This window comes from Nerophis lumbriciformis, linkage group LG04 (genome assembly GCF_033978685.3).
Source record: "Nerophis lumbriciformis linkage group LG04, RoL_Nlum_v2.1, whole genome shotgun sequence".
Taxonomy (NCBI): Eukaryota; Metazoa; Chordata; class Actinopteri; order Syngnathiformes; family Syngnathidae; genus Nerophis; species Nerophis lumbriciformis.
In genome coordinates this window covers 16,267,872-16,339,960 of record NC_084551.2, presented here as the reverse complement: position 1 = coordinate 16,339,960, position 72,089 = coordinate 16,267,872, and the positions used below count along the sequence as shown (strand labels likewise).

At 39.8% G+C, this 72,089-nt stretch overlaps 4 protein-coding genes across 4 annotated transcripts; 3 read left to right on the top strand and 1 right to left on the bottom strand.

Moving 5' to 3' along the window:
- Positions 1-22,778: 22,778 nt before the first annotated feature.
- On the top strand, positions 22,779-23,433 carry LOC140678741 (hepcidin-like). Its single transcript, XM_072912976.1, has 3 exons — positions 22,779-22,974; positions 23,052-23,123; positions 23,204-23,433. Exons 1-3 carry the CDS (start codon positions 22,888-22,890, stop codon positions 23,312-23,314), a joined length of 270 nt encoding a protein of 89 aa, XP_072769077.1. The 5' UTR covers positions 22,779-22,887; the 3' UTR covers positions 23,315-23,433.
- Positions 23,434-30,919: 7,486 nt separating this feature from the next.
- On the top strand, positions 30,920-31,490 carry LOC133596861 (hepcidin-like). The gene is made up of 3 exons (XM_061949739.1): positions 30,920-31,091; positions 31,169-31,240; positions 31,321-31,490. The coding sequence occupies exons 1-3, from the start codon at positions 31,005-31,007 to the stop codon at positions 31,429-31,431; spliced, it is 270 nt and encodes an 89-aa protein (XP_061805723.1). The 5' UTR covers positions 30,920-31,004; the 3' UTR covers positions 31,432-31,490.
- Positions 31,491-40,801: 9,311 nt separating this feature from the next.
- Positions 40,802-41,274, bottom strand: LOC133596873 (hepcidin-like). The gene is made up of 3 exons (XM_061949750.1): positions 41,134-41,274; positions 40,985-41,062; positions 40,802-40,897 (listed from the first exon to the last, which is right to left on the bottom strand). Exons 1-3 carry the CDS (start codon positions 41,209-41,211, stop codon positions 40,802-40,804), a joined length of 252 nt encoding a protein of 83 aa, XP_061805734.1. The 5' UTR covers positions 41,212-41,274.
- Positions 41,275-47,305: 6,031 nt separating this feature from the next.
- On the top strand, positions 47,306-47,925 carry LOC140678740 (hepcidin-like). Its single transcript, XM_072912975.1, has 3 exons — positions 47,306-47,473; positions 47,545-47,622; positions 47,710-47,925. Exons 1-3 carry the CDS (start codon positions 47,396-47,398, stop codon positions 47,803-47,805), a joined length of 252 nt encoding a protein of 83 aa, XP_072769076.1. The 5' UTR covers positions 47,306-47,395; the 3' UTR covers positions 47,806-47,925.
- Positions 47,926-72,089: the final 24,164 nt, after the last annotated feature.

Genomic DNA, 72,089 nt, shown 5'->3' with positions numbered 1-72,089 from the left:
AGAGCAAAGATGGAGGGCATTGCGGGCCATTCCAGGACTAACTTTAGACGTGCAAGTAGCTGTTTTCCTTCGAGACAGGTAATCTAATGTTCCATATATTTTGTGTTTATCCGTTTGTGTGGTGATGTGTGTTACCGGTGGTCTGCAACACAATACAAACTAGTAGATCCTTCGATGCAACTTCAGACTGTCAACAACATGCATGTACAGCTCTCGTGTGCGATTTTGTGCACTTCCAGAGAGAAGGAGACTGGGAGGGACTATAAGCGAGGTGCACCGAGTGGGTGGACGGGATTTACAGCTAGAGTTCTGCCTGGGGACAGCATTCAAATACCCCAGCTTTAAAATGTGTTTAGTGGCAATTACAACTTTGACCACAGCAACAGTTGTTATCAAAAGTGGCGCTTTCCATAATTTTCAGCAGACTGCATTGCAAAATAATTCCTCCCCAGGTAAAGGGCCATATTAATTCCTTCCCTACCGTACACAATTTCTGAGGTTTTTTTTTAACCCTATTGTTACGTACAGCGAGGGGAAGGAGACGGCACCACGGCAGGAATCAGTTCAATAGGTTTATTGAACTTGATGATTAGGTGGGATGTGTATGCTACTCTATGTGACAGGTGCAAGACGATGTGAATTAACCATGTGAATGTTACCAGAGTTTGTTGTATGTGCGTGTTGGATGAATCCTTCGTCAGACCAAAGGGGCGAGGCGAGAAGGCAGTCCGTGGGCAGGCAAGCGGTCGGGGGCTGGAGAGAAACAACGAGGTCCGTGTCCAAGCAGGGGTCGAGGATCGAGGGAGGAGTCGAGGCCCACAGCTCGATCACGGGAGAAGGGGAAGCCCTGTGGGAAACACAAAGGACATAAGACAAGGGAACAGGGAAGGCACAGAGAGAGAGCAAGTACGCGGGAGGGAAGCCAGAGATGGGATGCTTACTATGAGAGTTAACTACGTTCCGGCAATGAATGATTGCTGACTGTCTGCAGCCGTGTAGGCGCGTGGTCGCGCTGCGGGAAGAGCGAGCAGAGGCGTGTCCCGGCGGAGGTGCCGGCAGCGCTAGCAGCAGAATATATGTGGGATTGCGCATGCGCCGTGACACCTATCCCTACTTTAGTGCAGTGATTCAGAAGTCTGCCATAGAAAATTATTTTAAAAAAGACGACCGGTGAGACAGGAACCAATTGAGCATGCAGGTTAAGGTACTACTGTTTAGACTTTTTGTGACATTTCGTGATATTTTTCTATTGTAAAATATGGACCATGAATACCGTTTCCACTTTCAGCTTTTTCTCTGTCAGTGAGTCAATCACATGAATGGTTCTGTTTAGGTTTTTACGCGGGATGCCAGGAATTCATCCAATGTCCACTGCCCTCTTCCACCACCAGGGATCGTGCCATGGCTCAATAAATGCTAGTAAACACTAAATCAGTGTGTGTGTGCATGTGCGTGTGCATGCGTGTGTTTGTGTGTGTGTGTGTGTGTGTGTGTGTGTGTGTGTGTGTGATTGGAGGTTTTGAACACCAGTGTGAGAAAAGAGGATATGGCCGTGATTGAAGTGAGCACTTTGGCAAAAGTGGTTGCTGAGATCATAAACACTCACCTTTTCATGTGAGCCTTGTAATCAGGCATTTGTGTTTATTCTGAGCTACAAGTCCTCAGAAAATAGCAATCACCTCACTGCCACCAAGTTTACTGTATGTCATGATGGTATAGCATTATGGAGGATGTTAACTCCACACATATTGTGTAGCACAAACATGTTGTACACACAACTCAAAGTCACCACCAGCACACTCTTGATACAAGTTGTAAATGCCTCATTGTGATCATTCCTTGAGTGTCCCATGTGTCTAATTGTAGCGTTGTTTTCATTCTAATTTCTAACCCTCAGTTCTTTTGTCTCCAGCTACTTATTTTCTTGATTTGGTCCACATTCCAACATTTCACCCACAAAACCCATAAAATGTTCAATTCTATCCAACACACTTTAGTGATGCGATGACAACACTGTCAAAATGATGTGAATCATTTTAATGTTCATCAAATGTTCTGCATTTGCTCTTGTTTAAATGATAAGGCACTGCTAAGAGGCTGTTATTTTCCTTAAGGTCAAAGGGTACGAAGCTTGAAAAGAAAGATGACTTCAAAACAACATAGAGAACACATTTCTTAGTCCTATTGCAGAACTGTCTGGACACATGTATATCACATTCCTGGAAATGTCTGTTTTATTAAATGTTCTCTCCGCATTATAACCAGCGTGAGCATAAATATACCGTGACCATTAAAAAAATCCAAGTAAAAGTTTCAATTGATTGACATGTCCAACCACATAACTATTTGGTTACATATTCTACATTGTTGGATCTTTGGCCTTTTGTGTACACAAATGAAAAATTAAACAATTGATTTTGCATGCCAAGGTTCTTCAAGGACATTTATTTTCATTTTTTGTGTGTGGTGTGACCACACCCTTGAAACATTTTTACTAACCAGTTCTCCAGTGACGTGCAGGCCCCGCCTCACCTGCCATCATGGAAAGAAAAAAAATGTAAAAGTTGTTATATGTTACACTTAAACTTCCCACGTGCAAGATTGAATCTATTTAAAAAAGTTATTTAATAAGAAGCCAAAAAGTGCAAAAACAATAATGTTCGTGTTGGAGGAGTTGTGAATGACTGCAGGGCCACAACATTAGGTACACCTGCAGACTGCAGGTGTACCTAATCCACAACTCCTCCAACACGAACATTATTGTTTTTGCACTTTTTGGCTTCTTACTAAATAACTTTTGTAACCTATTTGTATGGGCTTTCCTCTTTGTGATGTTAAGTTCCTGTTATGCGCTGTTATACAGTATATGCCTTGAGCTCTTATTTTGAAGGCGCTAAGAGCGGAAGTGATGACACGTTGGAGTGGAGCGGAGGTTTTTGAAAGAAAGTAAATAAAGTGGTCCTCGTGTAAACTGGAGCCTCCGTGTTTGTTATTTTGTAGTTTCATACAGTATAGGCAACATTTATAAACCCTCGGTTACACTTTTTTAAATAGATTCAATCTTGCACGTGGAAAGTTTAAGTGAGGGCTTTAGTTGATATAACACTTCCGTCAGGGGGTGCATTAATCCAGAACAACGGCGGCGCATGGACTTCATTTATAAGTAAAGGTAAGACCATAATAACGTTTTTTTTATTAAATGTGCTTTTTTGTGTGCTACAGTTTGTATGTGTAAAGTTAAAGTTAAGTTAAAGTACCAATGATTGTCACACACACACTAGGTGTAATGAAATGTGTCCTCTGCATTTGACCCATCCCCTTGATCACCCCCTGGGAGGTGAGGGGGGCAGTGGGCAGCAGCGGCGCCGCGCCCGGGAATAATTTTTGGTGATTTAACCCCCAATTCCAACCCTTGATGCTGAGTGCCAAGCAGGGAAGAATGCTGGTATGAGCTTTTAAACATAACCCGTTAACTGCTGCCAATCAAATAGTGAATAAGATACTCTTTAGGGTTCATATGTTTGTAAATCTGAGTGTGATGAAGTCAGTGCCTCACCAGCCATCAACCTCACCGCACGTCACTGCAGTTCTTTTTATGCATTTTTTGACCCTGAAAATGAATATGGCAGTCATTTTGTACAATATCAATTCGTTTTTGAGTAATCAGTAGATAACTAACTGGACTTAAAACGCCTATTAGAAAACACAAAGATAACGGCAAAAATGAAGCATTTCGCTGACAAAGAGTTAAAGTAGCTTCTTGCTGAAGTAAAGACGGGCCAAAATATACTCTTTGGCACACTGTCTTTTGGCGTTTCCAGCGAACAAAAGAGGATTGAGTGGAATAAAGTGTGAGAGGATGTCAATGCTGTGGAGTCAGGGAACCGCAAACAGGAACAAATAATAAATAAATGGTACCACATCACAAAGAAGTGAATAAGATGATTGATGTGGCAAAAACATGCAAGGGAACAGGAGATAAAGTAGTGCTCAACCCGTTTGAAAAGATAGTCGCTGCAATTATACATAAAACTTTTAAGGAGGTGGAAGCACATATGGGTGACTCTCATTACCACCAATATAAATATAATTTGTGTAACTTAAAACAAAATATGTTCATACAGTAGCCTGTTAACAGCCAGATTAGAGTTTCATGTTAAAGCTATGTAATATTTGGTTTGAAATATTTTAAATTTAAACATGCCAGAATATTAAAAAGGATACGAAAGACTTTAAAGGGGAACATTATCACAATTTCAGAATTGTTAAAACCATTAAAAATCAGTTCCCAGTGGCTTATTATATTTTTAGAAGTTTTTTTCAAAATTTTACCCATCACGCAATATCCCTAAAAAAAGCTTCAAAGTGCCTGATTTTAACCATCGTTATAAACACCCGTCCATTTTCCTGTGACGTCACATAGTGAAGCCAACACAAACAAATATAGCGGAAAGAACAGCAAGCTATAGCGACACTAGCTCGGATTCAGACTCGAATTTCAGCGGTTTAAGCGATTCAACAGATTACAAATGTATTGAAACGGATGGTTCGCAGCCAAGTGTGAAGCGACTGGGATGAGAATCAGCACCTCCAAGTCCGAGTCCATGGTTCTCGCCCGCAAAAGGGTGGAGTGCCATCTCTGGGTTGGGGAGGAGACCCTGCCCCAAGTGGAGGAGTTCAAGTACCTAGGAGTCTTGTTCACGAGTGAGGGAAAAGTAGATCGTGAGATCGACAGGCGGATCGGTGCGGCATCTTCAGTAATGCGGACGCTGTATCGATCCGTTGTGGTGAAGAAGGAGCTGAGCCGGAAGGCAAAGCTCTCAATTTACCGGTCGATCTACGTTCCCATCCTCACCTATGGTCATGAGCTTTGGGTTATGACCGAAAGGACAAGATCACGGGTACAGGCGGCCGAAATGAGTTTCCTCCGCCGGGTGGCGGGGCTCTCCCTTAGAGATAGGGTGAGAAGCTCTGCCATCCGGGGGGAGCTCAAAGTAAAGCCACTTCTCCTCCACATCGAGAGGAGCCAGATGAGGTGGTTCGGGCATCTGGTCAGGATGCCACCCGAACGCCTCCCTCGGGAGGGGTTTAGGGCACGTCCAACCGGTAGGAGGCCACGGGGAAGACCCAGGACACGTTGGGAAGACTATGTCTCCCGGCTGGCCTGGGAACGCCTCGGGATCCCCCGGGAGGAGCTGGACGAAGTGGCTGGGGAGAGGAAAGTCTGGGCTTCCCTGCTTAAGCTGCTGCCCCCGCGACTCGACCTCGGATAAGCGGAAGAGGATGGATGGATGGATGGATGGATGGATGAAACGGATGGTTGTAGTGTGGAGGCAGGTAGCAAAAACGAAATTGAAGAAGAAACTGAAGCTATTGAGCCATATCGGTTTGAACCATATGCAAGCGAAACCGACAAAAACGACACAACAGCCAGCGACACGGGAGAAAGCGAGGACGAATTCGGCGATCGCCTTCTAACCAACGATTGGTATGTGTTTGTTTGGCATTAAAGGAAACTAACAACTATGAACTAGGTTTACAGCATATGAAATACATTTGGCAACAACATGCACTTTGAGAGTGCAGACAGCCCATGTCAGGCGCGCTAAGAACATATATTTTTCCACGATTTCAGCATTTTAAATGTGCTGTTTTTGTCCAGTAAGATACATACTAGCCTACGGTTACAGCTGAAGTGACCAATTAAAAAGATTTTAACAATTTTTTGTCATTTTTCCATGTGCAATCAATCTTCACTGGAAAAAATGGCATCCCTTCATCACTGAAACTAACTATCTGTTTTTCTGTCTTCACTGGCACGTTTATTAAATCAGTGGGTGATTGCTTTTGGGTGATTTATTAATTGCAAGTAATGGCTCAATCTGGACATTTGAACAGCCTTCGCACATCCGTTCCTTTCTGCCTCGATTGTGGTTAATAAATAATAAATAAATAAATGCATCTGCTTTGAGTGTCGCAGGAAATTCCACACATTCTTGCCATCTCTGTCGTAGCATAGCTTTCGTCGGTAAAGTGTGCGGAACAAACGACTGACCATTTCGTCGGCTTTCCCCACACCCTCGTATTTTGAACAAATTTCGTCCAATTTCTTGCCACTTTCGCATCTTTGGGCCACTGGTGCAACTTGAATCCGTCCCTGTTCGTGTTGTTACACCCTCCGACAACACACCGACGAGGCATGATGTCTCCAAAGTACGGAAAACAGTCGAAAAAACGGAAAATAACAGAGCTGATTTGACTCGGTGTTTGAGAAAATGGCGGATTGCTTCCCGATGTGACGTCACATTGTGACGTCATCGCTCCGAGAGCAAATAATAGAAATGCGTTTAATTCGCCAAAATTCACCCATTTAGAGTTCGGAAATCGGTTAAAAAAATATATGGTCTTTTTTCTGCAACATCAAGGTATATATTGACGCATACATAGGTCTGGTGATAATGTTCCCCTTTAATGTCTTTAATGTCCTTTGTGTTCTTTGATGTTTGATGTTTCCCTCTAACACACGTTTATGTGTGCTATGGCCATGAGGTCTTTTCCCCCCTTGGCGTCAGTGTGGACTCCTTCTCCAGGGGCCCAGGCTTTGACTGATTTATTTATTTTTCTCAGTGGTACTTTAACTTTTAACTTTAACTTTTCTCTATAAGGGTCTTACGTTAAAACAAAAACTGTTACTTGTTAATATCAAGGCGTTGTGTTTTATTAAGACAAGTACAGAATCTTCATAGTCTGATAATGCAAGATGCTGCACAGGCTCAAATAAGTGGCTAAACCCTGCATAAACCTTCACTGCTTTGACAGTTGCTTTATAATGACTGGAAGTGTTTAACTAAATATTACACTTAGCCTCTGGCTGCTCGGATTAGGCTCTGTTTAACATTCTTTTCTAACCCGTTCAAAAGCAACATCTATTAGTTACCTTTGGCGTTTCCAGTTCAACCCCACTTCCAATCCTTTAGACTTTGTCATTCACCCAATACAATACAAAGAAGGCTAATTTTATTCCAGTCCTTTGAAGAGGGGATTCAGAGGAAGCTCACCCGATGCGTGTTCCCATTTCCAAATGTTGTGTGGCATGTTTGACACAGTGAACGGAGGGAATATCAACAGTTGTCATGTAGGAAACAGCCAGGCTAAAAGGCCATAGCAATCAGGAGCATTTCAATAAAATACCTCCAGTCCCACTTTTAAAAGCATTAGTCCAGGGTAAATTAAAAAGTAGAGTGCAATTAAAAGAAATCACTGTGTAAATGTTAGCATGTGGAAGTTGTTCTTTTTCCTTTCGCCCTTTTTTCCCCTCCTCCACGTCGAACAAAGAATGCCCCAAAGGCAGAGCTGTGCAGCTGCTGAATATTAGGGCATCCATGTGTTTTAAATAAGACCCCATTATAATCAAAATCATAAAAAAAGTCAGTGGCTCCCTTAAATGGATCGTTTAAAAAAACATTTAAATTCAAGTTAACCAACATTGAGCGAAGCTTTTGTGATTAAATAATTATTCGGGGGGAAAAACGATAAACTATTATCAAACTTAATATAATATATATTATATTGTATTATATATAATTAATATATATAATTATTTTGAATACAGCGTTTGAATTGAGACTGACTCAACAGATTATTATTTCCCCTCAACTTTTGGTTGCCCTTTTGACTACATTGCAAAACATGGGTAATGCCTCTGTTGTGAAAGACAACACACATGTTGACAGAGGATATTGATCAATCAGCTGCAGCTGTGCAAAAGGATAACAATTTCCAGCGATATGATGACTTAGCGTCCCAATAGTTCAGGGATCCTATCAAAAAATGATGGCCTTCATAAATGAACATAATGGGCTTTTTGTAATGAAGGTTTGCGTTTGCTAAAACACGCAAAGCTGAGCAACTACTATAAGCTTGTGAGGGCCACACTTACATTAAATAATAATTAGTGGGTAAGGTACCCTTATCTTTGAAACCAACAACATGAAAGATAATTATTAGTATAACATTATGTTTTGCTTTACTAAAAGAGATTATTTGAACATTGTGACCGGTTGTGTCGAATCATACAATGAAATTTATATTTTGAAAATATTTTAGTTTATTTGTTCAGAAAGACCTATAAAAGCTCCAGTTTTAGAGATTTGTAATTTTTTACCAATTGTTTAGTGGTTCAGGCTTTAAAGGCTCATTGAAGCCAGCAGACTGCTGGCGTTTTTTTTATTAAATGATATTAATCTTTTCATATAGGAGATATATAAATAAAAATACATCATAAAACTTCTTGCAATATGCATTTTATTGCGGCAGGATCATTCTAGCGTACCATCGCAGTTATTCCCGGTGTTCTTGGCATCACACCAGCGTCTCCCAGAGTGCACCGCCGCCCTGCTAAAAATAGGTTATGTTGTCTAGATCAGTGTTTTTCAACCTTTTCTGAGCCAAGGCACATTTTTTTTGTTGAAAAAATCCCGAGGCACACCACCAGCAGAAAACATTAAAAAATGAAACTCAGCAGCCGACATTGACTGTAAAAAGTCGTCCTGGCAATTGTTGGATATGAATTCAAACTATAACCTACCATGCATCACTATAGCTCTTGTCTCAAAGTCGGTGTACTGTCACGGCCTGTCACATCATGCCGTGACTTATTTTGAGTCTGTTGGTGTTTTCTTGTGTGTAGTGTTTTAGTTCTTGTCTTGCGCTCCTATTTTGGTGTTGATTGTCATGTCATGTAATTTGTGGACGCCGTCTGCTCCACACGCTGTAAGTCTTTGCTGTCGTCCAGCATTCTGTTTTTATTTACTTTGCAGCCAGTTCGGTTTTAGCTTCGTTTTGCATAGCCATCCCTAAGCTTCAATGCCTTTTCTTAGCGGCACTCGCCTTTTGTTTACTTTTGGTTTAAGCGTTAGATACCTTTTTACCTGCAAACCATCGTCACCGTTGCCGACAACTACAACGCAATTAGCTACCTGCTGCCACCTACTGATATGGAAGAGTATTACACGGTTACTCTGCCGAGCTCTAGACAGCACCAACACTCAACAATGGCAATTGCGGATTATAATTACTGGTTTGCAAAAAATATTTTTAACCCAATTAGGTGAAAATACATCATCTCCCACGACACACCAAACAATATCTCATGGTACACTAGTGTGCCGCGGCACAGTGGTTGAAAAACACTGGTCTAGATCACGCTTCTATCTTGCCCCAAAAAAGGTGGCTCTTCGGCCTTGCTGCATGTTCCACAGCATTACAAAATACCATAATGCCAGGAAAGTAGTGTCTCCATCACGACATGCAAAATCATTTTATAAACAGAGTGGTCTGCGCCACTTTTGCACTTGTTATCAATTGTGTATGCAGCCTTAGCGGATCACCCGCAACACGTCCACTAATAGCACCCACAATTTTATAGTTTGCACACACTATTTAGCTCACGTTATATGCGATTTTACATCAGTGGTTTTCAGACAAGCCCTAACATTTAGTCCAAAGAGAAGGAAAATAAGATTTAATATGGGATGGTCCGACATACAATAAACAACCATGAAGGACGAGTCAGCTGATTTATAGCACCCAAGAAACAACTTGTAGTTTTTGGATGAGCTCCCTCAAAGTGGATTTGAAGTTAAGTCATTTTCAAAGAAACCAGAGGACCAAATTGCGGATTCATTCTGTGGGCCGTACTCATCCACGGTCTACACTCAAGCCTTTAGTTAAAAGTCACCGAGGGTGTCGCCTCACACCAGGGCAGATGAGTTTCCATGGGAGGAATGAGGACGTCTGGCCAACTCCACTTTTCCACCTTATTAAAATGGATATTTCCAAGTTGTCAGAGGGTGAAGTCTGGGTTTTGCAGACACTCGCTGACAGTAAGCTTCCTTTCGCCACTGGTTCAGTATCTTCTGTGGTTCTCTCTCTCTCCCACCGTGCGGTATAGCGGGTTCCCAATGGATCCTGAGCCAGTCCTGGCAAGACATGCAAACACTAATTTACTGTGACTTCACACTGTTTTGGGTTGACAAGGCAATTTCCAATATCCAGTTGACAAAATATATAATTTGTCCCCCATGGTGTAATACTTGCGTGTTAGAAGAACACTGTGTACAGAGCTAAATCGGCGGTGATCTCATGTTTGCATCACTCTGACCATTAATGAATGGACATTGAGAATTTCAGCCAAATAAATGCTCCTGAGCAGATATGAGACTAAATGTTTCCATTGCAGGAGGTCTCCAGATATGTGTGCAACCATAACAGTATATGTTAGTGAGTCAAGTGTTCTTTTTTTGTATACAGTATTACTTATTTTCACATAAAATACTTTGGGCATAGGATTGTATTTGTCATGATCTCATATGACAGTTTTCATTAGTTTCTTGTAGTTTGTAATATATATCCTGGCCAATGCTCTCAGGCCTTGTTCACACACTGCAGGTCAATTCCGATTTGTTTGCCCATATGCGAACAGTATGGGACTTTATTCATGTCAGTGTGAACAGTGCAATTCTGAACTTTGATGTGTGAGGGAGAAGGGTTGGGGTGGGGCGGGGTTTGGTGGTAGCAGGGGTGTATAATGTAGCCCGGAAGAGTCAGGGCTGCATGGGATTCTGGGTATTTGTTCTGTTGTGTTTATGTTGTGTTAAGGTGCAGATGTTCTCCTGAAATGTGTTTGTCATTCTTGTTTGGTTTTGGTTCAAAGTGTGGCACATTATTAGTAAGAGTGTTAAAGTTGTTTTATATGGCCACCGTCAGTGTAACCTGTGTGGCTGTTGACCAAGTATGCATTGCTGTCACTTACGTGTGCAAGCAAAAGATGCATATAACAAAAGGCAGGGCTGCCACGCTGTTTATACAAATTGTAGAGGGCGCTAAATGCTATACCATCATGGCACGCTCTTATTATTATTGTAAGGGTGAAAATCGGAGAATATTAATCCCGGGAGTTCTCTGCAAGAGGCACTGAAATCCGGAAGTCTCCCGGAAAAATCGGGGGGGTCGGCAAGTATGCAGCTGAGCCGCATCAGAGTGATCAAAGAGCCGCATGCGGCTCCGGAGCCGTGGGTTGCCGACCCCTGTCCTACGCGCAATAATTCGGTTGAGAAAATGTTGACTTTGATTGCGCAAAATCCTTTAAATTGCCACAAATTTGCCTGTACTGAGATCGATTAGAGTGGAAGCCATGTTTACTTCCGTAAACACTACAGTGCGTGCGACGTCATGACTTCCTGTTCGCATGCGGGTCAGATTGCATTCACATTAGAAATCACATTTATATTAAAATGTGAATGTCTTACGGCTCAAGCTCCTGCCGCCGCACATTCAGCTGTGCGCTCCTCCGAGCGCACCGCCGGACACGCTCACGGGCGTTCCCCTCCTGATCCACTCATTCGGGAATCAACACACCTGACGCTGATGAGGACTCCACTCCCTTCTTAAGGTAGCGTGTCCTGCGTTCCAGTGCCAGAACGTAGCTACGTGTACCTGTACAGTAAGCCTCACACGTCTCCAGCTTTCCTCGCCTATGGGCTTCCTTGCTCTCCGGGTCTCCCCTCCTCTGTGCTCACCGTGTCTTGTCATGTCATCATCCTGCAGCCTCGCATCATTCCCTGGTTTCGAGATGTGTGTCTCGTCTCCCCGGATCCCCTTTGGACTCCCTGCTGCCTTCCCAGATCTCGACCTTTCGCCTGCCCCCGGACAATGATGCCTCGCTCCAGCCCCTGACCACTTGCCGGTGCCCGGACCGCCGAGCCTGCCTTGCCCTTTCTGGACTTCCGCACTTGTCTCAACACGCACCTTCAACACCTTCCTGTAACACTCAACATATAATCAATTTACATAGTCTAACCACACAAATTTGAATTAGTTACACACATAATTCCTTTGTATTAATAAATATGCTTCCAGCTAAGCGACGTCCCTGTCTCCGTGCCGTCTCCTTCTCCACTGTACAGTTACAGAACGGCCACTAAAAAGATCAGATTGGACAAAACAATCAGAATTGGATATCCGACCCTGAAGTGTGAACGTTGCCTTTGTGCATCTTACGTGTCCCGAATTGCCAGTCAGGATACTTCTTATGTCAGGCCTGTCCTCGGGACTTCATCATGCACGTGCCTGCCTTCTCTGCATCCTGTGGTCAAGATATACACCAGAACGTAACACTATTGTGGACCAGGACTTCCGTTTCCTTGTCTTGTCTTGACTGGGACAGACATTTGTCACCCATGAACGTAATCTGAAAGACACTGCATTCCAGACTGCAAAGAAGTGTGAAATGTTCTAAATGTCAGACTCAAGTCAAAACTAAATAGTTGTCATAATCACTATGCTGGTTTTTACAGAATTTCTAGTGAAACATCATCATTGCAGTGCAACCCTGTGCATATGACTTCATTCACAAACTTGTGTCATGTAATAGGACCTGCTTTATGAAAGTGAAAACATTTACTGGACTAATTACAACGGTCTCCCATTGAATGTTATTCCTGCATTACGCATTTTGGCCACAGTCACGCACAGACAGACACACTCTTGTAAAATTCTTCACAAGGACGGATTAGATGGACAGGAGGTCGAGAAATCGTTTGCAGTGCAAACATATTTGAATATCTATTTTATCATAATGAAAACATGAGGATACTTGTGGGTCTGGATGTTGTTTCTTACAGGCCAAATGACTGGATTAGCACAGGGAATATTTTATATAGTGACTTTGCTAGCAATTAGGCTGTCACACTTGTGGTCACTTGTTAAATATAAAGTAAGTATGGGCCTAAACTTAGATAGGAAAGAGAGAACAGACAACAATTCAAGTGCAAACAAGGATAGAGCTTGTCAGTGACCATGACCGGTCAAAACTGGTTGATGGGTGTGTACCTATTGACTTGTACTGTATTGAGTATTCTTGTATTATATGCTTTCTTTTGTATTTCAAGTTATCACTACATATATGTATTGTTGCATTTGAACGATTGTATTGTTGATAATAGAGGTAAACTACTGCTATTATTCATTATCAATAGTGCTATTTCTATTGGTTTATGTATTGCTCCATTTGTAGCGTAATAATGTTCATTGTCATTTCTGTATTATTATTTATTTCACCAACTGCTTCTTTGCTATCACTTTTACTATCATATTTGTACATATCGTATTTGCTGATGTTGTACTATTGTTGTTGTTGTTGTTGTGTTTGTTGTTGTTGTTTTTGTCTCTCTGTCTTATCCCCCTCTTGTCCCCACAATTTCCCCCTCTGTCTTCCTTTTTTTCCTCTTTTTATCCCCTCCTGCTCCGGCCCGGCTGCACCAAATGGTAATATAAATCCATTTAATAAAGTCAATAAGGCAACAAGGGAACTATCCCACACTTCTCTTTCGTAAAGTAAATTTGTACAGCCGATATGGGTATCTACATCAACTATGTGATTTGCCTGAGTAGCTGGACAGGACAAAAGAAACAAGCAAAAAACAAGTGCTATTACTAATGCAAGTGACCTGCACTTTCCCTTGAAAAAAAAAAAAAAAAAAATGTTGCATTTCAATAAAGACATTATGCAACAAAGATTATGTTGACCCCAATGATATTGCAATCTTGAGGTAATAAATAATTTGTCTATATTGTATGAAGTACGAAGAATGTGGGCGGTATAGCTCGGTTGGTAGAGTGGCCATGCCAGCAACTTGAGGGTTGCAGGTTCGATCCCCGCTTCCGCCATCCTAGTCACTGCCGTTGTGTCCTTGGGCAAGACACTTTACCCACCTGCTCCCAGTGCCACCTACTCTGGTTAAAATGTAACTTAGATATTGGGTTTCACTATGTAAAGCGCTTTGAGTCTCTAGAGAAAAAGCGCTATATAAATATAATGCACAATTATATAATATTATTGATTCATTACTGAAAAGAAGTTGTGACACATATGATAAAAAACGTATTACCTACCGTCATGACCCTCCATGACAGTTTGGACTGAGGTTTATTATTATACTGTTTTGGTGTTATTTCCTATTGCAGCACTCTTGCTTCTAGTTTCCACTTCCTGTGTGCTTTCCTTCTCTGTCACTGAACGCAGGCTCCCACACCTGTCCCTGATCGGAAGTCAAGGCACACTTGTTCGTGGTTGCCGATCAGTGTTCTCATGCCGCGTTCCATTTACCTGGGAAGTTGGAGGTCGGAGCTGGGAATTACATCACAGTGACATTGTGAGCGTTCCAGTTACCATCCATCCATCTTCTTCCGCTTATCCGAGGTCGGGTCACGGGGGCAGCAGCCTAAGCAGAGAAGCCCAGACTTCCCTCTCCCCAGCCACTTGGTCCAGCTCCTCCCGGGGGATCCCGAGGCGTTCCCAGGCCAGCCGGGAGACATAGTCTTCCCAACGTGTCCTGGGTCTTCCCCGTGGCTTCCTACCGGTCGGACGTGCCCTAAACACCTCCCTAGGGAGGCGTTCGAGTGGCATCCTGACCAGATGCCCGAACCACCTAATCTGGCTACTCTTGATGTGGAGGAGCAGCGGCTTTACTTTGAGCTCCTCCCGAATGACAGAGCTTCTCACCCTATCTCTAAGGGAGAGCCCCGCCACCCGGCGGAGGAAGCTCATTTTGGCTGCTTGTACCCGTGATCTTGTCCTTTCGGTCATAACCCAAAGCTCATGACCATAGGTGAGGATGGGAATGTAGATCGACCGGTAAATTGAGAGCTTTGCCTTCCGGCTCAGCTCCTTCTTCACCACAACGGATCGATACAGCGTCCGCATTACTGAAGACGCCACACCGATCCGCCTGCCGATCGGTACTTGAACTCCTCCACTTGGGGCAGGGTCTCCTCCCCAACCCGGAGATGGCACTTCACCCTTTTCCGGGCGAGAACCATGGACTCGGACTTGGAGGTGTTGATTCCCATCCCAGTCGCTTCACACTCGGCTGCGAACCATTCCGGTTACGAGGTTGTAAATCAAGATAGCCACATCCACGGAAGCTATTTTTGAATATGAACAACTTATGGACTCTTTCTGCAACCTTCATGGTGGATGAAGAGGAAACATATTGCTAGTGACTTATAGCGGATAGACCACATGAAATAAAAATGTAGTTTACACAACAGTGACGTCACCATATACAAACGTCCAACAATACATTGTATATGGCTGATTTACTGCGACAAAAACAAATCAGAAGTGCTAATAACGGAAATTATTCATCATTGGGTACATCCAGAGCAGCCATCTTTGAAACAAACTTGGGGAAAGTGTGAATGCTCCGACTTTCCGAGTTGGAAATCTACAGAGCCCCTAAAGCAGGCCTGGGCAATTATTTTGACTCGGGGGCCACATTTAGAGAAAAAAATGTGTCTGGGGGCCGGTGTAGCTCATTTTAGGAACACTAATACAAAGCTTCACAACAATGTCTGATTGAATGCTAAAAACTTTATAACAGACCGCCTTAAAAAACATAATGGAATTTAAATTGTTTCTATGAAAGATAAAACACTGAATATTGACAAAATATGAATGTCACACCCCCTTTCGATCGACATATTTTACAATCAAGTGAAACGCAACAAAAATGCAACAAACAGTGAAATATGAACATGAAGGGTACAAAATAAACCCACCTACAATCTGATATATCTGATACATCACTAAGCTTTAGAACTTTGTTGTGAAAATCCCCTTCCGCGTCTGTTGAAACGCTTTCCGCTCACACTGCTTGGTGCCTCGTCTGAGCTGATGTGACGTAGATTACCATAGTAACTAATTAGATGACCATAGTAACTAATTAGATTACCATAGTAACTAACTAGATTACCATAGTAACTGGTTAATCACCCAAAAGCGCAGACTCCAACCATTGAAATACTTTGTATAGTTCAAAACTTGTCACTGCACATCATAATGGCAGCTACAGTTTCCATCTTAAAGATCTAAAAAAATGTTTTGGGAATGTCCGGCGGACCAGATTGAAAAGCTCAACGGGCCGCATGTGGCCCCCGGGCCTTAATTTGCCCAGGTCTGCCCTAAAGGGACATGGAGGGAAAAAAATGTTTTGCGAGATCTGGCAATACTTTTTGCCATATCTCGCAAAAAGTATTTTTTCCTATGTCAGTGAACCGGAAGTAAAACAGACACAGCGATGGTGAACCGGAAGTGAAACGGACAAAGCCATGGAGGAGCCTACCCATCATCCGTGGGAGAAGTTTATTGATTTCTATTTCAGTATTGGCCAAAGATATAAAGACATCAAATATAAATCCAGAACCTTTATACTGAGAGATAAGTACTAAACACTGTAAATATCCATCCATCCATTTTTCTACCGCTTGTCCCTTTAGGTGTCGCGGAGGGTGCTGGAGCCTATCTCAGCTGTCTTCGAGCGGAAGGCGATGTACACCCTGGACAAGTCGCCACCTCATCACAGGTGTAATCACAGTCTATTATATTGTAAGTAGGTTTGGCACATTGCTTGCCTACCTCCTTTTATTTTTTTGTTCTATTGCTTGTTACAATAAACAACAAATACATTTTCTTCTGCATTTGATTATTATAAATAATTTTACATACACTGTAAAAAAAAAAGTCTGTAGATTTTACAAGAAAAAAACTGTCAACTCAGTCACCAGAATTTTACAGAAAATATACAGGTTTTTTTTGTTTGTATGTTTTATTTTACAACATACTGTATTATGGTAAATGGAAAAACTGGCAGATTAGTGGCCAGAATGTTATTGTAAAATGTTTTTTTTACAACATGTTACTGTAAATGGAGAAAAACTCTACCACTGTTATTAGGGTCAAGTTCTAGCAACTGATCGGCCATTTTTTTTTACTGTAAAAAATCTGGTAGTATTTTTCCATTTACAGTAAGACACTGTAAAAACAACAATTGTTGATTTTATGGTAAAAAAAAAAAGGAAGGTAGCTCATTTGACATAGTTTTACTGTAAAAAAACAGTGGGAGAGTTTTTTTTTCAATTTTCACTAATATGCTGTAAAAACATTAAATTTAACCATAAAATCTGTTGTCATGAATGTTTTCCGTCTATCTGCGCCCAAATGCAGCTGAGAAGGGACAAGCGGTATAAAATGGATGGATGAATGGATGTTTTAGTATCATATTTTGTTGAAAATTATCTTGATACTTTTAATGTTGTGTTCCAAATGGAATTAATGAAAGGAAAACACCTTTTTTAAAAGTAGGCATAGATCTTAGGATAGGATCGACTTTGACCCACATTGGGGAAATTCCACAATTGCAGTGTAAAATGTACACAAGACATGAACAGGTCAACAGTAAACATGACTTGATAAGAAAATAATTATAAAGGAGGCAAAAGTAATACAATGAAAAGTGGAAAATAAAAATTATAAATAATAACAATATAGTTGCTCACATATTGCACACCAAAAACATTAAACTAGATACAGATTCCACTATTTTCCATTGTGTGTAGCAGAGTCTTGTGGCTGTAGCAGCGGATTTTTACCACTTGAACAAAACAATGCACGTCTACATACAATATCTACATCTTGTATACAAAACATGTGAAACAATCAACCCTGAGCTCAGTGACCACTTCTCTCAGACAACACCATAATGCGGGGGTCAGCCGCATGTGGTTCTTTAATGCTGCCTTAGTGGCTCCCTGGAGCATTTTTAAAAAAGGATTGAAAAAAAGGAAAAAGATGAGGGGAAATAATTTTTTTGTTTTAGTATGTTTTTTGTTTGAGGACAAACGTGACACAAACCTTCCCAATTGTTAGAAAGCCCACTGTTTAATATGTTTGTGTGTATGCTTCACTGATGAGAGAATTTGGTGAACATCGTTTTGTCCTACTAATTTCGGCAGTTCTTGAACTCACCATAGTGTGGACTGTGACGCAACAGTTTGTTTACATGTAAAATCTTGCCACTCCTTCTTTGACTCATTTTGTCCACCAAAAGTTTCATGCCGTGCGTGAATGCACAAAAGTGCGCTTTGTTGATGTTGTTGATATGTTGGAGTGCTAATCAGGCATATTTGGTCAGTGCATGACTGTGATGGTAACATGCTATTTAGGCTAGCTGTATGTACATATTGCATCATTGTGCCTCAATCTGACAATCTTACCTTCCTTCACACTTCCTCCAAATGACTCTTTTAGAATTGGCTCAATTTGTGACATTTGTCCATTTGGTGACATCAGTGGATTTCTTCATATAAGGTCAAATTTTACCTGAAGAGCTCCACCATAGTAGCCCGACATTGTAGTCAATAAGTTCCTTCTTTTTCTTTTTCCTCTTGTTGTGGGGCAGACTGGCTCGTACATGCACATGCACCCTCTACTGTTGCCATTTCTAATACAAAGTAGCGTACAGTTCTAACTTATATCTGTCAGTAGAGTCCATATGGTAGCGCTAAAAATTACAACATGGACGACGGGGACAAGACGCTGTCAAAGTGGAGGCATGTAAATAATACCAAATGGAGCGTCTTGAAGAAAACGGTCAGAAAGCAGCTTGAAGACTGTGTGTAAAACATCATCTGTGTCAAATGTTGACGGATTTTGACCCCCCATTACATGTTATGTAGAACACAAGGAAGAGTTTCATACGTTAAAAAATAATAAAAATCATAATTCAAGATATCAAAGCATTGCCTTTGAACAAAAACGTGTATGTTTTCCATTCTTTAAGAGACACATTTTACAAGTACCGATTTGGAGATAGTGCTGGTTAAAATGTAAACGATACTGATCACTTGTAGAGATACAGTATTGCACTTCAACTGTGACATGCAACCAAATTCAATGGCATTATTTTGCTCTTCTAAAGCATAACCCTTCTCATTTCCCAATTATACCGTGTATATTATCGCAGATCCAAGCATAAAACGCAATTTCTCCCCAGTTCCTTAATGGTGACTCTATTAGTAACTTGGTTATACACCCTACGCAACATTGATGTTTCCAATTAACACAAGCTAAAAAGTCATCATGGCTTTGGCAGTCTTGGCTGTGGCAAAGTCAGCTTGGACAGACTCCAGCTTTCCCAGGACCGTATATTATGTGGCAAGATCTCCTCCCCAACCCGGAGATGGCACTCCACCCTTTTCCGGGAGAGAACCATGGACTCGGACTTGGAGGTGCTGATTCCCATCCCAGTCGCTTCACACTCGGCTGCGAACCGATCCAGTGAGAGCTGAAGATCTTGGCTAGAGGAAGCCATCAGGGCCACATCACCTGCAAATAGCAGAGACCTAATCCTGCAGCCACCAAACCAGATACCCTCAACGCCCTGACTGCGCCTAGAAATTCTGTCCATAAAGGTTATGAACAGAATCGGTGACAAAGGGCAGCCTTGGCGGAGTCCAACCCTCACTGGAAACAGGTCCGACTTACTGCCGGCAATGCGGAGCAAGCTCTGACACTGATCATACAGGAGCGAACTGCCACAATAAAACAGTCCGTTACCCCATACTCTCTGAGCACTCCCCCACAGGACCTTCCGGGGTACACGGTCGAATGCCTTCTCCAAGTCCACTTGGAGAAGGCAAGGGTTAGGGCCAGAAGGAAAGGGTTAGGGCCAGGGTTAGAGGGTTAGGGCCAGGGTTAGAGGGTTAGGGTTATAATAAGGCCATGCCGAATAAGGCATTAATAAGTACTTAATAATGACTAGTTAAGAGCCAATATGTTACTAATTTTCATGTTAATAAGAAACTAATTAATGGTGAATATGTTCCCCATACTAAAGTGTTACCATGTTTTATTACTGGTGCACAAAATGAACCGTGCATGAACATCACCTTGTTCAAAGAACAAAACCAACACAGTGCATAAACTCACAACAAATTACACACCTGCAAATCAGTGTGACCTCTGCTGTAGCCGTATCCGTAATACGCCAATAGGGAGAAGTTTTTATTTACACGATGAGTCGGGTGTGTCTTGACCTCCGCCGAACCCCTGACCCCGACTCACCGAACCCCTAGGGTTCGATCGAACCCAGGTTAAGAACCACTGTGTTGGATCCACTATGGACTGGACTCTCACACTATTATGTTAGATCCACTATGGACTGGACTCTCACAATATTATGCTAGATCCACTCGACGTCCATTGCACCGGTCGCCCAGGGTCCCCACATCTGCGGTCCCCTCCAAGGTTTCTCATTGTCATCCCATTGGGTTGAGTTTTTTCTTGCCCTGATATGGGATCTGAGCCAAGGATATTGTTGTGACTTGTGCAGCCCTTTGAGACACTCGTGATATAGGGCTTTACAAGTAAACTTTGATTGATTGATTTATGCGTAACATGGTTTTTGCGTAACATGGGTTGGCTAGAATCGCACACTGCACTGAAAGATGGTGACTGATCGATTGATTGAGTTTAGTTTATTTTGAACATGAACACACTTACAGTATAATACATCACACACAATTTCATATCATTTCTCTTTACATCATGTCCAAAAAGGACTGGGAAGAAGGAAAGCTTAGTTAATCCTACCCCTTTCCCACTTCAGAGCGTTTACAAATACATATGTTTATTTACTGTCTTCTTTTGGTAACACAATTACATCAGTGAATGATTAATACAGCAGTTCTTGCAATATATAATTAAGTCAGTCATGATAAACATACTGAGATGAAGAATATCCCGTTTTCAATAAGGTTGAAGGTACTTCTCATAATTCTTCTTCCTTGTACTTTGTAAGCACCATTAATTTCAACAACATCTTAAACTGAATCATATCAGTACATTGCTTAACTTCTTTGCTGAATACATTCCATAGCTTAATTCCACATACTGATATGCTTAAGGTTTTAAGTGTTATACGTGCATACAAATGTTTTAAGTTAATTTTTCTTCTAAGGTTATATATCTCCTTTTTAGTCGAGAAACATTTTTGTACATTACTGGGGTAGCAGGTTATAGTTTGTACATAAGTTTAGCTATTTGCAATTTTACCAAATCGTTAAATTTCAATATTTTTGATTCAATAAATAAAGTGTTTTTATGTTCTCTATATCCAACATTATGTATCAGTCTAACTGATGTTTTTTGTAAAACGGTTAGTGAATGAAGTTCACACTTGTAGTTGTTTCCCCATATTTCTGCACAAAAACTCAGATATGGTAACGCTAGCAAGCAGTAGAGAATATGAAGTGATTTTTGGTCCAAAACATATTTTGCTTTGTTCATTATTGAAATATTTCTTGCCATCTTATGTTGCATATTTTTTATATGAGATTTCCAGTTAATTTGATCATTTATTATTACAACCAAAAATCTAGTTTCTTTACCCTTTCAATGTCTACTCCGTCTATTTGTATTTGTGTATGATGCTCTTTTTATGTGTGTAAAAAGAAGAGAATGCAGTCAACATGGAGTTATGCTGAACGAAATGTGGCGGTAATTTTAGTGTTGGCTGTGACTTGCCATCAAAGTAGGCCTATACGGTATATCCAACCATCCATTCATTTTCTATCGCTTGTCCCTTTCAGGGTCGCGGGGGGTGCTGGAGCATATCTCAGCATATATATATTATATATAATTAGTTTGATGGTGGTCCGTGCGGTCAAACGAGACATTTTAGCAGGGTAATGCCAACAATCTGTCCTGACTCCCGACTAAAGTATTGCTGCGTAACTTTACAAATACATTTGGCTAATCGACATTAGTAAAATGTGGCATAATTACTTAGTAAACCGTCTTGCAAGAATCATAAACAAGAGAAACCTACAGCGTAGGACTCGTTGATTGCCATTGGAAGTTCCTTGGAGTAGGATTCGGATTCGGCTGCGTATCTGGCAACCTCAGTCATGGAGAGCGGGAGGGGACTACAGAATTTTGACCGTGATTGCCGTACCATGTTTGGCCACATTACTACATATGGCAACTTTAATATTTGAGTGGGCACCGGGCCTCTACTGAATGTAGTAGAAAAGTTGTGCCCCGAGAACAAAAAGTTTAAGAACACCCGCTCTAAGTCACTATACTACGGAGATATACTATAGAGAGCCTACTGACCAACAGCATCTCTGTCTGGACTGGAGCCTGCAATTCCTCAGACTGGAAGTCTCTGCAGAGACTGGTGAGGACGGTAATCGCAAAAAGCCACTGCCTGACCAGGGCTCAGAAAATCAGTAGAGACTCCTCCCACCCCCACCAAGGACTGTTTTCACTGCTGGACTATAGAAAGAGGTTCCGCAGCCTCTGAAGCAGAACCTCCAGGTTCTGTAACAGCTTCTTCCCTCAGGCCATAAGACTCTTGAACGCATCATAATAATCCCCTCAATTCCCCCCAAAAAACGGAATAACTTGCTGGAATATAAAGTCAATATAACATACATGTACTGTACATCCATGACTGTGGATACATATGCAAAAGTGCAATATATTTATCTGTACAGTAATCTATTTATATCTGCACCTTATTGATTTTTTATCCTGCACTACAACGAGCTAATGCAACAAAATGTTGTTCTCATCTGTACTGTAAAGTAAAAATTTGAATGACAATAAAAGGAAGTCTGTGTCTAAGTCTATTATTGTTTACTGCAATATCTGCTTCCATTGGTGGGGGGGTCGCCAGAAATTCTAGGCTGCATGAAATTTAAAAAAATGTCCCTCCCTGGCTGCAGTTGCCGCTGAGTGGCTGGCACCTTCGAATTGTTGTCCTAGTCACTGTCAACATTGCCTGAGTCAAAGCCAGAGAAATCCCCTAGTCAGTTCCGAGCAAGGATCAAGGCAAAGTCCATCATAGAAGTGGATAAATACTGCGAGCGGTGCGTTGATATACAGATATTGAATGGGATAAACTCATCCGAGCTGAACCATAAAACAACTGACACTAGAAGTTGTTGCGTTCTTAACAATTTAAACCACCTGCATTCCCAAAGATGAAGACATTCAGCATTGCCGTTGCAGTCATCATTGCTCTTTCATTTATTTTAATTCAGGAGAGCTATGCCTCGTCTTTTGCTGAAGTAAGTGCATGATCCCGATGCTCTATGACCTACATATTTTCCGTCACAACTCTGAGATATTCTTCTTTCATAAATAGGAGGAAGATGTAGCAGCAGCGAGAAGCGGTGCTGATGTTGAACATTTTGAGATGCCAGCAGACAAACCAAAGGTAGGCTGGGATTATCGAACAGATATAATAGAATGATAAATGTTAAATAACCATTCTGATTTCATGTATTATCTGCACAGATGGACAATTACATTACATCGAAACTCAAGCGCAATGCTAGAGAATGCCGTTGGTGCTGTAACTGCTGTAGTAGAGGTCCGGAATGGTGTGGCGTCTGCTGCGACTTTTGATTCCTGGAAATGAGTGCTGTCGAGACGCCAAATTGTGTGCTTCCTGCTGCCACTGGTGATTCCTGGAAATGAATGTTGTCGTAAATCTGTATGCTTCTAATAAACCTGGATATGCAAAAGGTTGTTTCTCAAGGATTTTTTTCATCTGACAAATTAGTGAAGTTATTTAAATAATCATTGTTGTGTGGAAATCAATCAATCAATCAATCAATCAATCTTTATTTATATAGCCCTAAATCACAAGTGTCTCAAAGGGCTGCACAAGCCACAACGACATCCTCGGTACAAAGCCCACATACGGGCAAGGAAAAACTCACCCCAGTGGGACGTCGATGTGAATGACTATGAGAAACCTTGGAGAGGACCGCATATGTGGGTAACCCCCCCCTCTAGGGGAGACCGAAAGCAATGGATGTCGAGTGGGTCTGACATAATATTGTGAGAGTCCAGTCCATAGTGGATCCAACATAATAGTAAGAGTCCAGTCCATAGTGGGGCCAGCAGGACACCATCCCGAGCGGAGACGGGTCAGCAGCGCAGAGATGTTCCCAGCCGATGCACAGGCGAGCGGTCCACCCCGGGTCCCGACTCTGGACAGCCAGCACTTCATCCATGGCCACCGGACCTGTGCCCCCCCCTCAAGGAAAAGGGGAGCAGAGGAGAAAAGAAAAGAAACGGCAGATCAACTGGTCTAACAGGGGGGCTATTTAAAGGCTAGAGTATACAAATGAGTTTTAAGATGGGACTTAAATGCTTCTACTGAGGTAGCATCTCTAATTGTTACCGGGAGGGCATTCCATAGTACTGGAGCCCGAATAGAAAACGCTCTATAGCCCGCAGATTTTTTTTGGGCTCTGGGAATCACTAATAAGCCGGAGTTCTTTGAACGCAGATTTCTTGCCGGGACATATGGTACAATACAATCGACAAGATAGGACGGAGCTAGACCGTGTAGTATTTTATACGTAAGTAGTAAAACCTTAAAGTCACATCTTAAGTGCACAGGAAGCCAGTGCAGGTGAGCCAGTATAGGCGTAATATGATCAAACTTTCTTGTTCTTGTCAAAAGTCTAGCAGCCGCATTTTGTACCAACTGTAATTTTTTAATGCTAGACATAGGGAGACCCGAAAATAATACGTTACAGTAGTCGAGACGAGACGTAACGAACGCATGAATAATGATCTCAGCGTCGCTAGTGGATAAAATAGAACGAATTTTAGCGATATTACGGAGATGAAAGAAGGCCGTTTTAGTAACACTCTTAATGTGTGATTCAAACGAGAGAGTTGGGTCGAAGATAATACCCAGATTCTTTACTGATTCGCCTTGTGTAATTGTTTGGTTGTCAAATGTTAAGGTGGTATTATTAAATAAATGTCGGTGTTTAGCAGGACCGATAATCAGCATTTCCGTTTTCTTGGCGTTGAGTTGCAAGAAGTTAGCGGACATACATTGTTTAATTTCATTAAGACACGCCTCCAGCTGACTACAATCCGGCGTGTTGGTCAGCTTTAGGGGCATGTAGAGTTGGGTGTCATCAGCATAACAATGAAAGCTAACACCGTATTTGCGTATGATGTCGCCTAGCGGCAGCATGTAAATACTAAAGAGTGCAGGGCCAAGAACTGAACCCTGAGGAACTCCGCACGTTACCTTAACATAGTCCGAGGTCACATTATTATGGGAGACGCATTGCATCCTGTCAGTAAGATAAGAGTTAAACCACGACAAAGCTAAGTCTGACATACCAATACGTGTTTTGATACGCTCTAATAAAATATTATGATCGACGGTATCGAAAGCAGCGCTAAGATCAAGAAGCAGCAACATAGATGACGCATCAGAATCCATCGTTAGCAGTAGATCATTAGTCATTTTTGCGAGGGCTGTCTCCGTAGAGTGATTTGCCCTGAAACCGGATTGAAAAGGTTCACAGAGATTGTTAGACACTAAGTGTTCATTTAGCTGCTGTGCGACAATTTTTTCGAGGATTTTCGAAATAAAGGGAAGGTGGGACACCGGTCGGTAGTTTACCATGAGGTCAGGATCAAGGTTAGGTCTTTTGAGCAGAGGATGAATAACCGCTTTCTTGAATGCTAGGGGAACAGTGCCAGAGGAAAGTGATAAGTTTATAATATTTAGCACTGATGGACCTAATAATACAAAAAGCTCCTTGATAAGTTTCCCAGGAAGTGGGTCAAGTAAACATGTTGTTTGTTTTATCCCACTTACATGCTGTAATAGTTCCTCTAATGTTATTTCATCAAAAAGAGAGAGACTATTTTGTATTGCAGTATCCGTCGTAGAAACTTGGTTATGTTTCGGTGTGGGTGTTGTTGGCAAAATGCAGGTGAAATGTATTTTATAACAAAACATAGTGCAGCAGGGAAGTGCACGAAGAAGGCTAAACAGTCACAAAAGCGTAGGGAAAGCTATGCAACATGGAGGTACAAAGCACAATGATCCACAAAGAAGCATCCTTTTTTGGCAACCAGGGGCTGGTGTGTCCTGTTTGCCAATCAAGGACAGGTGATGAAGTCAGCCCTCAGACAAAATAAGTCAGGGAGTAAAAAAGGGGAGTGGAAAAAAAAAAAAGAGCACTGGACAGGAAATGATACACATAAAAAGACACTAAAAATAAAGTCCAAACTTTCATGTGAGTTCATGACAGTATTTAAGTGTAAAATTACCGCGTCCATTCCATTTATCTCCCACCCATTGGTTTTTGAATTGCTGCTGTACAGTGCATGGTCAAACATGAAATCATATCTCAATTTTATTGGGACATAATATCTTTATGATATTATACTAGGTTGGATAGGCTCCAGCACCCCCCACGACCCTGAAAGGGACAAGAGGTAGAAAATGGAGGGATGGATGTTCTTTAAATGGCCCCTTTAAAGAAACCAAATAATCTCTCACAATACAATCCACCAGTAGTATAACAGGCCATGTTGTGTTTCCTATATTACTTAGTGAAAACATGTATTGCTATAATTATAATGGATGCTATTGCTGTTCTAGCAACGTTCCCAGAATTGTTTCAGAATGTTTTGCACTATTAAACAGGATTAGCTTCCGAAAAGATGAACATACTGCTATACAGTACATACAACGTTTACTGGCACAAAGAAACAATATCATAGGGTTTGGAGGCGATAATCAAAACATGAGGCTACTTGTGGGATTGGATGTTGTTTCTCAGAGGCCAAATTACCGTATAATCACTGGGAATATTTCATACGGCGGATTTAGTAGCAATTAGGCTGTCATACATATGGTCATTTGTTAAAATTAAAGTTGGTAGGGATCCAAAATGAGTTAAGAAAGAGAGGACAGACTTAAATTTAAGCACACACACACAGGGACAGACGGGGTCAGTGACCAAGACCAGGCGAGACCGGTCGATGAGTATGAGCTTCCCGACTTGTTTGGGGAGAATATTGATCGAAATGAAAGGCACGTTAGCATGAAAACACAAGCTAAAGCAAATAAAGAAGATTTGGGAGCTAAAAAAAATAGTCTCTTGAGGATTTAATGGTGCTGCGATGTTCAGTCACATTTCAATGACAAGCAAGTTTGGATCAATATGAAATCACAAAACTCCATTTGTTCCTTTGCAGCTTTGTGTATTTTTTGGGAGGACACAAACACAAACACATGTAAAATCAATCAGTTAGTTAGCAAAATTACTCAAAAGATTTCTTAAATGCTCGAAGTGGGATAAGGAAAAAGTTATTACATTTTGGGAGTGATGCGGATAATTTCTATTACGTCACTTTACGTTTACGTTACGAGGTTCAACTTATGTCTGTGTAAACTTGCAGAGCTGCCTTTTATGAGTCCTTGCATTTATTTTTGTAATAATCCTGACCTAAACCTTGGTAATAATCTTTGAGATTACCAAGTCTAAGACAAACAGGCTCAAGAAAATGTTTTTCTCTAAAGTCATAACCAAGGTGAACTCTCATAGGCACTGATTATATAGTTTAGCACCTCTCTTTGTGCAATTCTTACTTTCCAACCACAATCTGAATGCTTCTGTAAATATGTATATAGTATACTATTTATTTCCTGTAAACAACACAGTGAACATAAATCGTTCTCAGGACTGGACTGTGCACCTTACCTCCTTTTGCACTTTCTTTCTTTTTCTTTTCTTCCTATGTTTTGCATATTTTGTAGACTTTCGCACTGATACTGGAGTTGCTCATAATCTCATTGTACCTGTGTATAGTGACAATAAAAGACATTCTATTCTATTCTATTCTACATGCTTTAAAACAATTTAACAAGGTTTATCCTGTTAATTTGTAGGTAAGTTATATATAATTATTTAATACAACTAAAAACAAGAATACAATTACTAATATTTGAGTGGGCCCAGGGCCGCTACTGAATGTAGTGGAAAGGTTGGGCCATGAGGTCAAAAAGTTTAAGAACACCTGCTCTAAATCACTTTTATTCTCGCCTCAGGCTACTGCATCCGAACTGCGTGTCTGGAGCTCCTGGGTCCCGCTGTCCTTCCCTTCCGGGTGCCCGTCTTGGTTGGGGCCTGTTGGGCCTAGTCCCTGCGTCTATTATGGTACCTTGGTGCTGCAAGGTATTCCGAGGTGCTGCGAGTCGGCCAGTTGCTGGGGTAGTGACCTTGTGTGTCAGCATGTCTGTGATCTTCTTTTAATTCTTTTTTAAATTTTATTTATTTATTTATTTATTTTTTAATATATTTTATTAATATTATTTTTTAATTTTTCCCCTCCCTCAGAGGGGGGGGGGGGCTCGGCGGGGCGGTTGCTGGTTGTTCCATCTCCATCGTTGGGGTCCCTGCAGGTGGGGTGGGTGGTTCCCGTGGCCCTGTGCCGGGTGGTCCTGCGGCGGCCGATTTGGGTGGGGTGGCCGGGGACTGGCCTCGCCGCGCTCTCCGGGGGTGGAGGGTGGGCTCGTGGGGGCCCGGTTGCCGGTAGGGCGGGGGTGGTCTTCCCGTCTGGTTGCGGGGCGTCTCGCCTTTCTGCCCGTGTGGGGTGTGGTCTCTCGTTGGCTTGGGGTCTGGCTGTCCCCTGCTTTTCTCGTGCCCTGTCCTCTGCCGGGTGCATCTGTCTGCGGCCTGCTGCTGGCCCTTGTGGGCGGTACGGTGGGCCGGGCTCTGGGGTTCCTGTCGCTGGCCGGCTTGGCCGCGTGGGGGCGGTGGTCCCTGGTTCCCTGGGCACCACGCCTACTGTTTGTGGGTTGGGCTCTCGGGGGTGATGGGGCCGTGCTCTGGCTCCCACGCACTCTGGGAGTCGAATATATTGTACATACAAATTCACATATGCTCACATACGTACATAGGTACATACACAAATACAGTACATATTTACATACCTAAAGTTCGTACATCCACACGCACATTCAATATACAAACATACACATACACATACTGTACATATACACTTACTGTACAAACACATATATACACTCTGTACATATACATTCACTGTACAAACACATATACACATTCTGTACATATACATTCATTGTACAAACACATATACACATTCTGTACATATACAAGTACATATGCATACTTACACTCATGCACATAATCACGTTTCATCAAACATATATTAACGTTGTTGCCCTAGGGTAAACTGGGTGTAACACATGGCACACTGACAAAGCTTAACCTATTGTTACTATAACAATCTACAAGGTTAATGTAGGTTGCTTTTCTTTCTCCCCCTCCATTTTTCTGCATTCTTTCGTATCTCAAGTTATCATTACGTATATGTATTGTTGCATTTAAAGAACTGTATTGTTGATAATAAAGGTAAATTATTGGTATTGTTCATTATCAATAGCGCTATTTCTATTGGTATTTGTATTGATCCATTTGTAGTGTAATAATGCTCATTGTCATTTCTGTATTATTTTTTATTTTTCGCTAACTGCTTATTTGCTATTACTTTTACCATCATATTTGTACATGTCATATTTGCTGATGTTGCTCTATTGTTGTTGTTGTTGTTGTTTGCTGTTGTTGTTTTGTGTTTGCTCTGTCTAATCCCCCTCTATTGTCCCCACAATTTCCCCCTCTGTCTTCTTTTTTTTCTCTTTCTATCCCCTCCTGCTCTGGCCCGGCTGCACTAAATGATAATATAAATACATTTAATAAAGTCAAATACAAATAAGGCAACAAGAGAAGTATCCTACACTTCTCTTTTGTAAAGTAAATCTGAACAGCCGACATGGGCATCTACATCAACTATATGATTTGCCTGAGAAGCTGGACAGGACACAAAACCCCCCCCAAAAAAACAAACAAAACTAAATCACTCTTATTCTTTACTGCAATATCTGCATCCCTGGGCATACTTGCCAACCTTGAGACCTCCGATTTCGGGAGGTGTGGGGGGCGTGGTCGGGGGCGGGGTTGGGGTGGGGTCGTGGTTAGGGGCGTAGTTAAGAGGGGAGGAGTATATTTACAGCTAGAAAGTATTTCATATATATATATATATATATATATATATATATATATATATATATATATATATATATAAGAAATACTTGACTTTCAGTGAATTCTTGCTATATATATATATGTATATATATTTGTTTTATTTTATATATATATATATATATATATATATATATATATATATATATATATATATATATATATATATATATATATATATATACATATATATATGTATATATATTTTATAATATAAATTATATATATATATATATATTATATATATATATATATATATATAAAGAAGAGAAATACTTTCATTTCAGTGTTCATTTATTTACACATATACACACACATAACACTCATCTACTCATTGTTGAGTTAAGGGTTGAATTGTTCATCCTTGTTCTATTCTCTGTCACTATTTTTCTAAGCATGCTGAACACCCTCTTTGATGATGCATTCTGCTTCGTCTCCTTGTTGTGTGCGCAGTCGTGCACTGCACTCTCTAAAAGCCCTAGATGTTATTGTCACATATGCATGTACAGTAGATGGCAGTTTTGTCCTGTTTAAGAGTGTCACAACATTGCTGTTTACGGCAGACGAAAACGTGACTGCTGTTGTTGTGTGTTGTTGCCGCGCTGGGAGGACGTTAATGAAACTGCCTAAAAATAAACCCACATAAGAAACCAAGAACTCGCTCTCCATCATTCTACAGTTATAACGTCATTGGGCAGGCACACTGTTTATATTGTGGGAAAGCGGACGTGAAAACAGGCTGTCCACACGTCACTCAGGTCCGCCTGAATTTCGGGAGATTTTCGGGAGAAAATTTGTCCCGGGAGGTTTTCGGGAGAGGCGCTGAATTTCGGGAGTCTCCCGGAAAATCCGGGAGGGTTGGCAAGTATGTCCCTGGGTGTGTGGGTCCCCAGAACTTCTAGGCTGCATGTAAAAAAACATATTTGGCCCTCCTCAGCTGCAGTTCCGCTTAATGGCGCCTTTGAATTGTTGTCCTGGTCAATGTCAACATGGCCCGAGAAAACCCCAGAAAAATCCCCTTGTCCGTTCCAAGCAAAGATCAAGGCAAAGTCCATCGTAGAAGTGGATAAATACTGCGAGCGGTGTGCAGATATACAAATATTGAATGGAATAAACTTATTCGAGCTTAGCCATAAAACAGCAGAAACTACAAGTTGTTGCGTTCTCAACAATTCAAACCCCTCGCAGTCCCAAAGATGAAGACATTCAGCATTGCCGTTGCAGTCATCATTGCTCTTGTGTTGAGTTTAATTCAGGAAAGCTATGCCTCGTCTTTTTCTGAAGTAAGTGCATGATCCTGATTCTCAATGACCTACAAAAGTTCTGTCACAACTCTGAGATATTCCTCTTTCGTAAATAGGAGGACGATGTAGCAGCAGCGAGAAGCGGTGCCGATGTCGAACATTTTGAGATGACAGCAGACAAATCAAAGGTAGGCTGGGATTATTGAACAGATAGAATAGAATGATAAATGTTAAACAACCTTTCTAATTTCATGTAATATCTGCACAGATGAATGTTTCCATTACACAGAAACTCCAGCACAATGCTAGAGCCTGCCGCTGGTGCTGTAACTGCTGTCGTCAAGGTCCGAGATGGTGTGGTCTCTGCTGCGAGTGGTGATTCCTGGAAATGAGTGCTGTCATAAATCAGTATAATCCCAATAAACATCAATATGCAAAGGGTTGTTTGTCAGTGTTTTTTTCTTCTAACAAATTAGTGAAGTTATTTCAAAAATCATTGTTATGTTTGGTATTGGTTATGTTTCGGCGTGAGTGTTGTTGGTCAGTATCGGCAGGCAAAGTGCAGGTAAAATGTATTTCAGAACAAGACATAGTGCGGCAGGGAAGTGCACAAAAAAGGCTGCACAAGAAGCATCGGGAAAACTATGCAACATGGAGGTCCAAAGCACATTGAAGATACTGTTTGATTTTTGCAAAGACAGTTCTGCAGAGTAGTCATGGTGGCCGGGCAATCACTTGCTGTTACAGGCAGATACAGTCACGATCAAAAGTTTACATACACTTGTAAAGAACATAATGTCATGGCTGTCTTAAATTTCTAATAATTTCTACAACTCTTATTTTTTGTGATGGAGCAATTTGAGCACGTACTTGTTTGTCACAAAAAACATTCATGAAGTTTGGTTCTTTTATGAATTTATTATGGGTCTACTGAAAATGTGACCAAATCTGCTGGGTCAAAAGTATACATACAGCAATGTTAATATTTGGTTACATGTCTGACATCACATGGACAAAGATAAGACCTTCTAGAGGAAGGTTCTGTGGTTAGATGAAACAAAAATTGAGCGGTTTGGCCACAATACTCAGCAATATGTTTGGAGGAGAAAAGGTGAGGCCTTTAATCCCAGGAACACCAATCCTACCGTCAAGCATGGTGGTGATAGTATTATGCTTTTTTGATTGATTGATTGATTGAAACTTTTATTAGTAGATAGTACAGTACATATTCCGTACAATTGACCACTAAATGGTAACACCCGAATAAGTTTTTTAACTTGTTTAAGTCGGGGTCCACGTTAATCAATTCATGGTACCCTCTGGGCCTGTTTTGCTGCAATGGAACTGGTGCTTTAAATGGAACAATGAAAAAGGAGGTTTACCTCCAAATTCTCCAGGACAACCTAAAATCATCAACATGGAGATTGGGTCTTGGGCGCAGTTGGGTGTTCCAACAGGACAATGACCCCAAACACACGTCAAAAGTGGTAAAGGAATGGCTAAATCAGGATAGAATTAAGGTTTTAGAATGGCCTTACCAAAGTCCTGACTTAAACGTGTGGACAATGCTGAAGAAACAAGTCCATGTCAGAAAACCAACACATTTAGCTGAACTGCACCAATTTTGTCAAAAGGAGTGGTTAAAAATTCCACCAGAAGCTTGCCAGAAGCTTGTGGGTGGCTACCAAAAGCGTCTTATTGCAGTGAAACTTGCCAAGGGACATGTAACCAAATATTAACATTGCTGTATGTATACTTTTGACTAGGGATGTCCGATAATGGCATTTTGCCGATATCCGATATTCCGATATTGTCCAACTCTTTAATTACCGATACCGATATCAACCGATACCGATATCAACCGATATATACAGTCATGGAATTAACACATTATTATGCCTAATTTGGACAACCAGGTATGGTGAAGATAAGGTACTTTAAAAAAATAAAAATAAAAATAAAATAAAATAAGATAAATAAATTAAAAACATTTTCTTGAATAAAAAATAAAGTAAAACAATATAAAAACAGTTACATAGAAACTAGTAATTAATGAAAATTAGTAAAATTAATTGTTAAAGGTTAGTACTATTAGTGGACCAGCAGCACGCACAATCATGTGTGCTTACGGACTGTATCCCTTGCAGACTGTATTGATGTATATTGATATATAATGTAGGAACCAGAATATTAATAACAGAAAGAAACAACCCTTTTGTGTGAATGAGAGTGAATGAGTGTAAATGGGGGAGGGAGGTTTTTTGGGTTGGTGCACTAATTGTAAGTGTATCTTGTGTTTTTTATGTTGATTTAATAGAAAGAAAAAAAAAACGATACCGATAATAAAAAAAAAAACCCGATACCGATAATTTCAGATATTACATTTTAATGCATTTATCGTCCGATAATATCGGCAGGCCGATAATATTGGACATCTCTACTACTTTTGACCCAGTAGATTTGGTCACATTTTCAGTAGACCCATAATAAATTCATAAAAGAACCACACTACATGAATTTTTTTGTGACCAACAAGTATGTGCTCTAATCACTCTATCACAAATAATTTGAATTGTAGAAAGTATTGGAAACTCAAGACAGCCATGACATTATGTTCTTTACAAGTGTATGTAAACTTTTACCACGACTGTATATTTGAATGTCATCTGCAATACAGTGAAAAGAAACATGGTTCTTTTTCAAAACAGAGCCGTTGGGAAGCAGGTATAAGATTGATAGTTGAGGGCAGAAACCTTACTAATTCAGTGTTAAAATTTGAGTGGGCTCTGGGCTCCTCTGTAGTGGAAAGATTGTTGCCCCGAGGTCAAAAAAGTTACCAACCCCTGGTTTGTTTTGCTGAATTTTATTAATACCCAACATGATAAATTCTTATGTCCTTGTGTCTTATGTTCTTATGCACATTAAAATTATAAACGATGCACAGATAATAAGCTGAAACTTTTAATCAGAATATTAGTCATTCAGTATTAATAAAGTATTTCCTCAAGCGAAACTTCTTTCCATATTCTAAATCGTGTTTTGTCTGTTCTTTCGTTAATTTTTTTAGGACGAGGCACATAAAGTTGTGTCACATTTTTGGAAGATTTCTAATTTATTTACATCCACTGAACACGTGCACCCTTTGCTAAGGCCTCGCTTGTTCTCAGAAGCAATGTTGTGCGTCATACGCGTAATAAAATATGATTTAGATGTCAACGGTCCATTTTGCTCTAGTACCACGGGAGACGTGGCCCACAGTCAAAACCAGAGAAATTCCCCTCGGCGGTTGCAGACCTCTCCCAAGGAAGGATGCAAAACTAATTTGAGAAGAAGGTGAATGGGTATTTGGGGACAGTTGCCTTAGCAGCATTTGTTTTAGACAAACAACTTAAGACATACTATAGGTTTGATTAGTTTTTGCAAGCTTTTGCCTAATTTGAGCGCAATAAATAACATTAATATGGTTGTAGCAGGAACCTCTCAGAACCTGCAACATACTCTCCATTATTTTGTTATAATGGCTGTTAAGGCTATAGCACTGTATTGGATCAGGCTTGCTCTAGTTATTTTTTTTGCATATTTGAAAAAAAAAAATATATATATATATAAAAAAAAAAAAAAAAAAAAAAATATATATATATATATATATATATATATATATATATATATATATATATATATATATATATATATATATAAAACACTCTAAAGCCCCACAGGAATGACAGGATTTCTGTTATCGCACAACATAATATTCTTCACCATTCCCGTATCACCTTTTCTTCATCATTTTTGGACTCTTCACGTCCATCATTATTGCAGGACATGTGATATGGTTGACATAGGTTAACATAGGTTGACATTGGTGTTTTAAGTGACTAATTGAACTGGTGGGATATAGGGAAACAGACTCTTACGGGAAACAAAGATAAATCACTGCCTAAAGGCCAGGAATTCCCAGTGTTATAACACAGACACTGATGCAATCTCTTCCAGCATGCAGGCGCAGTACATCCAGTACCTGATAAAGCAACAAGGACCATGTAAGTATCAACAGGAGCATGGTTAACATAACATAATAAGGCGCATTAAAAGGTCATATTATGATTTTTTTCTACATTTAAAACACTTTTTTTGCGGTCTACATAAAATGTAATGGGTATCTTTGGTCTAAATCTTGCATGGATTATATTTTACAGACCTTCTACAGCTGCAGTTTTTGGTGGGCGGTGTTATTTACTGTAGGTAAATAGTTTTATATATATGTATATACATATACATGGGGCATATCTTTTTTTAATAAACAAACCCCGTTTCCATATGATTTGGGAAATTGTGTTAGATGTAAATATAAACGGAATACAATGATTTGCAAATCCTTTTCAACCCATATTCAAATGAATGCACTACAAAGACAAGATATTTGATGTTCAAACTAATAAACTTTATTTTATTTTTTTGCAAATAATAATTAACTTAGAATTTCATGGCTGCAACACGTGCCAAAGTAGTTGGGAAAGGGCATGTTCACCACTGTGTTACATGGCCTTTCCTTTTAACAACACTCAGTAAACGTTTGGGAACTAAGGAGACACATTTTTTTAAGCTTCTCAGGTGGAATTCTTTCCCATTCTTGCTTGATGTACAGCTTAAGTTGTTCAACAGTCCGGGGGTCTCCGTTGTGGTATTTTAGGCTTCATAATGCACCACATATTTTCAATGGGAGACAGGTCTGGACTACAGGCAGGCCAGTCTAGATTTACTATGAAGCCACGTTGATGTAACACGTGGCTTGGCATTGTCTTGCTGAAATAAGCAGGGGCGTCCATGGTAACGTTGCTTGGATGGCAACATATGTTGCTCCAAAACCTGTATGTACCTTTCAGCATTAATGACGCCTTCACAGATGTGTAAGTTACCCATGTCTTGGGCACTAATACACCCCCATACCATCACAGATGCTGGCTTTTACACTTTGCGCCTATAACAATCCGGATGGTTCTTTTCCTCTTTGGTCCGGAGGACACGACGTCCACAGTTTCCAAAAACAATTTGAAATGTGGACTCGTCAGACCACGGAACACTTTTCCACTTTGTATCAATCCATCTTAGATGAGCTCAGGTCCAGTGAAGCCGACGGCGTTTCTGGGTGTTGTTGATAAACGATTTTTGCCTTGCATAGGAGAGTTTTAACTTGCACTTACAGATGTAGCGACCAACTGTGGTTACTGACAGTGGGTTTCTGAAGTGTTCCTGAGCCCATGTGGTGATATCCTTTACACACTGATGTCGCTTGTTGATCCAGTACAGCCTGAAGGATCGAAGGTCACGGGCTTATCTGCTTACGTGCAGTGATTTATCCAGATTCTCTGAACCCTTTGATGATATAACGGACCGTAGATGGTGAAATCCCTAAATTCCTTGCAATAGCTGGTTGAGAAAGGTTTTTCTTAAACTGTTCAACAATTTGCTCACGCATTTGTTGACAAAGTGGTGACCCTCGCCCCATCCTTGTTTGTGAAAGACTGAGCATTTCATGGAATCTACTTTTATACCCAATCATGGCACCCACCTGTTCCCAATTTGCCTGTTCAACTGTGGGATGTTCCAAATGAGTGTTTGATGAGCATTCCTCAACTTTATCAGTATTTATTGCCACCTTTCACCTTTCCCAACTTCTTTGTCACGTGTTGCTGGCATCAAATTCTAAAGTTAATGATTATTTGCAAAAAAAAAAAAGTTTATCAGTTTGAACATCAAATATGTTGTCTTTGTTGCATATTCAACTGAATATGGGTTGAAAATGATTTGTGTTCCGTTTATATTTACATATAACACAGTTTCCCAACTCATATGGAAATGGGGTTTGTATTTTTTGTTTTTTGAACAGTGTTGATTTTAGTTATTCTCCAGTATGGATGCCTTAAAGGTGGCGTTTTCCTCAAATACTCAGTGGTATGCCATGTTTGGTTTTTACTTTGTTATTGTCAATAATGCTGTAAGTGTGTGTGTGTGTGTGTGTGTGTGTGTGTGTGTGTGTGTGTGTGTGTGTGTGTGTGTGTGTGTGTGTGTGTGTGTGTGTGTGTGTGTGTGTGCGTGTGTGTTTGTTTTTGTTTTCTTTAGACACTTAGTGTTTGCCACTTGCCTCTATATGAAAAGGGCCATATAAATAAAGTTTGATTTGATTTGATTTGATTTGATTTTAGCGCTTACATAGCGAGTTTACTGACAGATATAAGTTTGAACTATACACTACTTAGTACTAGAAATGGCAACAATTAAATTCAAGTTTTCATTGCATTGATGTATTGTTGCTTTTGAAACTATTGTATTGTTGATACCTAAGTAATTATTATTATTATGCATTATCAATAGTGTTATATCTATTGGTATTTTTATTGTTCCATTTGTAGTGCAATAATGTTCATTGTTATTTCTATGTTATAACTTCACTAACTGCTTCATTGCTATCATTTTTTGTATCACAATTGTACATATCGTATTACCGGATGCTGTTAAGTTGTTGTTGTTTTTGTTCTTGTTGTCTCTCTGTCTTATCCTCTTCTTGTCCCTGCAATTTCCCCCTCTGTCTTCCTTTTTTTTTTTCTTATTTCTATACCTTCCTGCACCAAAAAATGATTAAATCTATTTAATAAATTAAAAGTCAAATACAAAAAAGCAACAAGAGAAGTAAGTCACACTTTTCTTTTGTAAAGTACATCTGTACAGCAGATATGGGCATCTATATCAACAATATGATTTGCCTGAGTAGCTGAACAGGACAAAAAAAAGAAAAGAAAATGCAAGAAGAAAAAAAAAAATTGCAACAGCCTAGGATGTATGTCCATGTACAGCCCAGTTTTCCCCACAACAAGAGGATAGAGGAAAATGAGCTTATCGACTAGGTCACGGACCACAATGGCGGACGCTCGCAAGGCACTTTGGGTACAATTATACCATATATCGATAATTCGGTGACAGTCGCCGTTTTTTGGAAAACTGCTTGTTTTGAGGAAGAATGAAGGAAGGCAAGATTGTTTCATAAATATCTCCGCAATGCCTCTATGGTTGACTTCAAATTGGGTACTTTATAACTTTAACTTTAAAAGACAGAATTATTTATCTATTTACCGTATTTTTCGGAGTATAAGTCGTACCGGAGTATAAGTCGCATCTGCCGAAAATGCATAATAAAGAAGAAAAAAAACATATATAAGTCGCACTGGAGTATAAGTCGCATTTTTTGAGGAAATTTATTTGATAAAACCCAACACCAAGAATAGACATTTGAAAGGCAATTTAAAATAAATTAACAATAGTGAACAACAGGCTGAATAAGTGTACGTTATATGACGCATAAATAACCAACTGAGAACGTGCCTGGTATGTTAACGTAACATATTATGGTAAGAGTCATTCAAATAACTATAACAAATAGAACATGCTATACGTTTACCAAACAATCTGTCACTCCTAATCGCTAAATCCCAAGAAATCTTATACGTCTAGTCTCTTACGTGAATGAGCTAAATAATATTATTTGATATTTTACGGTAATGTGTTAATAATTTCACACATAAGTCGCTCCTGAGTATAAGTCGCACCCCCGGCCAAACTATGAAACAAACTGCGACTTACAGTCCGGAAAATATGGTATTTATTATTTTTATTTATTTATATATATTTATATATTATTATATATATTTATTTATTTATATATGCACCTTATTGCTTTTTTATCCTTCACTACCATGAGCTTATGTAACGAAATGTCGTTCTTATCTGTGCTGTAAAGTTCAAATTTGAATGACAATAAAAAGGAAGTCTAAGTCTAGTCTAAGTCTAAGTCTAAGAAATACAAACAAAATTACAGCAATCTTCATGTTTGTTTTTATTTTATCCAAATGTAAGCATTCTACTGACCCCCAAAGCAAATATGATGGTTGGCCTTATTTCATCTTAGCTTCACTAATTTGTAAAGTAATTGAAATTAAAATAAAAAGATACAAACCCCGTTTCCATATGAGTTGGGAAATTGTGTTAGATTTAAATATAAACGGAATACAATGATTTGCAAATCCTTTTCAACCCATATTCAATTGAATGCACTACAAAGACAAGATATTTGATGTTCAACCTCATAAACTTTTTTTTTTTTTTTGCAAATAATAATTAACTTAGAATTTCATGGCTGCAACACGTGCCAAAGTAGTTGGGAAAGGGCATGTTCACCACTGTGTTACATGGCCTTTCCTTTTAACAACACTCAGTAAACGTTTGGGAACTGAGGAGACACATTTTTTAAGCTTCTCAGGTGGAATTCTTTCCCATTCTTGCTTGATGTACAGCTTAAGTTGTTCAACAGTCCGGGGGTCTCCGTTGTGGTATTTTAGGCTTCATAATACGCCACACATTTTCAATGGGAGACAGGTCTGCAGTACAGGCAGGCCAGTCTAGTACCTGCACTCTTTTACTATGAAGCCACGTTGATGTAACACGTGGCTTGGCATTGTCTTGCTGAAATAAGCAGGGGCGTCCATGGTACCGTTGCTTGGATGGCAACATATGTTGCTCCAAAACCTGTATGTACCTTTCAGCATTAATGGCGCCTTCACAGATGTGTAAGTTACCCATGTCTTTGGCACTAATACACCCCCATACCATCACAGATGCTGGCTTTTCAACTTTGCGCCTATAACAATCCGGATGTTTCTTTTCCTCTTTGGTCCGGAGGACACGACGTCCACAGTTTCCAAAAACAATTTGAAATGTGGACCACAGAACACTTTTCCACTTTGTATCAGTCCATCTTAGATGAGCTCAGGCCCAGCGAAGCCGACGGCGTTTCTGGGTGTTGTTGATAAACGGTTTTCGCCTTGCATAGGAGAGTTTTAACTTGCACTTACAGATGTAGCGACCAACTGTAGTTACTGACAGTGGGTTTCTGAAGTGTTCCTGAGCCCATGTGGTGATATCCTTTACACACTGATTTCGCTTGTTGATGCAGTACAGTCTGAGGGATCGAAGGTCACGGGCTTAGCTGCTTAGGTGCAATGATTTCTCCAGATTCTCTGAACCCTTTGATGATATTACGGACAGTAGACGGTGAAATCCCTAAATTCCTTGCAATAGCTGGTTGAGAAAGTTTTTTCTTAAACTGTTCAACAATTTGCTCACGCATTTGTTGACAAAGTGGTGACCCTCGCCCCATCCTTGTTTGTTAATGACTGAGCATTTCATGGAATCTACTTTTATACCCAATCATGGCACCCACCTGTTCCCAATTTGCCTGTTCACCTGTGGGATGTTCCAAATAAGTGTTTGATAAGCATTCCTCAACTTTATCAGTATTTATTGCCACCTTTCCCAACTTCTTTGTCACGTGTTGCTGGCATCAAATTCTAAAGTTAATGATTATTTGCAAAAAAAAAAAATGTTTATCAGTTTGAACATCAAATATGTTGTCTTTGTAGCATATTCAACTGAATATGGGTTGAAAATGATTTCCAAATCATTGTATTCCATTTATATTTACATCTAACACAATTTCCCAACTCATATGGAAACAGGGTTTGTACATAAAATAAACCCAAATATTTATTATTATGAAAAAGTACCAGTTTATTGATTGCACATGTACAATTTACATCTGATGTTTATGATGTAACAAAAACTGTTATTCAACACAATAACTGTGGTTTAAAAAAAATGACACATGACTGATGATTTCATGAAAGTTGTTGCAGGACTTAGAATCTGCAACACAGTCCACAAACACCACGTTGGCAGCAGCCACAGCAGAAGCGACATGTGAAGCCTCGCTTGTGTCTGTTGGTATACGGCATCTGTGTGACAAAAGACAACAGACGTGATCAAGGTGTTCCACTTTGCTAACATGTTGGAGACAAATCCATCCAAGTTAATGAACAGACCTTCCAGGATCCCTCAAAGTTCTCGTCGTATGCAACAACTGGACTGTCACTGTCCATCACCTCATCCAGCTCTTGTGTCTGTTCATCAATTGAACATGTTCATAAATGAGCATGTCTACTTTTCTTCAATAAGTCATGTTAATACTCACTCTACTGGCTGAGCTCTCCTGAAGATAAATACAGGCCAGAATAATGGCCACTGCAAGAACAACACTGAGAGTCTTCATCTTGGATTGATTCTTGTTGTTCTACTCTGAGAGTAAAGCAAGTGGATTCTTCTGGTTTTGTTGATCCTGTCTGATGGAGGACTTTGCTGAACATGCTCCTATTTATACTCACTTTGACCATGGTTGCTTCATCACGGGCTGACCCTGCATCCAGTAGTAGATTACATTACTCTCTGTGTGATGATGGGAAGTACACTGGGAATGTCTTACCTACAGACAGTAGAACATTCTTCAGTCAATCAATCAATCAAAGTGTATTTATATAGCCCTTAATCACAAGTGTCTCAAAGGGCTTCACAAGCCACAACGACATCCTCGGCTCAGATCCCACATCAGGATCTTTATGTTTATGATCTGTTTTTATCCACTAATAGTCAGTTTCCCAATATCATATCTGTTCAGTTAGTAACATTTTGTCCTCAACTAGACAATAATCAATAACCATAAAACATCTTGTCAATTCATGTACACTTAATAAACATTTGGATATCCAAACAAATTGAATATCTCACAAGACTGAGAACAGTCCTTACATATCAGCAACCATGGTATTACAATGTACAAAGTATCTTAATGGACAATTCTACCGAAATAAAGCTTGAAATTATTTTAGATTATAGACTTACTATCCACCTAGAAGGGCTTCATATCCACAGTATGAGTATTACTTATAGATGTGAAAAATATAATTTAATTTCTATTGTATCATCCTTTAAGAATATCTAATAAGATAGTTCCTTAATGTCTGTATGTTCTAATTTTAACAAGACATGATATGGAAAGGGACAAGCGGTAGAAAATGGATGGATGGATGATATGTTTTGATCAATATTAAACAAGGACAAATTAAATTGGAGATTTCATGTCAAGACATATGGACCAAAACAGAAATATACACAATTACAAGAAACTTCTGACTTCTGTGATTGCCAACAAGAGTTTGTCCATAAAGTGCAAAGTCTTGTTTTACTTAGGTATCAAATATGTATTACAGTCAATCAAACACAAATTGTTGTGTTTTCATGTTGTTTAATTAATAATCTGTCGTATTGGTTAAAAAAAATGTACTCAAAAATATTGGACTGTTTCTGGCGTTTTAAGGGTTTGATTTAAAGACTTTTAATAGTTTTTTTTCTATTGTCTTAACCATTATTCAAACATAGAACATGTGATATGATTATAACTGTTTTTCTGTTTTAGTGATTATATGGATGGGATATTGGGACAGATTATCCGGGAAAAACAGGTAAAATGTGTGTTTTTTTTTTTTTTAAACTTCCTTAAGGTAAGAAATTCCCAGTGTACTTCCCATCATCACACAGAGAGTAATGTCATCTATTACTGGATGCACCCCTGGTGTTTGTGGAGTGTGCTGCAGGTTCTAAGTACTGCAACAACATGTATGAAATCATCATTTCTTAAAACAGTTTTATTGTGTTGAATAATAGTTTTTGTTGGATCATCAACATCAGATGTGATACGTACATGTGCAATCAATAAACTGGTACTTTTGTAAAATAATAAATATTTGGGTCTGTGTTACGCATCTTTTATATTTTAGTTTCAGTTGCTTTACACATTAGTACTGCATGGATGAAATAAGGCCAACCATCATCATTTTAATAACTATTATGTTGACAAGGTATCTCAATTAAGGCATGGTATGCATACATCCAATAACAACAAATCAACTGACCTCATTAGGAATATTATAATGGATAATAAGGGGTGTGAATTCAATTTTAATCAGGTTGAAGTCAGCGAGGTTGAGAGGTTACTACACTCTCTTCCGGACAACAAGGTAGCTGGTATAGACAAATTGGATAGTAAGTTACTGAGAATGACTGCTGAAATAAGCAGGGGTGTCCATGAAAAAGATGGCGCTTAGATGGCAGCATATGTTGTTCCAAAACCTGTATGTACCTTTCAGCATTAATGGTGCCTTCACAGATGTGTAAGTTACCCATGCCTTTGGCACTAATGCACCCCCATACCATCACAGATGCTGGCTTTTGAACTTTGCGTCGATAACAGTCTGGATGGTTCGCTTCCCCTTTGGCCTGGATGACACGATGTTGAATATTTCCAAAAACAATTTGAAATGTGAACTCGTCAGACCACAGAACACTTTTCTACTTTGCATGAGTCCATCTTAGATGATCTCGGGCCCAGAGAAGCCGGCGGCGTTTCTGGATGTTGTTGATAAATGGCTTTCGCTTTGTATAGTAGAGCTTTAACTTGCACTTACAGATGTAGCGACAAACTGTATTTAGTGACAGTGGTTTTCTGAAGTGTTCCTGAGCCCATGTGGTGATATCCTTTAGAGATTGATGTCGGTTTTTGATACAGTACTGTCTGAGGGATCGAAGGTCACGGTCATTCAATGTTGGTTTCCGGCCATGCCGCTTACGTGCAGGGATTTCTCCAGATTCTCTGAACCTTTTGATGATATTATGGACCGTAGATGTTGAAATCCCTAAATTCCTTGCAATTGCACTTTGAGAAACGTTGTTCTTAAACTGTTTGACTATTTGCTCACGCAGTTGTGGACAAAGGGGTGTACCTCGCCCAATCCTTTCTTGTGAAAGACAGAGCATTTTTTGGGAAGCTGTTTTTATACCCAATCATGGCACCCACCTGTTCCCAATTAGCCTGCACACCTGTGGGATGTTCCAAATAGGTGTTTGATGAGCATTCCTCAACTTTATCAGTATTTATTGCCACCTTTCCCAACTTCTTTGTCACGTGTTGCTAGCATCAAATTCTAAAGTTAATGATTATTTGCAAAAAAAAAAAAGTTTATCAGTTTGAACATCAAATATGTTGTCTTTGTAGCATATTCAACTGAATGTGGGTTGACAATGATTTGCAAATCATTGTATTCCGTTTATATTTACATCTAACACAATTTCCCAAGTCATATGGAAACGGGGTTTGTATATGACTGGGCATTTTACAATGGCTAAACAAAGCCACAACGTTCACAACAGCAAGTTACTCTACAACAGTACATGAAACCTACAGGACTAACATAACTGAATCAGTGATACACATATTCCATGATTTGAATACACTTAATTGTGTTAATGAAACTTGTAATATACAAATAATTTAATGCAATCAAACAAAATGTTTTTTTCACATACCGATCACATGTGTATTTTGAGTATCAGAATCTCAGAAATGATTCAGTAAGTCTAAGGTTGTCCTGGCTTCACCAAATATGCAAGAAACAATGCAGAAACATCCATCCATCCATCCATTTTCTACCGCTTATTCCCTTCAGGGTCGCGGGGGGCGCTGGAGCCTATCTCAGCTACAATCGGGCGGAAGGCGGTGTACACCCTGGACAAGTCGCCACCTCATCGCAGGGATGCAGAAACATATTTGGTTAATTTATACAAAATAATAAAAATTGTAACGGCTTTCATATTACATGCACTATTGTTGGGATCCAAATAGTGACCTTGAGGTTGCCCCCCTTATTTTATGTTCTCAGATGGAAGGTATGGGTCACTGTGCAACCCAGCAATAGGAAATGGTTGATACTTGCAGCCATCCATTTTTTTTTTACCATTTACCTGCAACACACAAAAAAAAAAAAGGGAAATTATATATTTTCTTTCAAGGGACACTTTTTAATGGAATGTGAAATTTGGTGATTGTAAATTGAATATATAATTAAGTGTCTAACATTAACAATAAAGTTACTGTAAAACTAAGCACACAAGGAAAAGTACATTATTATACACATTAAGTGGACATACATGTAGGAATCATGTTAAATCATCAATACAGTGTGGTATAAACTAAAAAAAACAACACTACCTATGACCACTACTTTATACCCGAGAGCGTAATGTATGCATATCCGAGTCCGAGTACAGAGTAGCCTAGTCCTAGTGAATAACATTAACTCTCACTCATATTTGGCCACCATTTACTAATAATAACGGCTTAGATCAAAGACAACATGGCTGACAATGCTGAACTAGCTAACCAGCATATGTTAATGTACCAACGCTATGTTAGTTGCTTGCCGTTAGTTATCAACACCATGCATTCCCATCATGTTAATGTTTAGTTTTTTGTAAGAGTTATGCCTTCAAATCTTGACTTACCTGATTTTATTCTTAGTGCACGGACGCAGAACATCACCACCATGTCTGTGCCGTTTCGCAGGCGGTGGAAACGGACACATTGACTTGAATAAACACGGAAAAGTCAGCCACGGAGGCGCTGACGTCCTTCAGCCATTTCCGCATTCTGTGGAATTCAAGTGTTAAGAACATTGGTGAACACTAAAATTAGCAACATTGATAACCCAAAGGAAACTCTCTTTATTTATTTTATTTTATGGTTACTATAATTAATCAACAAAGACTCTTGACATTTACCACTGATCTTCAGCTCCAGTATGTACAAACCCTGTTTCCATATGAGTTGGGAAATTGTGTTAGATGTACATATAAATGGAATACAATGATTTACAAAGCATTTTCAACCCATATTCAGTTGAATATGCTACAAAGACAACATATTTTATGTTCAAACTGATAAACTTTTTTTTTTTTGTGCAAATAATCATTAACTTTAGAATTTGATGCCAGCAACACATGACAAAGAAGTTGGGAAAGGTGGCAATAAATACTGATAAAGTTGAGGAATGCTCATCAAACACTTATTTGGAACATCCCACAGGTGAACAGGCCAATTGGGAACAGGTGGGTGCCATGATTGGGTATAAAAGTAGATTCTATGAAATGCTCAGTCATTCACAAACAAGGATGGGGCGAGGGTCACCACTTTGTCAACAAATGCATGAGCAAATTGTTGAACAGTTTAAGAAAAACCTTTCTCAACCAGTTATTGCAAATAATTTAGGGATTTCACCATCTACGGTCCGTTATATCATCAAAAGTTCAGAGAATCTGGAGAAATAACTGCACGTAAGCAGCTAAGCCCGTGACCTTCGATCCCTCAGGCTGTACTGCATTAACAAGCGACATCAGTGTGTAAAGGATATCATCACATGGGCTCAGGAACACTTCAGAAACCCACTGTCAGTAACTACAGTTGGTCGCTACATCTGTAAGTGCAAGTTAAAACTCTCCTATGCAAGGCGAAAACCGTTTATCAACAACACCCAGAAACGCCGTCGGCTTCGCTGGGCCTGAGCTCATCTAAGATGGACTGATACAAAGTGGAAAAGTGTTCTGTGGTCTGACGAGTCCACATTTCAAATTGTTTTTGGAAACTGTGGACGTCGTGTCCTCCGGACCAAAGAGGAAAAGAACCATCCGGATTGTTATAGGCGCAGAGTTGAAAAGCTGTACATCAAGCAAGAATGGGAAATAATTCCACCTGAAAAGCTTCAGACTAAAAAATTAGTCTCCTCAGTTCCCAAAGTTTTACTGAATGTTGTTAAAAGGAAAGGCCATGTAACGCAGTGGTAAAAATGCCCCTGTGCCAACTTTTTTGCAAAGTGTTACTGCCATTAAATTCTAAGTTAATGATTATTTGCACAAAAACAAATGTGTTTCTCAGTTCGATCAATAAATATTTTGTCTTTGCAGTCTATTTAATTGAATATAAGTTGAGAAGGATTTGCAAATCATTGTATTCTGTTTTTATTTACAAATCACACAACGTGCCAACTTCACGGGTTTTGTACATTGATGGCACTGCTTTTACACACAAATCACCAAAAATGTTGTGGACCAACAGTAAAGTTGGCAAAGTGAAGATGGTTTCTCAGGTTGCACAACAACGTAATACATTTCCACACAGATGATTAGGACAGTTCACCACCTTGTTCCTGTTGTTTCACTGAAGGCATCGCATTTCAAAATTCACATTAGATTTCAAAATATCAAATCGTAAGTCTTTCTTTTCATGTCACTATATTTGAATATTTAGTCGCACTGTATATTAGGTTTATTTATAAAAACAGGTCACGTGCATGAAGAATGAGCCGCTGTCATAAGGTGAGAAATCCCCAGTGTGCTTCTCATAATCACACATTCATTCCTGGATGCAGGGTCAGCCCATGATGAAGCAACCATGGTCAAAGTGAGTATAAATAGGAGCATGTTCAGCAAAGTCCTCCATCAGACAGGATCAACAAGATCGGAAGAATCCACTTGCTTTACTCTCAGAGTAGAACAACTCGAATCAATCCAAGATGAAGACTCTCAGTGTTGTTTTTGCAGTGACCATTATTCTGGCCTGTATTTATCTTCAGGAGAGCTCAGCCATTAGAGTGAGTATCAACATGACTTATTGAAGAAAAGTAGACATGCTTATTTATGAACATGTTCAATTGATGAACAGACACAAGAGCTGGAGGAGGTGATGGACAGTGACGGTCCAGTTGTTGCATACGAGGAGAACTTTGAGGAATCCTGGAAGGTCTGTTGACTAATTTGGATGGATTTGTCTCCAACATGTTAGCGAAAGGGAACACCTTATTCACATCTGTTGTTTTTTGTCACACAGATGCCGTATACCAACAGACAGAAGCGAGGCTTCAAATGTCGTTTCTGCTGCAACTGCTGCCAACGTGGTGTTTGTGGACTGTGTTGCAGATTCTGAGCAATTCTGTTCCTATTTCTCCTGATCTTTGTTTATTTGTTATCTTGTTCAATTCTCTGATAGTTACTATAGACTATACTATGTTAACTTGAGTGATAATAAATGTAGTGAAGCAAGTAAGGTCTTGCATTGTTGATTTATCGATACATTTATACATTTAGTGTGTGGTCAATGGATACCAAGGGTCTCGAATGCAATTCTATTTTAATCTAAAATTGATTTGTCAAATTGTAATTGGAAGTCTTGGACTTTCTACACTGCAATAAAGAGCTAAGATAAAAGGACGACATGTCAGAAAAAAAAAAAATTAAAATCTAGTGAAATTAACTCACTGCATGGATGGACAATTTTACTTGATGATTAAAATTAAATTTAAAAATGTTAATTTTAATAAAATAAAATAAAATACATTTAAAATTTAAAAAAATACTAAAATCTAGTGAAATTAACTCACTGCATGGATGGACAATTTTACTTGATGATTAAAATGAATCTAGAAATTAGAAAGACTTTGAAGCTACAAATAAGTCTTGTATTCTGAAAACAAGCAATATTTAACTTGCAATTCTTAAATTAAGCATCCTCGAGATGTTGCAGAATCTTTAAACAATTTATGTGGAAAAAAACAAAATATATTACTGAATCATTATTTTCTCAATTGTAAAATGTTTGAGAATTTTAGAATTAAACATTTTAGAATAGAAAAAGGTTAAAATTAAGATTAATCAATGACTAAAATGTAACAAGCTCTTAAAACCAGGGACATTTCTAAAAATAACATTTTGAATCTTGGGCAAGTGGCAAATAAATTGCATTGTATGAAATGGAACAAGTGCCAAATAAATGATATTCAATACAGTCCAACCATACTGGAACATTAAAAAGCAAACATCTGTATTTTAAATTTGATTCGATTCCAACGGTAAAATATCCACCAAGGCTAAATATAAACGGCACCAAGAGTGCTTGTGTAATTTATGTAAGAGAAACAAAGCAGGCAGGAGCAGAGGAAGCTCGAGACAGCCGATCTTTAAAACCTGTTTTTGTTTGTTACTAAAAGCCGATTAAATCCATGAATAAAAGTTGAAGCAGCTATTTGGTTCTGTGCCAAAATGTAATGGAGTCCTTCCTTGGCATATGCTGCACTCCTTCACATCGTTTTGAACAAAACTTGAAGTCGTTTTGGCATCGTCTTGCACAAAAACAAAGCACGCAAAGTGATATTCCCTCCTTGTAGCGCTTGGTGGAGGTAATAATCTGGCAATGACAAAAGTGTGCAGATTAGGAAGTCCTGAGAGACTATAGCTAGGCAACAAACATGGGGCAAGTGAAGCTTCTAGAACAGTGGTTCTTAACCTTGTTGGAGGTACCGAACCCCACCAGTTTCATATGCGCATTCACCGAACCCTCCTTTTTTTTTTCAAATTCAAGACAAAGTTATATGTTTTTGGTAACACTTTAGTATGGGGAACATATTCTAAGTAACAAAGACTTAACTTAGAGTTTTTTGGACACTAGGGGAACATATTCTAAGTAACAAAGACTTAATTTAGAGTTATTTGGTTAGGGTTAGGGCCAGGGTTAGGGTTATAATAAGGCCATGCCGAATAAGGCATTAACAAGTACTTAATAATGACTAGTTAAGAGCCAATATGTTACTAATTTGCATGTTAATAAGCAACTAATTAATGGTGAATATGTTCCCCATACTAAAGTGTTACCATGTTTTTTACTGGTGCACAAAATGAACTGTGCATGAACATCACCTTGTTCAAAGAACAAAACCAACACAGTGCATAAACTCACAACAAATTACACACCTGCAAATCAGTCTGACTTCTGCTGTTGCCGTATCCGTAATACGCCGATAGGGAGAAGTTTTTATTTACACGATGAGTCGGGTGTGTCTTGACCTCCGCCGAACCCCTGAGCCCGACTCACCGAACCCCTAGAGTTCGATCGAACCCAGGTTAAGAACCACTGTTCTAGAAGATAATTAACGATAAAGTACAATTCTAGGAGTATTTATTCCAAAAAACAATGCTGTTACTTATGTGAATAATACATCCAGGGTAACGGTACCAAAGGATATCAAAACATCAATCTTTCCAGGCTTTAAAGCATTTACAATAATGAAACGTTTTGCATGGTTGCTTTTAAATCATCAAAAGAAAGAACACGAATATTTAAAGCATGCTGAAATAGAGGTTGTGTATTGTTATTTATTAAAAGGGACCTATTATGCAAAACCACATTTTCTTACCTATTGGTACCTGTTTTTGTGTATTTGGGATCTGCATAAGTCCCAAAAATTCAAACTCAGTGGCATTGTGGTTAGAGTGTCCGTCCGCCCTGAGATCGGTAGGTTGTGAGTTCAAACGCCGGCCGAGTCATACCAAAGACTATAAAAACAGGACCCATTACCTCCCTGATTGGCACTCAGCATCAAGGGTTGAAATTCAGAATCAGAATCAGAAACAGAATAGATTTATTGTGATTGTTTGAGAACGGGTTCACAAACAAGGAATTTTTCTTGGTGCAATCGTGCAACGTAAAACACATATACCACAGACTTGGTAATAACAAGAGCTGTAACTGAGCTATCAGATCTTGTTGTAGACTTAGAAGGAATTCAAAGGAGCTACTGTTAGGAGTTATTGTTCATGTGCCTGATGGCCGAGGGGAAACAACTGTTCAGGTGGCGGGAGGTGTGGGTCTGGATGGACCGTAGTCTCCTGCCTGAGGGTAGAAGATTCCCGAGCGTGGCCACCCCTGCAGCCCACTGCTCCCCTCACCTCCCAGGGGGTGAACAAGGGGATGGGTCAAATGCAGAGGACACATTTCACCACAATCATTGGCAGTGACAGTGACAATCATTGGTACTTTAACTTTAACTTTAACTAGAGGCAGGGCAGAGATATTTTTAAAACAATTTTGAAACATATTTCCTCCAAACGAGCCGATTGGAATTTGCCCAATGGATGGATGGATGTGATATTTTTCCCAAGTGTGACATCAGCAGATATCTCCATGTATGGTAACGTATGACCAGAAGAGCTCTGCCATTGTAGTCAGTAAGTTCCTTCTTTTTGTTTATCATCTTTTTGTGGGGCAGACTGGCTCCCACAAGTGAACAGGCAAATTAGGAGCAGGTGGGTGCCATGATTGGGTATAAAAGTAGATTCCATGAAATGCTCAGTCATTCACAAACAAGGGTCACTTTGAGCAAATTGTTGAACAGTTTAAGAAAAACCTTTCTCAACCAGCTATTGCAAGGAATTTAGGGATTTCACCATCTACGGTCCGTAATATCATCAAAGGGTTCAGAGAATCTGGAGAAATCACTGCACGTAAGCAGCTAAGCCCGTGACCTTCGATCCCTCAGGCTGTACTGCATCAACAAGCGAAATCAGTGTGTAAAGGATATCACCACATGGGCTCAGGAACACTTCAGAAACCCACTGTCAGTAACTACAGTTGGTCGCTACATCTGTAAGTGCAAGTTAAAACTCTCCTATGCAAGGCAAAAACCGTTTATCAACAACACCCAGAAACGCCGTCGGCTTTGCTGGGCCTGAGCTCACCTAAGATGGACTGATACAAAGTGGAAACGTGTTCTGTGGTCTGACGAGTCCACATTTCAAATTGTTTTTGGAAACTGTGGACGTCGTGTCCTCCGGACCAAAGAGGAAAAGAACCATCCGGATTGTTATAGGCGCAAAGTTGAAAAGCCAGCATCTGTGATGGTATGGGGGTGTATTAGTGCCCAAGACTTGGGTAACTTACACATCTGTGAAGGCGCCATTAATGTTGAAAGGTACATACAGATTTTGGAGCAACATATGTTGCCATCCAAGCAACGTTACCATGGACGCCCCTGCTTATTTCAGCAAGACAATGCCAAGCCACGTGTTACTTCAACGTGGCTTCATAGTAAAAGAGTGCGGCCTGTCTGTAGTCCAGACCTGTCTCCCATTGAAAATGTGTGGCGCATTATGAAGCCTAAAATACCACAACGGAGACCCCGGACTGTTGAACAACTTAAGCTGTACATCAAGCAAGAATGGGAAATAATTCTACCTGAGAAGCTTAAAAAATGTGTCTCCTCAGTTCCCAAATGTTTACTGAGTGTTGTTAAAAGGAAAGGCCATGTAACACAGTAGTGAACATGCCCTTTCCCAACTACTTTGGCATGTGTTGCAGCCATGAAATTCTAAGTTAATTATTATTTGCAAAAAAAATAAAAAAATTATGAGTTTTAACATCAAATATCTTGTCTTTGTAGTGCATTCAATTGAATATGGGTTGAAAATGATTTGCAAATCATTGTATTCCGTTTATATTTACATGTAACACAATTTCCCAACTCATATGGAAACGGGGTTTGTATTTTATTTATTTTTTATTTATTTCTATTCTTATTTTCCCCTTGTTTTATTGCATGCTACATGTAGCTGTTGTCTTCTCACTCTGTACAGTGTTCTTGAGTTTCATGAAATAGATTTCATGAATAAAACTTAGTATTGTCATCATGGTGTGTGCAGGGAAACACACCAGATCTTTCAGGAAATTCCCACTCTGGAGAACAAAAAGGAATGCTGGGAAGTTTGTTGCAGTGTTGCAACTTGAAAGCAGTACACTCTAGTGAGCAATGAGTCAACAGAGCTGTTGCACTTTCAGTCATCTGCAAAAGGACAAATCCTAATGTTAAGAAGAAGAAATTATTACATGTGGTCCAGAAATTACAACGTTTCGTTGTTGCGAATGCACTTGCATAAATTATCAATAGTGTACAAAAAGACAAATGGGGAGCTAATGTTGTGTGCATGGCGAAGAAAATGCCATTTTCAAGTGTACAAGATAGAGTAGGGAAGGGATTCATATAGTCACGTTCCTGGGTGGATCTCATGTGACAGGAAGGTGGGGGAGTTAATCATTTTGCAAAGCAGTCTGCTGAAAATGATGGAAAGTGACACTCTACAATGCAAGTGACACTGTGGTCAAAGGTGGAATTGCCACAAAACACATTTTAAGATATGCAACACTCTCCTGCCATCTGGCGACTAAAGTGGATAGTGCACCCCCCCTCACCAGTCACGTTTCATGTGTTAGGTATACCGCAAGGAATGGTGCCATATGATCCCCTTCCTACTGTAACTGCATAAATGAAAAGTAAGGAGTTGGTTCTTTCTATTGTATTCTTTTATTTATTATTTTCGTTATAGCCTTACCCATTTATTGTTGTTTTTCTGTATCCCAAATAACTATTCAGGTGATGTCTTGACTATCAAAACAATATGTATGGCTAATTAAAGTTGAAAAGACAAAAACAAAACTGCAAATGTGGTTATTAACGGACATTACGTCATTTTTTAAGTGCACTTTCACATGATTTTGCGTGTGAAAGTGTGGAGTTTTGATGATTGCTCAAGTTGTTACATAAGAACCTGACATATGACTTTCATTGCACATAAAGTTGTAACTGAAGCAGTATAGTGTCAATGATAAAGTCAATAGAAAACTTTTTTTTTTGACAGTAATACTGTTCATAACCAGCCAAGCAGTTCCAAATGAATACTTTCAGCAATTGCATCTGAAAGAAACACATTTACCACATTTGGCCAAAAAACTGTAAAGAAACAGAACAAAGTTCAGTAGACAAGCAAGTGGACATGTGTCTTTCATAAATCAGGATAATCAGCCCATAAAACAAACAGGCTTATTAAACAAATGCTGCAATGTATGTGGGTTTGCAGCAACGTAATAATCTACTCTCGTATTATTTTGTTTATTTTCCCTGTTACAATGAATAAAAGTGCATTGTTCTGTGAAAAAAAAAATCCCAAAGCACATTCCATGCATCATTCCGAGTGATTTAGACCCATTCTCATGTCCATGATCAGGCAAAACCAGCCGGAGGGAATATAAATACCAAAGACTTGTCACACTAAAACGTCACTTAAAGTTGAAAAAAAAAAAAAAACTTCAAAAGGCGAAGAAAAGTTTAAGAATATAAAAAACAATCAACCCATCAGACGTTACTGCAATCATGTAGTCGTTTCTCACATAGAACAGTCAAACAATAAACTTAGTTTAACTTAAAGTCAGACTCTCCGGGACTTTTTAAATTGTGGTGACCTTAAATGTCTGATTTCACAGCAGCAATTTAAAACTTTTTTTTTTTCATGAATCCTACATCCGCTTGTGGATATATGAATTTGTAATCAATGTTTTAAGTGTTTTTTTTTTGTAACCATCTTCACTAAAAAACAGGATTTCAATGAATCCAACAAAATGTGCTTTATATACATCTTTAGACTACATTTTTTATTTCGATCTAAACACCCAAAAAATACTCTCCATCCATACAATAAGGTAAATAAGAAAAAAGAAAATAACATGGTGTTTGTCGGAAGAGTAGCAGAAAGAAGCTAAATCTTAAATGTCCTGCCCCATCAATGAGATAAAATAATCTGATTATTTTTCAACAACAGAATACATGATGACCTTAATTAAAAAAAAAACTAATTTAGTATATGATGTATTATAGTATACAGTATATTTAATATATAATCACAAAGTATAATAAACTCTCAAAATAAAATACAAATAATACATAACATGAATACTTGTTTTATCAAATGTTTTATATGAGTAAAAAATATCCTTAAGATATCTTCAATCAAACATTTTTTAACATGACAGCAATTTATTGCAATGGAAAGTTCTTTTTTTTTTTTGTATGTGTTTGTTGCAATACAATCGTGGGAGAAAATAAAAATTGCAATAAATTGTTGATTTTCCCTCTGTAATTATTATTGTAAATTGGTATAGGGAAATTTGCTGAAGAAAATGTAATCAATGAACAAGTATAAACAAAAAGACTGTGAAAAGCATATGACCAGCATGACACACGAAATGAGCAATACAGGTTTTATTCAGCCTCAACAAAGTGCACATGTATTACTGCAAAGAAAAGACAAAAAGTTATATTTTAGCCTTTAAATCAGAGAAAAAAATTTAAAAAAAAAACCCTTTCACATATGTACCGTATTTTTGGAGTATAAGTCGCACCGGAGTATAAGTCGCACCTGCTGAAAATGCATAATAAAGAAGGAAAAAAACATATATAAGTCGCACTGGAGTATAAGTCACATTTTTTAGGGAAATGTATTTGATAAAACCCAACACCAAGAATAGACATTTGAAAGGTAATTTAAAATAAATAAAGAACAGTGAACAACAGGCTGAATAAGTGTACGTTATATGACGCATAAATAACCAACTGAGAACGTGCCTGTTCTCAGTTGTTAATGGTAACGTAATGTTACGTTAACATTACCATAATATGTTAATGTAACATATTATGGTAAGAGTCATTCAAATAACTATAACATATAGAACATGCTATATGTTTACCGAACAATCTGTCACTCCTAATCGTTAAATCCCATGAAATCTTATACGTCTAGTCTCTTACGTGAATGAGCTAAATAATATTATTTGATATTTTACGGTAATGTGTTAATAATTTCACACATAAGTCGCTCCTGTGTATAAGTCGCACCCCCTGGCCAAACTATGAAAAAAACTGGGACTTATAGTCGGAAAAATACAGTAAATAAGTTATGCTGAAGACAAGTAAATATTACTAATACTCCTGAAGGGTATTACTATAGAAATGTTTTTTTTCTCCTGTTTTCAATTCTTTGTGCACCAGCTCAACACTGACTACTCTAAAATATGTTCAAGTCTAATACTCTCTCATGAAAAGGTGGTCTGTAGTAAAAATGGTTGAAGTGTGTACTCTCTTTTGTGAGATATTGTATATGTGCCTATGCAAGTTAATATCATTGTATTCTTCTTTTTCATAAAGAATGTCAATTTTGGCTTAGTGTATTACCTACATAGCTTAACCAACAAAGTGCTCCATCTGCTGGCATGTTTATTGTTTACACATGTGGCCAATTCACACACATATGGGCGCATAGTTGTAATATTATTATTATTATCGTCATAATCATCATTATATCATTTGTATTAATATTATTATCATAATGATTATTGATATTATCATTATTGCTGTCTGCTCTGTCGTCCACAATCCATCCATCCATCCATCCATCTTCTTCCGCTTATCCGAGGTCGGGTCGCGGGGACAGCAGCCTAAGCAGGGAAGCCCAGACTTCCCTCTCCCCAGTCACTTCGTCCAGCTCTTCCCGGGGGATCCCGAGGCGTTCCCAGGCCAGCCGGGAGACATAGTCTTCCCAACGTGTCCTGGGTCTTCCCCGTGGCCTCCTACCGGTCGGACGTGCCCTAAACACCTCCCTAGGGAGGCGATCGGGTGGCATCCTGACCAGATGCCTGAACCACCTCATCTGGCTCCTCTCGATGTGGAAGAGCAGCGGCTTTACTTTGAGCTCCCCCCGGATGACAGAGCTTCTCACCCTATCTCTAAGGGAGAGCCCCGTCACCCGGCGGAGGAAACTCATTTCGGCCGCTTGTACCCGTGATCTTGTCCTTTCGATCATAACCCAAAGCTCATGACCATAGGTGAGGATGGGAACGTAGATCGACTGGTAAATTGAGATCTTTGCCTTCCGGCTCAGCTCCTTCTTCACCACAACGGATCGATACAGCGTCCGCATTACTGAAGACGCCACACCGATCCGCCTGTCGATCTCACGATCCACTCTTCCCTCACTCGTGAACAAGACTCCGAGGTACTTGAACTCCTCCACTTGGGGCAGAGTCTCCTCCGCAACCCGGAGATGGCACTCCACCCTTTTCCGGGCGAGAACCATGGACACGGACTTGGAGGTGCTGATTCTCATCCCAGTCGCTTCACACTCAGCTCCGAACCGATCCAGCGAGAGCTGAAGATCCTGGCCAGATGAAGCCATCAGGACCACATCATCTGCAAAAAGCAGAGACCTAATCCTGCAGCCACCAAACCGGATCCCCTCAACGCCTTGACTGCGCCTAGAAATTCTGTCCATAAAAGTTATGAACAGAATCGGTGACAATTTGTCACCAATTCTGTTCTGTCGTCCACAAGTTTCAGAACTTCTCGTGCACGTTTGTGTGTTTTGAAAGTTGAAAGTCTGTTGTAAACTTCTGTTTATCCAACACCACCGTTAAAATCCAAGCATTTTCAAGGTCTTTAAGCACCCGTACGAACCCTGCAGTGCTGCGTTCAGTATGACCGGGCTGTTTGTCATAGCGACAATCACCGCAAAGGTCAAATACGTGGTTTGGTGTTGGCTAAATGTGAAATGTGTTTGGGAGCACACAGACACCGACGGTCCGACGGAGTTATGAATGGTGAGGCAACACAGAACGGGGTCAACAATATTGCAAGTGACAAGCTGAACAACGGCAACACTGTGGTTGCTATTTAAGCCGGTGTAATTGCAATTTAATTCACCCTCACTCGCAGACACACAAGTCCATGTATGCGCACACAAACACACACATTCATTTGCGCGATGTCCACATGCTCTTTACTTGACTGGAGTCTGGCAGACTCCTGTTGCATTACCACACTCATGTATCCTCGCGGGGAGGGGGGGGACTTTGACTTCCGCCCAGACAGATGCAGGTTATTCGCCTCTGCAAGAGCACAACTGCTGCCAAACCACACGACGAGATTGTAAAGGAGAGGAGAGGGGTTTTGTTGTTCAGCTGCCTCACAACACACACATACATTGACTCATAACCACATGAGCACACACCAACCAAAACACAGCCAGGCAGCAATTAGAGGCCTGTTCATTGTTAACGCTTGTATACTTGTGCCATGAAAATGATTAAATAAATACAAAAAATGCACAATATTAAGTTACAAACTAAAGATATTCGTACAGCACTCTTATGTTGTATTATATTTGTAATTAAAACATTTCAAATTGATGATAGGGTATGTCATACTTGCCAACCCTCCCGGATTTTCCGGGAGACTCCCGAAATTCAGCGCCTCTCCCGAAAACCTCCCTGGACAAATGTTCTCCCAAAAATCTCCCAAAATTCCGGCGGAGCCGGAAGCCACGCCCCCTACAGCTCCATGCGGACCTGAGTCCGCTTTCCCACAATATAAACAATGTCTACAGTAAAGCAGTTCGTCTGCCGTAAACAGCAATGTTGTGACACTCTTAAACAGGACAATACTGCCATCTAGTGCATTTGATGAAAGCACTTTTGTGCGTGCCACACAGCAATGCATCATCAGAGAGGGTGTTCAGCATGGTTAGAAAGATAGTGACAGAGAATAGAACAAGGATGGACAATTCAACCCTTAACTCAACAATGAGTAGATGAGTGTTATGTGTGTGTATATGTGTAAATAAATGAACACTGAAATTCAAGTATTTTTTTTATATATATATATATATATATATATATATATATATATATATATATATATATATATATATATATATATAATAAAATAAATATATATTTATAGCTAGAATTCACTGAAAGTCAATTATTTCATATATATATATATATATATATATATATATATATATATATATATATATATATATAAAAATCTCCTGATCATTGAGGGAACCCCTCATGAAACAGTCCTGTAGAGATGAAGTAGTCTTGTGATTTTTTCCCACACATACATATATTGCGCTCTACCACGGTATCGAGCACTATTTTTTGGATAATCTTATTAAGACATATATATATATATATATATATATATATATATATATATATATATATATATCCATCCATCCATCCATCCATTTTCTACCGCTTATTCCCTTCGGGGTCACGGGGATATATATATGAAATACTTGACTTGGTGAATTCTAGCTGTAAATATACTCCTCCCCTCTTAACCACGCCCCCAACTCATTTGTATACTCTAGCCTTCAAATAGCCCCCTTTTTTAGACCAGTTGATCTGCCGTTTCTTTTCCTTTCTTCTCTGCTCCCCCCTATACCTTGTGGAGGGGGAGACACACAGGTCCGGTGGCCATGAATGAAGTGCTGGCTGTCCAGAGTCGGGACCCGGGGTGGACCGCTCACCTTTGCATCGGTTGGGAACATCTCTGCGCTGCTGACCCGTCTCCGCTCGGGATGGTTTCCTGCTGGCCCCACTATGGACTGGACTCTTACTATTATGTTGGATCCACTATGGACTGGACTCTCACAATATTATGTCAGACCCACTCGACATCCATTGCATTCGGTCTCCCCTAGAGGGGGCGGGGGGTTACCCACATATGCGGTCCTCTCCAAGGTTTCTCATAGTCATTCACATCGACGGGGTGAGTTTTTCCTTGCCCTTATGTGGGCTCTGTACCGAGGATGTCGTTGTGGCTTGTGCAGCCCTTTGAGACACTTGTGATTTAGGGCTACATAAATAAACATTGATTGATTGATTGATTGATACTTTCCTTCACAATTCACGGAGAGATGTCTCGAGAGGTGTCGGCGTTCCTCAAAGTCAGACATGAAGCGTTTTGTGTGTAAATATCGAATAGGTTTATTATATACGATTGTCGGCCTTGACCTGTTTTAGAGTCAATTAATGGGACAAATTTGCTCTTAACACACCTCAGACAACAAGACAATCTTATAAGACAATTTCATAATCGAGCGTTTGTTGTCTTTGGTCAGAAGGGGAAAATCGGGACAAAACAGCCGCTTGAGAATCCGTAACAGAAATATGTATTTTATCGGGGAAATGCTATGCTTGAATAATTTCAGACTTTTCAGAGATTGCCGGTGAGCTGGCTAAAATGTAAGTGTAAAAAGGTGGAATATAAATCCAGTCTAGTGCATATCGCTATCTATTAGTGATGTGTCATACCACTAATTTTCATTCCGATGCGATACCAAGTAAAATTCAGGCTGGTGTCAGCGATACATGTCCAATACAGATACTTTGTGCAAATATACCAAACATGTCTGCTAAAATATAAAAAGTTGTGTACCGTATTTCCTTGAATTAGCGCCTGTGCGGTAATTAATTTAAAACCTCTTCTCACTCCGGCGCTTACCAAAGGCATGCGGTAAATTTAGGCATGCGCTTATAAATGTGAGTGCATACATCAGTAAGGATACCATCATGACATCGCTTAATGCCGCAATAAAATTTAAAACACAATTAATCATCCCGGGAGTTATTTTTGTTTGGGTCTGAAAGTTCAATTAAAATAACATTATTACCGCCTGTTAGCAGGTTTTCTTAGCTCATGATTTGTTTCTGAAATGTTACTCGTACAACTGCATCAAAATGACTCATATTTGACACACGCAGCTATATTAATAAAACATTTTTTTCAAAATAAAGCGCTTTGAAAGACGCAATTACAACAACAAAAAGTCAGCTCTCCACCATTACAAACTAACACAATATTAATAATAAGAATTGCAATTACCTTAAATCCTACTGAGTAGCTCATATCTTCTTCCCTTCATGCGATTTTAAATTGTTGAAATTAGCCTCCTCCATTTTGAAAATGATGAATTGAAAGGTGAAGTGTTACTCGTGACGTGACGAGTTTGACCCGGCGGTAATTCTAAGCCTGCGCTAACTATTTTGCAAAACGAGTTTGACCCTGCGGTAATTCTGACCCGGCGGTAATTCTAGGCATGCGCATATTATATACCCGGCGGCAATTCAAGGAAATACGGTATTTTCAAATAATGCCATATTTATCTACACAAATAAACAGTAAAAATGTAAGAAAAGTGCAAAACATTGGAATGTGATGAGAAAAAGCTGACATTTTGCACATAATATACGTAGTCACCTACAACATAAGGTGTTTAGTCTTATATATTTCAAGTCTTTAAATTTATCTAATATCTGTTTTTAGACTTTTTTTAAGTAAAAAAAAGGATTAAAATGCACGACCCCAAACTTCACTTTTCAGTGGAAAAAATGTAGACACCACTGATCTAAAATATAAAAAAATATAAAAAATAAAAATAAAATATACCTAAAATATACAAAACGTTTAGTTAGTTAATTAAAATAAATAAATAATAATAACTTGTGAATTATAATAGAGACTGTTAAATGTGTAACTGAACATTAATATTTTCATACAAGCAGAATCTTTGACACACTAGGTTGTGCAGTTAAACAATCGTAGTTTTAATATTTAAATTGGGGAAAAAGAACATTAAAATGTAAGAAAAAAGAGCAAAACATTTGGTATGTAATGAAAAAAAGCTGAAATGTACTTCGTAACCAGTAATACAAAGCTGACTCTAACTCTTATTAGCATTTTTTTAAATAAAAAATATCAATATGGCCTTCACATAATTTGACTTTTCAGTATGCGGTCCTTGGTAGAACACGTTTGGACACTCCTGAACTACAAAAATATAGATTTTTTTTAATATGAGAATCGATATTAGAGCATCAAGATCTGGTATCGGTGGTATCAATATTTCAGTATCGATCCGCACATCACTACAATCTATCTCTAAAGGGTAAAGGTATGATCGGACCTCTTCTCTCTGGTAACTTGTGTCCTATGTCATTTCATTCAAATCCAGGAGAAATGCTTATTTGAATTGGCAACAGTTGTGGCATAACATTTAATTATGTAGACGAACAATATAAGACACCAGATATGTTTTAAACGATTAGGTTATAAAATATTGCAGGCACACATATTCTAGATGGTAACATAGAACTTTTTAAACGGGTCGGATTGACATTGTGAGCATGTATCTCACAGAATCTACCTGCAGCCTTGTCATAAAACTCCTGACCATCAGACTGTCAGGACATCACCCTCAGCACTGGCTCCCCTCAGGGATGCGTGCTGAGCCCTCACCTCTTCACACCACTGACCTATGACTGCACTGCTAAACACCCCAGCTGTCATATTGTGACGTTTGCGGACGACGCAGCAAGTAGCGGGACGACTCAAAGACAACAATGAGTCAGAGTAGAGAGAGGTATAGAACATCTGAAGGATTGGTGCAAAAACAACAAGCTTGGGGTGCTTATTTTTCTACATTTAAAACATTCCTTGTGGGCTACATAACATTTAATGGTGGATCTTTGGTCCAAATTTTGAAAAGATGATGTTTTACAGACCGTTTTCCAGCCACTTTCTTCAGGATGCGGCATTTTGTGTGCGGTCTTATTTACGTTGCTACACTTCGACTGTGTTTTCGCCCTGTCAACCATGTTGTTGTTTTTAGCGCTTTCATATCGAGTCTACTGAGGGATATAAGTCAGAACCATACGCTACAGCTACAGTGTGGACATATTGACATACTGACCTACAACATCATGATCGCCTCTAAATTAATTCTACATGATAAATCATACCTCTCACCTGGGTAAAAGAAGGTTGTAGCCAAAAACTGAGAAGTTGTTCATCTGTGACATCCAACTTATACCCGGAGATTGGAAGCAAGACATGAACAGACGTTTGTCTACGGTAACTTTTAGGTTTTTTTCATGATTTCTTCTTCATCTAAACGGGAATATATGAACATCTCATCAGTCGGCATCCCAGTGAGAGCAGACATTGTACAGTAAGTTCAGTTCACTTCATATTTCCAAGTGATTGTTTTATTTTGTTTGTAGTTTTTATTTCTTGTTTAGTACTTAGCAATATTGCTGCCTGATGCTTGGATCCATTTAGCACAGCTTGTAAAACGTGTTGCTTGTTCTCTCTATATTCAGTCAAAAAAAATAAGGTTGTGGATCAATCAATCCGTCAATCAATCAGTTTATTGAGTATGTCATAGTCAGTTTCATAGCATACATGTATTACACAATATACATACATATATCAGGAGAACAGTGCTCAATAACAATGGTATTGTTGTTTCACAAAAATTAACCATATCTCAAAAGGGTAATGGGAAGAAGTATGACATTTTTGAATCCCAACTTTAACTCGTAACATCCCGTTTCCTCTGAACCACATTTTATCACATTACCTGGATTTACATAACTCGATTTGCTCAGATTAAAGTGTTTACAATAGCTCAATATATCATAAAGTACATTCATAATCACTTTCAAAACAAGCCTAGATCTCACCATACCTGCAGATTTGTACAATTTCTTAAAGTGCTCAATATTTGAACAGTATTTAAGCTCGTCGCTCAGGCTGCTCCATATTTATACCCCACAGCTTGAGACACAAAAGCGTTTCCTTGTGGTAAGTGCTAAAGCATGTTTATCTATTTCTGTGAATCAATCAATCAAAGTTTATTTATATAGCCCCTGATCACAAATGTCTCAAAGGGCTTCCCAAACCACAACAGCATCCTCGGCTTTGATCCCACATCAGGGCAAGAAAGGACTCAACCCAATGGGAACAACTAGAAACCAACGAGACCGCTGATGGTGACGGGTGCATTGGATGCCAAGTGGATATGGTTAATAATGTGAGAGTCCAGTCCTCCATAGTGAGGCCAGCAGGGGATCATCTTGTATGTAGACACATCTGGGCACAGAGACGTCACTAACTGATGTAGAGGAGCGGTCTGTCCAGGGGCCCGACTTGGAAAAGCTAGCGGATCCTCTGTGGAAACTGATCTGTGGCCACCTGATTATCTCTTCACGTAGCAGAGGGAGGCAGAGCAGAATAGAGAGACGGCAGATCAACTGGTCTAAAAATGGGTTTATTTAAAGGCTTAGGTGTATAAATGCGTTTTAAGATGGGACTTAAATGCTTCCACTGAATTAGCATCTCTAATTGTTACTGGTACTCTGAAGCCCGAATAAAAAACGCTCTATAGCCCGCAGACTTTGTTTCCCTCCTGCTTTCATGTGGGTTTTTTTTGTGGTTTTTTGCCTTTTGGTTCCGGACCCTTTGGGACTGACAAGGGGTGGCACTTTCGTGACTTCTGCTGTGCTTTTTTGTGAACTTCTGGATCTGCCTCCCGGGAGACTTTTGGTCATGGAGACCAGCTGCTGGGTCTCTGCCACACCAGAGTCCGTTTGGAGAGACTGGAGGAGATGCGGAGGAAGAGACAGGGCTGCGGAGCTGGGACGGACAAGCTTCACAGTGTCTTGGCTGAATGAGCAGGTTTTGGACACCTCGGTCTCCTTGGACGTATCCTCGCTCATCCATGCGGACTGGACACTGGCCGAGAGTAGGTGGGCAGTCGCGGGTGGAGTCGGCTCTCTTGGTTGCTTTGTTGGGTCTGCTCCTGTCTCTGGCCATGCTCCCCCCTACCCCAGCAGGCGATGGCGTGGAACACCACAGAGGCCACCACAGTGTATATGTTTTTTTTTGTTTTGTTGTTGTTTTACTTTTGTAGCTGTGTGTAGAAGTGGCTGGTTGCATCAGCTCTGCTCTTTTAATGTCTTTAATGTCCTTTGTGGTCTTTGATGTTTCCCTCTTACACACATGTTTATGTGCGCTATGGCTTTGAGTTTTTTTCCCCCTTGGCTTCAGTGTGGACCCTATCTCCAGGGGCGCAGGCTTAGACTGATTTTTTTTTTCTTACCCCCAGCGTTTACCTGTTTCTCGCCTTTATTGTAAGGAACGTCGGAAGTTGGCAGACCCGTCAGCGATCCGGTTCTGTCTCCCTGTAATGTTTGTCTGCTCTTGAATGGCATTGTGCTGAACATCTTAGTTTCCCCTCTGGGATTATTAAAGTATTTCTGATTCTGATTCTGATTCTGATTCTGATCTCATGTGTCCCATATGTGCTGTTATGACGATAAAGTTCCTTAGACCCTTGAAAAGATTACATCCGGATTCATTCGGATAGCTGACATGCACAAATAGAACTTTGGAAGAGACTTTCTGTTAATGTTGCGCTTCACCACAGTCGTTCCAGCCTTGTAACCGACGAATGAGTCATCACTCTTGCACCGTCCTTCATTTCAACCGGCACCAGGCGGGAGCAGACCGTGCGCCAGAAACTCCACCACAGGTCACACTCCGTAGCAAAAGCTGGTGATCATCCGGCTCCATCCACTCCTACGCAGCGACACAATCAGCGTTACTGACATGAGGGCAAGACTTTCCTCTGCAGCAGTAGAGTTGATTCAACACGCTTGAACAACCCACACATTGACCAATAAACTCTGCTGATGAAGACTTTGCTGTACACAAAGGGGGCATTGCAGGCCTGAGCTTAAAAAAGTGATCCAATGTATGTACAATACCCTGGTTTCTACACTTCCACTTCCACTTGGGACCAATCACCAAGGCTTTGCCATGGCGGATACTCCTTGAGTGTGTAAATAAATGAATGAATATTTCCTCAACATACCCCCTAAGTGGAGGCAACTGTGTTTCTGACTCATGGCTCTGAATAAATAGTAGGAGGCTAAACATTCCAGAACAATGAGACCCTCCGTTACCCCCTACTTTACTAATACACACTAAAATCTGCTATTTACGCACGTAAATATCCCCCCTGGAACCGGTGAAATGCTAATATACACCCACTTCTTGAAGCCACAAGTGTTAGCCACAATGCAAATACATCCCTTCCCAGCCCTTAGTGAGCACATAATATCCACTTCAAATGGTCCTAATATACTTTAATAAGACCTGTTTTTGATTATTTCTCCCTGGAAACCGGTAGTAACACAGCTACTCGGTACATATAAAAATGGAATGAATGGAGTGGAATTGCCAAAGAGTCAGGAGGGGGAAAAAAAGAATCCTTGTAGATTTGTCCGCACCAGCTGGATCACCAGCCCAATATAACGCCTGTGCCCACGGCTCTAAAAGCACCACTCCGAGTGAATATTTGCCCGGCCTGTAATGTTTTTTTAAGGTGTGCAGTACGATTCAGCCCGAGTCATAAAGAATACGGGCAAATTCGCATGTCACATCCTGTGTGGAAGGACATAGCCACTCGATTGCCCTCATGGGAACGGGGACAATAGTTAATGTGTTGTATTTGGAACCCAGGTTTCAGAGCAACGTGGGCAAAGAACTCATTGCACCCATGGGAAAACAGTGCACCAGTTTTGGTGAGCAATGCCTTATGTTCATGGATGGTGATAAAAAATACCCATGTCCCCAATGCACCTGCTGTTGGAAAACTGAACCGCCAAAACACTTCCCCACATATTAAAATGATTGACGTAGGTCAGGGCTGTCAAAATTAACACAGTTATACAGACTAATCCATCATCTCTCTTAATTAAATATATATTTCAACACAATTAACTATAGGCGTAACTATTCATCCACCACATTGATTTATCAATTGACTGTACACTCCTAAAATTACTACATCAATCTGTGCTCTGCAAGATAGATTGATACATACATACATACATAAATCAACCTATTGGGAAAATTCAGGTATCTCTTGTAGCTCATAGAAAAAAAAGACGTACACATTACACATTAAAGAATGAGAATACCAACAATACAATCAGGCTAAAATTAAGATAAAAGGACACATCTAAAAAACTAAATATAAGACAAATATTCTACAAAGTCTCAATGAACAGAGTGTTTATCTAAAATACTAAATAAAAGAGAAATATTCTACAGAGTCTCATTGAACAGAGTGTGAACTCACTGGCTGCACAAAATTCTCGTTGTTCATTAAAAATACTTTTTAACTGCATTCCACCTGCTGTCTCTGAATCCTGTGGTCACGCTGCAAGCGACTCAGTCAGTTCCGGACAAAAGGAAATACCGATACATTTGATACCAAATACAATGATAGCTGCTTTACTGTAGATCACCTTTCCCACACATTTCTGGAGTAGTCCGCGCTGAAGAATTCTTGCTCTCTTAAAAAAAATCAGCCAGTGCCATGTATTGATTTATTCGTGGCACACTATCACAAATGTGGATTTGGCGCTTGCGGTTTGCCCTCGCTCATAAACAAATGATGAAGGAAGTGTGGCAGTATGCATCACAACTTTTAATTCATCATCTCGTTTTTTTTTAGAGAATAGGAGACGGCAGAAGGAATCTGTATTGCCAATTAGCAAAGTATCGAGTAGACACAAGCAATAAAAGTATTAAGGATTGTGTCTTGTATTTTTTCAGTGGAAAAAACAGAAACAGTCACAAAAGGCTGAATATTTGTCATGCGAGTGCGACTGGAGAGCCGCCACCACAACTGGACGTCTTTATGTGCTCGACGCCTCAATCATTGGTATGTGTTCATCTACAAAACCATTCTGGGTATCACTCCATCTTATCTGTCTTGTCTGTTAACAAAGAAGTCACAAGCTTCGTTCAATGAATGTTCTGCAATTTGTCGTCCCCAAAGTAAGAACTGAACTGGGCAAGAAAGTATTTAGGTTTTCAGCACCGAAGGCTTGGAATAACCTACAATCAAATATTGTACTTCAAACCCTTGTTACATTAAATGAGTTTAAAGCTTCTGTGAAAGGACTGCAGTCTACCTTGTCTGTATGCACATGTGTCATATGAGCAAGTTTTAATGTTGTAAATGTGATGTTTTATGTGTTGTTGACTGTTTTTAATGTAACCTTGCTGCTGCCCTCTTGGCCAGGTCTCCCTTGGAAAAGAGATCTTTGATCTCAATGGGATTTTACCTGGTTGAATAAAGGTTAAATAAAAAAAATTAAAAAAACAACCCCACATAGTGTGCATTGCCACCGTCGTACACAAACTCTATCACGGGACGCTTAAAAAAAAAGTGGGTTAATAAATAAATTTCGCCTGCTGTCTCTGCATCCTGGGATCCAGACCAATGACGCCAACACAACAATAAGAGCTATAATGTGTTCCCATTTGGCAACACTTTGCCTTCCTGGTGAAGTATTTAACCAGGGTTGTTCAAAATGTGGACCAGTCGCCATTAGCAAAACACAGTTCTTTTTATGGACTTGTGGCGTGGCATGGAGGCAATCAGCCTGTGGCATTGCTGAGGTGTTATGGATGCCCAGGATGCTTCAATAGCGGCCTTTAGCTCATTTGCATTATTGGGTCTGTTGTCTTTCAGCTTCTTCTTCACAATGCCCCACAAATTCTCTATGGTCAGTACACCAGTTACTGGTGGTTACCACGCCGCATTGGTGCAGTAATCTGTGCAAAAGGATTCCCAACCAAGTACTGAGTGCATTAATTGACATTTTCAAATGTTTGATTTTGTTTTGCTGTTATAAATCTTTATTTTTTACTTGGTCTGAGGAAATATTCAAATTTTTTGAGATGTGATTTTTGAGTTTTCTTAAGCTGTATGCCATAATCAGCAATATTAAAATAATAAAAGGCTTGCAATATTTCAGTTGATGTGTAATGAATTCAGAATGTATGACATTTCCATGTTTTTAGTTGCATTACAGAAAATAAAGGACTTTATCACAATATTCTAATTTTCCGAGACAGTCCTGTATTAAGACAATATTAAGAATAATGTTAGTATTTATATACTTGAAGGCTCCATGCAACTGCTGTTTTTTTAAAAGTGAAATATCTGACTATCGTTATTTATGAGCATATTTGTAAGCACAGTATTGTTTATGTATTTATACATACACCGTATTTTCCGGGCTATAAGGCGCACTTAAAATCTTTTTTTTTCTTCTCAAAACTCGACACTGCGCCTTATAACCTGGGTGCATAATGTAAGGAATAATTCTGGTTTTGCTTACCGTCCTGGAAGCAATTCTATTTGGTACATGGTGTAATGATAAGTGTGAACAATAGATGGCAGTCAAACATAAGAGATACGTGTAGACTGCACTATGATGGCAATATGACTCAAGTAAACAACACCAACATTTTATATGTTCCATTGAAAATATGGAACATTACACACGCCGCTCAAAAATCTTTCAAAATGCTTTAGTTCGACTTTGGTAAGCTATTAAGTCGCAACGCTTGATGGATTGTACTGTGCTTCAACATACACGTATTATTATGATGTGTGTATAAGGTAAGACATATTATCTGGTGTTTTGTTTCGCAATATTATGCAAAAGCAACTTTTTTTACCTTCTGGTACCTGCTGATCTGTATTTGGGATCTGCATAAAACCTGAAAAATTGCGCGCGTCTGCCTTTGTAGTCCGTGCTGACACCGTAGTCGACAAGCTCCTTCTTTTTCATTATTTTCTTGTTATGTGACATTCATCTTCCCCTGTTGCCATTTCTAATGTAAAGTAGTGTAAAGTTCTTACTTATATCTGTCAGTAAACTCGCCATGAAAGTGTTAAAACATACCAGTGTAGAGAGTTTACATTATTCACCCACGGAACTTTAGTTATTAGAGAGTTCCGGTCTGACAGTTTTTCACGGGACACATTTCCGGTTATTGCATTATTGAGCCACGGATGAGGAGATGCTGCTCCGTTATTGATTTAAGTAAAGTCTGAATGTCATTAAAACAGTCAGCTCCATCTTTTGACACTTCTTCCACTCCTGTCCTTGCACGCTACACGGCTACAGCAAAGATGGCGGGGAGAAGACGCTGCCGAAGGTGAGCCACGTAAATAAGACGGCCCACAAAACGAAGCGACTGTCAGAAAGTGTCTTGAAGATGATCTGTAAAACATAATCCATGCAACATTTTGACCAAAGAACCACCATTACATGTTATGTAGACCACAAGGAAGTCTTTTCAATTTAGAAAACAAATTATAATAATATGACTCCTTTAATGCGCCCTATAATCCGGTGCGCCTTATATTTGAAAAAAGATTGAACATAGACCATTCATCGGCAGTGCGCCTTATAATCTGGTACGCCCTATGAACCTGAAAATATGGTATATATATATATATATATATATATATATACGTTAGGTCAGGAAAAAACACAGAGGCTATTTTATCCCTAAAAGCCTGTTTCGCAGTTTTCTCCGCTCTTTCTCTGCTGAAGAGCAGAGAAACCTGTAGAGGCTTGTAGGGATGAAATAGCTTCTGTGTGTTTTCCTTACCTAACGTATATTCCGCTCTACCCCGGTATTGAGCACTATATAATGGATAAACCACAGAAACCTTGACTATACATATATATATATATATATATATATATATATATATATATATATATATATATATATATATATATATATATATATATATATATGTGTGTATATATATATATATATATATATATATATATATATATATATATATATATATATATATATATATATATATGTGTGTATATATATATATATATATATATATATATATATATATATATATATATATATATATATATATATATATATATATATATATACAGTGAGGCTACAGAACACTGCTGTTCTATTATGACTGTGTTGCTACCTATTGGCGGTTTGTACTGCAATCTAAATTATTTGCAAAAAGATGTTGAAGCACAGTGTTCTTAAATACTTGACAGTTTGAAGGACTTTTAAATGAAGTATTTGATTTTAAAGTACATAGGCTCATTTTGAATTTTTTATTGTGGTATTGAATAAGTATTGGGACACCATCCGGGCCGGATGGTGTCTCCCCCTCCACTCTCAGACACTGTGCGGATCAGCTGGCTCCTGTCTTCATTGTCATTTTTAACACCTCTCTGGAGCTATGCCGTGTGCCGTCCTGCTTTATTTAAGACCTCCACCATTGTCCCTGTCCCCAAGAAAGCACGGATCACAGGACTTAATGACTACAGGCCGGTTGCGCTGATGTCTGTAGTCATGAAGTCCTTTGAGCGCTTGGTCCTGCCCCACCTCAAGGACATCACCGCCCCCCTCCTTGACCCACTGCAGTTCGCCTACAGAGCCAACAGGTCTGTGGATGATGCAGTGAACCTGGCCCTCCACTTCATCCTGGAGCATCTGGACTCCCCAGGAAACTACGCTAAGATCCTGTTTGTGGACTTCAGCTCTGCCTTCAACACCATCCTCCCTGGACTGCTACGAGACAAGCTCTACCAGCTCAGCGTGCCCGACTCCCTCTGCAGTTGGATCATTGACTTTCTGACAGACCAAAGACAGCACGTGCGGCTGGGGAAGATTGTCTCGGACAGTCGAACCACGAACACTGGTACTCCTCAGGGCTGTGTACTCTCCCCCTGGCTCTTCTCCCTGTATACAAACTGCTGCACCTCCAGTCACCAGTCCGTAAAACTGCTCAAGTTTGCGGATGACACTACCCTCATCGGGCTCATCTCGGATGGCGATGAGTCCGCCTACAGGAGAGAGGTGGACCGGCTGGTGTCCTGGTGCAGCCACAACAACCTGAAGCTGAACGCCCAGAAAACAGTGGACATGGACTTCAGGAAAGTCACAGACCCACCATCCCCTCTCACCCTGATTGACTCTCCCACCCCCGTCTCCATTGTGGACTCCTTCCGTTTTTTGGGCACCACCATCACCCAAGACTTCAAGTGGGAGCCGACCATCAGCTCCCTCATCAAGAAGGCCCAGCAGAGGATGTTCCATCTTGCGGCAGCTGAGGAAACTTAAGGTGCCGACCGAGATGCTGGTGCAGTTTTACTCAGCCATCATCGAGTCTATCCTGACCTCCTCCATCACCGTGTGGTTCCCCGGCGCCACAGTCCAGGATAAGCATCGACTGCAGCGCATGGTACGTGCTGCTGAGAAGGTGATTGACTGCAAGCTCCCATCCCTCCAGGACTTGTTCTCCTCCAGGACCAGGAGGCGTGTGGGTCGGATCACAGCTGACTCTTCTCACCCTGGACACAAACTATTCTCCCCTCTCCCCTCAGGCAGGAGACTACGGTCCATCCAGACCCACACCTCCCGCCACCTGAACAGTTTTTTCCCCTCGGCCATCAGGGACATGAACAATAACTCCTAACAGTAGCTCCTTTGAATTCCTTCTAAGTCTATAACAAGATCTGATAGCTCAGTTACAGCTCTTGTTATTACCAAATCTGTGTTATATGTGTTTTATGTTGCACGATTGCACCAAGAAAAATTCCTAGTTTGTGAACCCGTTCTCAAACAATGGCAATAAAACGATTCTGATTCTGAATGGTAAAGCTTCCCAGATATCAGTATCGACTACTGGTACCGTGACAACCCTACGAGGAAGAGTATACTAATACAAACAAGAGCATGCGGGTATGTTGAACTATATACGTGTGAAGACTGTAGGTAGAAAGTGGTGTATTTCCAGTCTTGCATATAATTATTTTGCAATATCCTTTTCCTTTATTTTTCCTTTAAAAAAAAAAGAAGGGCTGCACGGCAAAATAACCGTCATAGACGATTTGCTTTTACTGAAAAAACATGTATATGCGAGATTAATTCATTCAGAGTAGACTTCAAATGGCAATATTTTTTTTCAACCTAAGTATTTTGACGTGCATTTTGGCCGAGCCTCGTAGCTGACCAATGCAAGTCCAGATTTCCGTCAACTCAAAGGCCAAAGAGG

Coding starts and splice junctions, on each gene's coding strand:
- LOC140678741 (XM_072912976.1), top strand. CDS start 22,888: ATGAAGACATTCAGCATTGCCGTTGCAGTCATCATTGCTCTTTCATTT. Junction 22,975..23,051: donor ATGCCTCGTCTTTTGCTGAA/GTAAGTGCATGA, acceptor TTTCATAAATAG/GAGGAAGATGTAGCAGCAGC. Junction 23,124..23,203: donor TGCCAGCAGACAAACCAAAG/GTAGGCTGGGAT, acceptor TTATCTGCACAG/ATGGACAATTACATTACATC.
- LOC133596861 (XM_061949739.1), top strand. CDS start 31,005: ATGAAGACATTCAGCATTGCCGTTGCAGTCATCATTGCTCTTGTGTTG. Junction 31,092..31,168: donor ATGCCTCGTCTTTTTCTGAA/GTAAGTGCATGA, acceptor TTTCGTAAATAG/GAGGACGATGTAGCAGCAGC. Junction 31,241..31,320: donor TGACAGCAGACAAATCAAAG/GTAGGCTGGGAT, acceptor ATATCTGCACAG/ATGAATGTTTCCATTACACA.
- LOC133596873 (XM_061949750.1), bottom strand. CDS start 41,211: ATGAAGACTCTCAGTGTTGTTCTTGCAGTGGCCATTATTCTGGCCTGT. Junction 41,063..41,133: donor AGGAGAGCTCAGCCAGTAGA/GTGAGTATTAAC, acceptor ATTGATGAACAG/ACACAAGAGCTGGATGAGGT. Junction 40,898..40,984: donor ACTTTGAGGGATCCTGGAAG/GTCTGTTCATTA, acceptor TTTGTCACACAG/ATGCCGTATACCAACAGACA.
- LOC140678740 (XM_072912975.1), top strand. CDS start 47,396: ATGAAGACTCTCAGTGTTGTTTTTGCAGTGACCATTATTCTGGCCTGT. Junction 47,474..47,544: donor AGGAGAGCTCAGCCATTAGA/GTGAGTATCAAC, acceptor ATTGATGAACAG/ACACAAGAGCTGGAGGAGGT. Junction 47,623..47,709: donor ACTTTGAGGAATCCTGGAAG/GTCTGTTGACTA, acceptor TTTGTCACACAG/ATGCCGTATACCAACAGACA.